The sequence below is a fragment of the Pan troglodytes genome, chromosome 1 (genome assembly GCF_028858775.2).
Source record: "Pan troglodytes isolate AG18354 chromosome 1, NHGRI_mPanTro3-v2.0_pri, whole genome shotgun sequence".
Lineage (NCBI taxonomy): Eukaryota > Metazoa > Chordata > Mammalia > Primates > Hominidae > Pan > Pan troglodytes.
The window spans coordinates 95,836,449-95,908,537 of record NC_072398.2 but is presented as its reverse complement, the minus strand read 5'-3'; the positions used below and the strand labels follow the sequence as shown (position 1 = coordinate 95,908,537).

The 72,089-nt window shown below is 43.9% G+C and overlaps 1 protein-coding gene and 1 non-coding gene across 3 annotated transcripts; one reads left to right on the top strand and one right to left on the bottom strand.

Moving 5' to 3' along the window:
- Positions 1–18,269: 18,269 nt before the first annotated feature.
- Positions 18,270–65,664, bottom strand: PGLYRP3 (peptidoglycan recognition protein 3). Of its 2 annotated transcripts, XM_063813522.1 has the most exons (12): positions 64,859–65,664; positions 64,391–64,509; positions 62,924–63,076; positions 61,693–61,891; positions 58,493–58,611; positions 31,818–31,913; positions 28,250–28,451; positions 26,132–26,250; positions 25,038–25,190; positions 23,590–23,788; positions 20,286–20,404; positions 18,270–19,295 (listed from the first exon to the last, which is right to left on the bottom strand). In XM_063813522.1, exons 3-12 carry the CDS (start codon positions 63,042–63,044, stop codon positions 19,117–19,119), a joined length of 1,506 nt encoding a protein of 501 aa, XP_063669592.1. In that variant the 5' UTR covers positions 63,045–63,076; positions 64,391–64,509; positions 64,859–65,664; the 3' UTR covers positions 18,270–19,116. The 2 variants fall into 2 exon arrangements, with proteins under 2 accessions (XP_063669592.1, XP_016806573.3); XM_016951084.4 differs by lacking the exon at positions 64,859–65,664 and having other exon boundaries at positions 64,391–64,767.
- LOC112206983 (U6 spliceosomal RNA) lies at positions 52,825–52,931 on the top strand. The gene has a single exon (XR_002941460.1). It is a non-coding gene; the product is annotated as a U6 spliceosomal RNA (small nuclear RNA).
- Positions 65,665–72,089: the final 6,425 nt, after the last annotated feature.

Genomic DNA, 72,089 nt, shown 5'->3' with positions numbered 1-72,089 from the left:
AGCAGCACTCAACAGTTCCCTTCAAAGCTGTTCCCTCTGTTGCTAAAGAAAGCATTTGGAGGTGGTGAGTTCCTTGTTAAATAACATGGAAAATCCTTTGGTGGATGGCAGTTAAATAGGAGGTAGAAGTAAGTATGTGGCAATGTCTTTATTAAAAATTTTTTTTAATTGTCAGATCTACCAAAGAGCCAGTGTGATATGCCAGAAACAGCCCAAGACGTGGAGTAAAAGAACTGGGTTGGGGACCCAGGGTCTCCAAGGTTTAACCTTGAACAGATCATCCAACCTATCTGAGCCTCCATAAAATGAAAGTAGTAAAGCCCACATCACACAGCCACTGTGGAGCTCACAGCTACAAATCCCTGTCTAGATGAATGGAAGTCATTGTTGTTGCTTCATAGTCTCAAACTATCTGAAAGTCTCTGATGCAGTGTTCAGGTGCCACCTGCATACCACACGTGGCCAAAGGCAGACTTCACCTGCTCCCTGCTGGTGAACAGCAGCACTGCACCTCGTGTCTGACACTGGAGCCTCTGCAACCTGAAAGTTTGCTGTTCCCTTCCACTCTAGCTGGTATTTGTCTTACTCAGTTGCAGTGTTGAACTGGTAGCCTTGTGGGTATTCATTATTTTCTGACAGGGGCTCCCTGGGTTTAGTCATAATTTCCACACACAAAAAAGGGATAGAATGTCCCTGTATCCCTCATGGACATTAGCAGCAAATAAATAGCCTGGGCTAGAGGAAAGTGCCCTGGCTTTAAAGTCAGACAGGCTTGAGTTTGCAGACCCTATCCCATGCCCTTAGCAATTAGGCCACCTTGGGCTCCCCGCTGGCATTCATTGAGAGTTGTCACCTTTCTTAAGTTACTTAGTCTTCTAAGAAAATACCAAAATATTAAGAGAAGCAAAACAAACAATTCATATGACTTCAAAGATTGTAACTCCATCACTGTGGAAACAGAGTTTCCTACAGCAACCATCTTATAGATACAGATGAAGAAACTCAGGTTCAGAGAGATTAGCCAGTCTACCCAAGGACACTAAGTTTATGTTTGTTTCTATCTTTATTATTGCTTATTTTAACTGAGGTCATCACCTTAAACTTGACGAAAAGCCCATTATGGTAGAGGAAGAATGGGGAGATGCAGAGAGAAGGGGTGGAGGACAAAACTAGGAAGTCATTTTCCACAGAAAAAGGCAATTCTGCTTCAAGGAGCCCCCAGCAGAGATTCCCAGTTTCCTTCTGGGGTCTAATTCGGCATGAACTGCCCCTCCTCCACCCCACCAGCCCCCAGAATGATCATCCAAGCAGTTTCCATCTGAAGGTATCCTCTTTCCCTTATTTATGATGAAATTCATCTCTCATTTTCTCAAGCTGTTAAGCTACTGACACAAACTGTTAAGCAACTACCACATTCAAGAGATGGGCGAGACCCTGAAGACACAGATGAATGGCATGTTAATTTGATTGATCATTGGAGATGTGTTACAAAATCTAGGCTTGCAGATTATACTAAGCTTTCCTTGGCAGAGAAAATCCAAGCCGACAGGAAGCGCTGTGGGGAGAGCATGCTGCGTCTGGTTTGAATCTTGTCTCTGACTGCCCCTCATTACTCTCCTCTTTGGGTTTTTTCCTCCACCTGCTTGGCATGTCAAAATTTTCCAGAACTCTGTCCTTTTCTCTTTTTCCTCTACCTTTCCACAGATTATCTCATCATCATCTTAGTTTTAATTTCCAGTATATTGATAATGCTTAATGTAGCTGAAAGGCCCTGGCCCTTCCAGAGCCTAAGCTCCAGTGGAGAAACAAACAAATAAACCAATAATATCATTAGTTCATTAACCATCTCCCAAAGTGTTTATTGATCACGTAGGGGCTGGGAGAGCATCTCAGAATAAGACAGAATCTCAGCCTCCACAAAGCTTACAACCTCTTGAGTGATGAAGAGAAGTAAGACAAAATTTTAGCACAGCATGAAAAGCAAGAGTTATCAGGGTCTCTCATTAGGGACCTCTGCCTTGGAGGACTGAGAACGAATAAACAGAAGACGTGATGTTTGTGCTGGGGTTTTGGGAACCATTAGGTTATCAGGCAGAGAAGCACATTCAGAGGCACTGATCTAAGAAAAGCTTCTGGTGTATTAGAGAAACAGGTGTTCTGGTTGAGTCCGAGAGAACAACGGGGACAGGGAAAGGAGTGGATGCATCAATGATGCTGGTGAAGGGCCTGGTGCGTCAAAACAAAAAGTTTCTATTTTAACCCACGGTTAATAGGAACACAAGGGCCTGACAAGTCAAATGTGTTTTGTGTTTGATTGATTGTTTTGTTACAGAAATATTACAACATAAGTGGTATGAAAAATGAAAAGCCAATAGTGTGACTAATGAAGCAGCTGGGTGAGAACAATAAGAACATTAACTCAGGCCATGGCATGGAAAGAAAGGGAGGGACTAGAGTCAGGAAACATTTCTGAGCTCAAAATCATAAGGCTGGCAACTAATTGGTTGTAAATAATTGATAATATATATATTAAGGACTATTATGCTCTTGGTTGCTGTTAAGCATTTCATCTATATTATCTCATAATAATCTGCATTGTCTTCACGATGGCCTTATAGGTTATGAACTTATACATCCCATTTTGCAGATCTGGAAACAGAGGCTTTGATTTGGCCCCAATTCCAACCACATCCAAAGTATAAGTGCTGAGGCGGTAACTGCCTCCCACACTGGATGTGAATGAAGAGGAAGGGGGAAAGGTGACATGGAGTTTTCCAGCTTGGAAAAGGCTGTTGGAGAAAGGAGACACATTCACTGCTGGACTTGTGAGAGATGAGATGTCCACTGCAGATCCCATTGCACATATGGGCCTGAAGCTCAGAGAAGGATCTTGGCTGGACTCATAGAATTAAGCATCATCAATATATTGGAAATTAAAACTATGATGATGATGAGATGATCTGTGGAAAGGTAGAGGAAAAAGAGAAAAGGACAGAGTTCCAGAAAATTTTGACATGCCAAGCAGGTGGAGGAAAAAACCTAAAGAGGAGAGTAATAAGGGGCAGTCAGAGATAAGATTCAGTTCTGCTCTGATATTAGTTATTTCTTGCCTTCTGCTAGCTTTTGAATGTGTCTGCTCTTGCTTCTCTAGTTCTTTTAATTGTGATATCAGGGTGTCAATTTTAGATCTTTCCTGCTTTCTCTTGTGGGCATTTGGTGCTATAAATTTCCCTCTACACACTGCTTTGAATATGTTCCAGAGATTCTGGTATGTTGTGTCTTTGTTCTCGTTGGTTTCAAAGAACATCTTTATTTCTGCCTTCATTTTGTTATGTACCCAGTAGTCATTCAGGAGCGGGTTGTTCAGTTTCCATGTAGTTGAGCGGTTTTGAGTGAGTTTCTTAATCCTGAGTTCTAGTTTGATTGCACTGTGGTCTGAGAGACAGTTTGTTATAATTTCTGTTCTTTTACATTTGCTGGGGAGTGCTTTACTTCCAACTATGTGGTCAATTTGGAATAGGTATGGTGTGGTGCTGAAAAGAATGTATATTCTGTTGATTTGGGGTGGAGAGTTCTGTAGATGTCTATTAGGTCCACTTGGTGCAGAGCTGAGTTCAGTTCCTGGATATCCTTGTTAACTTTCTGTCCCGTCGGTTTGTCTAATGTTGACAGTGGGGTGTTTAAGTCTCCCATTATTGTTGTGTGGGAGTCTAAGTCTCTTTGTAGGTCTCTAAGGACTTGCTTTATGAATCTGGGTGCTCCTGTATTGGGTGCATGTATATTTAGGATAGTTAGCTCTTCTTGTTGAATTGATCCCTTTATCATTATGTAATGGCCTTCTTTGTCTCTTTTGATCTTTGTTGGTTTAAAGTCTGTTTTATCAGAGACTAGGATTGCAACCCCTGCCTTTTTTTGTTTTCCATTTGCTTGGTAGAGCTTCCTCCGTCCCTTTATTTTGAGCCTATCTGTGCAGAGACAAGATTCAAACCAGAAGCAGCATGCTCTCCCCACAGCGCTTCCTGTTGGCTTGGATTTTCTCTGTCAAGGAAAGCTTAGTATAATCTGCAAGCTTAGATTTTGTAACACAACTGCAATGATCAATCAAATTAACAAAAAACTTATCTGACTTGTCACCCCCTTGATGGGACTCAACTACCCCCAAGACAACATTTTTTTTTTTTTTTGAGACATTGTCTCGCTCTGTCGCCCAGGCTGGAGTGCAGTGGGGCAAACTTGGCTCACAGCAACCTCTGCCTCACGGATCCAAGTGATTCTCCTGTCTCAGCCTCCCAAGTAGCTGGGACTACAGGCGCACGCCACCAGGCCCAGCTAATTTTTTTTTATTTTTGGTAGAGACAGGGTTTCACCATATTGGTCAGGCTGATCTCAAACTCCTGACCTCAGGTGATCCACCCACCTCGGCCTCCAAAAGTGCTGGGATTACAGGTGGGAGCCACCATGCCTGGCCCCAGGAAAAAATTTTAATGAAAACATTGAAATTCTGCCAGTCTAGGGCTGACCTCTCAGAAATGTCCTTTTTTACACTTCTCTTTGCAGAAGAGCTTTTATTTCTGTACTTAGAACAAACCCCTGCAAATAAGAAAACAGTTTTCCCCAGTGCCATACAGAATGCTGTCAAAATGTGTTTCAAAGTCCCGACAAGTCACATTTGCATATTTACTCCTTCAGAATGCTCAGATAAATGAAGCAGACTGGCTTTTTTTCACAGAAACCCTTTTGCTCTCCACAGCCATGCCAATCACCAATCACACGTCTCAGCTATGGGACTGTCTAGATCAGCCATGCCCAATAAGAGTATAATGTGAGCCACCAATGACAGCCTCAGAAACACAGAGGTACAGATTGGAAAGGAAGAAATAGAACTGCCTCTGTTCACAAATGATAGGATTGTCTATGAAGAAAATCTCAAAGAACTGACCAAAACAATACCTGGAACTAATAAGTACAACAAACAAAAGTCAATTGCTCTCCTATATACCAGTAATGAACAGTTGAAATGTGAAAGTTCGAATAATACAATTTACAATAGTACCAAAAACAATAAAATACTTAGGTATAAATCTAACTAAAGGCTGGGTGTGGTAGCTCACACCTATAATCCCAGCACTTTGGGATGTCAAGGCTGGAGGATCGCTTGAGCCCAGGAGTTTCAGATCAGCCTGGGCAACATAGTGAGACCCCACCTCTACAAAAAAAAAAAGTAAATAAATAAATAAAAATTGAACTAAAGAGGTACAGGATTTATATGCAGAAAACTACAAAAGTCTGATGAAATAAAGAAAATCTAAATAAATGGAGAGATATATTCTGTGTTCAGAGATTAGAAGACACAGTGCTGTTAAGATGTCAACTCACCCAAATTAATCTATAGATTTAACGCAATCCCAATCAAAATCCTAGCAAGGTATTTTATAGATCTTGACAGAATGATACTAAAATTTGTATGGAAAGGCAAAAGACCTAGAATAACACAGTACTGCAGGAGACAAACAAAGTTCGAAGACTCACATCACCTGATTTCAAGACTTACTATAAAGCTATAATAATAAATACTGTGTGGTATTGGTGAAAGAATAGACATATATATCAATGGAGAGCCCACTGTGCCTTAGTCAACTTACTTTTAACAAAGGAACAAGGAAAAGGAGTCATTTTAAGAAATTGTGCTAAAATCATTGGGTGACCTATTTGAAAAAACTGAACCTAGACATAGACTTTACGCCTTTCACAAAAATGAACAAAAATGATCATAGACGTAAATGTAAAATGTAAAACTATACAGCGTCTAGAAGAAAACATAGGAAGAAATCTAGGTAACCTTGGGTATGATAATGAGTTCTGAAATACAACACCAAAAGCACAATTCATGAAAGAAAAATTAATAAATTGGACTTCATTAAAATTAATAACTTCTGCTCTGTACGTGGTAACGTTAAGAGAATGAAAAGACAAGCCATAGACTGGGAAAAATATTTGTAAAACACAATCTAATAAAGCACTTATATCCAAAATATGCAAAGATCTTTTAACACTCAACAATAAAAAAACAAACAACTTAATTACAAAACAGACAAAACATTTAAGCAGACATCTCACCAAATAAGAAATGCAGATGGCAAATAAACATATGAAAAGATGCTAAATATAATTTGTCATTAGAGAATTGCAAATTAAAATAACAATGAGATATTATTATACATCTATGAGAATGGTCAGGATCCAGAAAACTGATAATACCAAATGCTGCTAAGGATGCGGAGCAACAGGAACTATCATTTGTTACTAGTGAATACAAAATGGTATAGCTCCTTGGGGAGATAGTTTGGAAGTTTTTTACAAAGTTAAACCTAGTCTTAGCACATGATCCAGTAATCATACTTCTAAGAATCTACCCAACTGATTTGAGAACTTAGGTCCACAAAAATGTGCATGCAAATATTTATAACATTTGTGCCATTGACTAAAGGTGGTGCCATTTTCATCACATCATATCAAAGGGTACACACTATCACCATGACATCACTATTGGGTTGACCTTGATCATCTGGCAATGTAGCATTAGTCAGGTTTCTCCACTGTAAAGTTACTTTTATTCCCCCTTTGCACATGGCACTCTTTGGATGGAAGTCACATGTGCAATCCATACTTAAGGAGTGGGGAGTTATGTTCTACTTTCTTCAGGACAGAGGATCTACATAAATTATTTGCAATACTTTTTTCTCTTCTCTTCCATTTATTTATTTATTCAATTATTTGTTTATATTGGTATGGAGTCATGGATGTTTATTTTATGCTCTAGGTTATAATCCAATACTAATTCATTTATGTTCTTGTTCAAATTGTTTGATTTTGGCTGTTAAGAACTCTTTCAGTTGGCTCCCGTATTTTTTTATTTACCCCACCATTTTACTATTACTATTTTTGAGTAGTGCCTTACTTACTGGTACTATAAGAGGTTCCAAGCTTATATTGTATATTTCTTCCCAATCCTAGAGTCAGCCATTTCTCCAAGAAGCTTTGGTTTATTTCTTAGAGAATGGTATTAGAAACCAAGATCTGGCTACTAGGTGTGCTCATTGCTATCTCTGCACTCTTTCTCCCAAAAGCCCATAACCCCATTCTCATCATGAGAAAAATTAGACAAATCCCAATTGAGGGACATTTTACAAAATGCCTGACCAGTAATCCTCAACATTGTCAAAGTCATCAAAAACAAAGGATGTCCCAGAAGCTGTCACAGCCAGGAGGAGCCTAAGAAGACATGACGACAAAATACCTGGTGACATCACTCAGGGAAAGCAAATGGAGAGGATCCTCATGATGGGGGAGGGAAAGGAGTCCTTAAGGAAAACAATGAAAAGACAAGAAGAAAGAAATCTGGAGGGTGTATTGCCACCAGAGCCACAGAAAATGAAAGGTTTCAAAAATATGTAAGAAAATAATCAGGTGTGTCAGATACAGTTAAGACTGTAAGAAGAGGAGTGAGTGACAACTGCCCCCTTGGACTTGGCTTTACGACGTCCTTAGGAAACCAAGTAAGAGCAATTTCAGTGGAGCAGCGCCAAGTGGGGGTAAGGGCATAAGTGTGGTGCAGAGTAAATGAGACGTGAGAAAGAGAATCATCTTTCTAGAGATGTGAGTGAGAAGAATAAAGAAGAGATTAGAAAGTAACTAGAGAGAGCAGTGGAGTTAAAACAGATTTATTTTTGTTGTTGTTTTGTCCAAATTGTTTCAGGATGAAAGAATCTTGAGTATCTTTATAAACTGTGAGTATGAAGAGAGAGAGTATGTGAAGATGCATTCAATATATTCATTCTACAAATATTTTTTTGATTCTTACTATGTACAAGAACTAGAAAACAAAACAGCTGAAAATCCCTACCCTCCACAGAGCTGACATTCTAGTTGGGGGAGATAAACAAGATAAATGGGTAAATACATTGTATGAAAGAGCGTGCAATAAAGCAAAGAAAGGAGACAGTGCTGGCAGGAAGGGGTGTTGCAGTTGTGGGTGGGGTGACCAGGAAAATCCTCATTGAGAAAGTGGCACTTGAGTAAAAGCCTGAAGGATATGAGAGAGAGGGCTATGTGAGTATCTGAGGGAAAAGCACTGCAGGCAGAGGGAACAGCAAAGCTAAGACCCTGAGGCAGAAGCCTGCCTGGGATGGTCAAGGAACACCAAAGAGGCCAGTGAGGCTGGAGCAGTGTGAGAAAGAAGAGTAGAATGTGTGGTCAGAGGCAAAATGAGAAGCTGGATCATGTAGGACCTTTTAGGTCTTGGTAACAACCTTGGCTCTTACTGCGAGTGACATGGGGAGCCATCAGAGGGTCTTGAGCAGAGGAAAGACAGGATCTGACATGGATTTTAACCAGATCTCTCTGTCTTACGTGTTGAGAATAGACTTAAGGGCTGAAGGACGTCAGAATCAGAGGGACCGATTAAGAGGCTATTGCAGCACTTCAGGTAAAGGTGACTTGAACCAGAGTGGTAGCAAGAGAGGGGCTGAGAAGTGGCTGAAATAATATATTTTTAAGGCAGAGCCAGCCAGATGAGGAGAATGGGAGGAAAGAAGAAGTCAGTGGTGACCCAAGGTTTTTGTCATTTGGCTACAGATCATGAAGCTCCATGCAGGCTCCATAGCATGAATCAAGCATAAGAGTCCTTCCATGTGTCACCCTTGGCTTACTATATGAACACCACACTGTTACCAACATGCCTGGTTCAGTATTAGGGTGGTGTGCCCAAAGTTCACTTGGAGAGCTAAGGGTAGGCTCAGGGTCAGTTGGCCACAATACCAGGCCTGAGAGTGGAAGTGCCATTTACTGAGTTGTCCTGAGAGTGGAAGTGCCGCTTACTGAGCTGAGGAAGACTGTGGTAGGAGAGCTTTTGAGGCAAGATAAGAGTTTGGCTTTGGGCATGAATTAGATGTTCTATGACACACACACATTGAGAGATAAATACATGGCAGAATTTGAACCTGTATTAAAGAAAAATGTGGTCGGGTGCAGTGGCTCACGCCTATAATCGCAGCACTTTGGGAGGCCGAGGTGGGCAGATCACCTGAGCTCAGGAGATCGAGACCAGCCTGATCAACAATGTGAAACCCCGTCTCTACTAAAAATACAAAAATTAGCCAGGCGTGGTGGTGGGCACCTGTAATCCCAGCTATTCAGGAGGCTGAGGCAGGAGAATCGCTTGAACCTGGGAGACGGAGGTTGCAGTGAGCTAAGATTGCACCACTGCACTCCAGCCTGGGAGACAGAGAGAGACTCTGTCTCAAAAAAAAAAAAAAAAAAAAAAGTTTCCACTGTAAATATAAATTTAGGAGGTAAAAGTGATGAGTTTAAAAAGAGAGCTCAAGGAATGTGAACAGGATGGGATGGAAGGAAGGAGTGACAAGTTGACCCTCTGAAGCTGATGTCAAGGAAGCTTTGGGAATGTGGTTGCAAGAACATTTGCAAGGTTGCAAGAAGTGGACAGAGATCCTGCCAGATGGCCTCAATTTTCTCTGCTGAGTGGTAGGGGGTTGGGAAGGAAGCTTGGGGAAAGAGGTAAAATGTGGGCATGAATATACATGAGGACAGTGCTAGCAGGAGACTAGACAGGTAGGAGACTAGTCCCAAGGCAGTGCTGGGGCCCCAGCCTGGAGGCAGGGGAGGCTTAGTTCCTCTGACCTCCAACTCTTGGGACAGACAGCCTCACCACTCTGGCCCCTGGTGTGCCAAGAGCAGTTTTGTGGCCAGAAGTACCAGGGTGCCAACCACCCCCACCCCCTACCCGTGTAGCAAGCAACTGTCCCAGCAGGTTTGTATCTCCAGCCATTCTCTCTCCCTTTCTGTGCCTGTACCTGCTGGGTCCCCTGCCTCCTCATTAGGCGGGTCTGGGCAATGGCTCAGCTAAGGGCGCTCCCACTCCACACCCACCAGGGCTGGCCCAGCCCCAGCCCTGACCATGGAGCCAGCTCACCTGCACCACCTACTGGCGAGGCAGGGCAGGACTCCAGCGCCCTTCTGCTGCTATTCCCTAAACCCCCTTCCACACCAACAGCTGCTGGGACTTAGGGCTCACACTAGGACTCTTAGACTCCAAAGCATTTCAGACCTGGAAAATGCCCAGGTCACCAGTTGCAACCCCAGTTTTACAAAAGAAGATACTGAAGCTATTAGTTCACTCCACAAATATTTATGGAGCTACCACTACTTGCTGGTGTATCTGGCATCACTCAGGAGCTAGGGACGCACTGGGGAGGTCCTGCCCTCATAAATGGAACAGGCCAGTGAGGAAGACAGATATAAAATAAATAGCCACAGAATTAAAGATAAGCTTTAAATCGTGCAACGTTGGAAAGGGAGAAGTTTATGAATGAATTTATGGCTGGCAGAAGGCGGGCTCCTCTCTGAAGACATGACCTTAAGACTGGAAACTGAAGGTTGAATATAAATTGGCCAGAAAAAGAAATGAAGGTGGGAGAAACATTCTAGACAGAGGAAACAGTATATGAGAAGGCCCTGATGTCCACAGCCTATGAACAGAAGGCCCTGTCAACAATGGGGCTCCGGAGCTCTGGGGCTCCGACTCACCTCATGAGGAGAAGAGCCCGTGAGGCACACATCTGTTGTCTGGTGGGTCCCTCCCTCCCTCATCCCCCTCATCTCTAAATGAAAGCCCTCCTAAGGGAAGGCAATATTGCTTGCTCTTACTTTAGTCGGTTTGAACATATGTATTTTATCCTTCAATTTCATAATATTGTGAGTTCTTCCTCTCTTTCCTTTAGATAGCAACCCAGAGAATTTCATTGTTGCCCAAATTTGACAGAATAGCAAACCAAGAAGGTTGATCAAGTATCCTTGGCTTCATTGAAACTAGCATCTAAACCAAGACTCCCTGTGCTTTTAAACAGCAACACACCTTTAACTTCCTTAAACACCAGAAGGCTATGCATCATGAAGCTCCATGCAGGCTCCACAGCACGAATCAAGCATTAGAGTCCTTCCACGTGTCACCCTTGGCTTACTATATGAATACCACACTGTTACCAACATGCCTGGTTCAGTATTAGGGTGGTGTGCCCAAAGTTCACTTGGAGGGCTAAGGGCCAGCTCATGGTCACTTGGCCACAATACCATAAAATGCACCCCTGAAATATGAACCTCATCACATGTGTGTAAAAAGACTAAGAGAAGAAAGGCAAGTAAGAATGGAGTTAAGGGATATTCTTGCCTTTCAGGGAAAGTCAATAATGAAAATTCCAGATTTGGGATCCATAAGAATATTGGTGATAAATGAAATGATTGTGGGCATTCAATAAGGAAAATGGACTAATGAATAATAATGAGCACTGGTGTTGGTACCCCACACACACACAAACACATACATCAGCCATGATTCCTCTTTCCCTCAGCAGTCACAGAATTACCACGATTGGATGATAGATAGTACCTGTCAGTGCTCTTGTGGGTGACAATGAACAGAAGCAGAGACTTGTGGCTAATGGATTACCATCGGCCTGGAGGTAGATCTCTGCAAAACCTACACGAGGCTATGGTGGTGCGGAGAAACAGACACTACCTAAGTTGAGTCTGTTATTCATGTATAAAGTGGGGGGGATAATAGTGCCCTCCTCACAAGGTTCTCGTGAAGGTCAAATGGAGTGATCTATGCAAAAGTTCCTGATACTCATTGCCCAATACATGTGGATACTTGGGGCATGGGTGATAACGAAGGATTTGAATAAAAATGCTGGGCCGGGGTAATCCCAACACTTTGGGAGGCCAAGGTGGGTGGAGCCCTTGAGCCCAGGAGACCAAGGAGCACTTCAAGACCTGCCTGGGCAACATGGTGAAACCTTGTCTTTACGAAAAATACAAAAATTAGCCAAGCATGGTGGTGCACACCTATAGTCCCAGCTAATCAGGAGGCTGAGGTGGGAGAATGGCTCAAGCCCTGGAGGTCAAGGCTGCAGTGAGCTGAGACCGTGCCACTGCACTCCAGCCTGGGTGACAGAGTGAGACCCTGTCTCAAAAAAAAAAAAAAAAAACCTGAAGATAAAGACGTGAGCAATGACACATAGAGGATGACAACATCAAAATTCAAAAAGATTTCAACAGATTTGAACAAAAGGGAACACCACTAATACGACACTAAATCAAGACAAACCAGAGTCTTGCAGTTAGGTTGAAAAACAGGCCTGGTGAAGGCAGGAAGGGATGAGAGGTGGGTTAATAGCAATCATGATGAAGTGGAGGCTGATGGCATGATGCGGTGGCCAGAGAGGTAAAGCAATCTTGGGCTGCATTGCTATGGCCAGGGTTGTTATTACCACATGAATTCAGAGCTACAGCATTTACAGAGGGTTTCACATGTACCACCTATTAATTGAAGAATGTTGTTAGATCAAGGGAAGTGATTGCTCCAATGAACCCTGAGTCAGAGGATCCCTGGAATTTTGTCTTCTGCCAGTCACCAAATGTAAAAGGAATATAAGTAACCAAACAGCCAGTGTGATATGGGCAAAGGAACAAAAACTCAGCTCAGCATTGACACGCACTAGCTATGTGACCTTAAGGAAATGACTTAATCTCTCCAAGCTGAGCCTCAGTTTTCTCAATAGAACGGCAGTTCCTGCCCTGTAGAACTGTCTTGAGGATTAGATGAAATCCCATATACCATGTGCCTACCACAGAGTCTGCAAGCAGAAAAGACAATCAATTGCCATTAGGCCCGCAGCCCCCTCAGTTATCCACTTATGGGTATCTGCTCTGTAGTTCTGCAGGAACCTGGTTTCATTTCAAGTCAGTTTCCTTCTCACCCCTTAGTCATTACACACTGGGCCCTTCCCCCATCCTCACCCCAGTCAGAGCTGAGTGGGGACAGACCCAGACAAAGCCACTCTACTTGCCCCCTTCCCCGAGACATGCCACTGGACCATCACAGCACATGTTCCCCAGACCTGAGGCTCAGCATGTCCAAAATGCTGACGGAGCACCTGCTACACACCAGGACTAGGTACGTAGTATGAGTGTGCTAAATGGGTTCCTGCTTTCACAGAGCTTATAATCTAGTGGGAAATTCAGATGATTAAAACATGTATACAGACAGAGAGAGAAAAACACATAAATAAGTAATTATAAGTGAACATAGTAGAGGGAAATCCTAATTTGGGGACCTCAAGAGCTAGGCTCTTAGATGAAGTGGCACATGAGCTGAGCACTGGAGAGAGAGGAGGAAACTCCCCAGCTCCCCTCCCAGGCAGGCAGCTGCTTAACTTTTGGGTACCAGAGGGCTCTCAGCCACTCTGAGAGGGAGCCCCAGCTCCCCACCCATGGGGTGACATTTCTTACTCCAGCCCACCATGGAAAGTTCCCAAGAGGTCCCTGCCACACGTCCTGGGAGCTCCACCCCTGCCCACCAGTCCTTCCACCTAATAACACCTTCCCCTCTTGCAGGGCCAGGCTCTAATTAACGCCCCGCCTGACGGAACCTGCTGGGCCAGAAACACACTGGGTGTGCTCAGTCTGGCTCCCAAATGCATACCTTCCCCAGAGCCACCCTGCCCCTGGCCTTCTGACCCTCTCCTCCCACTCCCAGCACCCCCGCAGCCCTGGGGCAGGGTGTGGAGATGATTTTCAGGGCGCAGCGAGGAGATAATTTGTGGGTGTCTACTGTACTGAGACTCAGACCCACTTCCCCCACTAATCCTTTCACACTGCCATATTCTAGATGTTGGTGAAAGAGAAGAGAAAGAATAAAGACAGGCACGAACAGGAGCAGAAGGGCAGACAGACAGAAAATGAGGAGCATGAAGAAACAGGCAGGGGGGCAGCGTGAGAGAAAAGAAGAGGCCGAGAGGGAGGGGAGGGAGGCACAGACACACACAAGACACAATGTTGGAAAGAAAAAAGCCCACAACGTGAAGAGGAAGAGCCCAGGAAGCATGGGGAAGGGTGGCAGGAAGCTCAGGAAGAAAGGTTTTCCTAAGTCAGCCAGTCGGAAGAAAGCCACCGCCAGGGGAGCAGCTGCAGTCGCGTTTCCCGCCCACCACACCCCACCACACCCACCACCCACAGCCCCAGAGGCTGCATCCACGACAGTGAGGGGTCACAGGAGCCTCCACAGGGGCGGGGTTGGAGGGCATTGGTGCTGGAGAAGATAGGATGTCTCCCCCAAATCTCACCAGCAGAGGGGAAGCCGCCAGAGGGTAAGGGGGAAGGATGGCCGGGCATTAAGAGGGAGTTCCCTGTGAGAAATCTGCGGAGGCTCAGCAGTGGAGACACTGGGATTTTCCGCTCTGCGACAAGAGTCTGAGACCAGCTGAGGGAGACACTGCCTCTGCCCAACCCATCCTGGCTTTCCTCCTACAGACGCTTAGGTGGCCCCAGCAGTGTGCCAGGCCCTGTACTGGCCCAGGAGACGGAGCGAGGGGAGCAGGTGCAGCCCTCGGGGAGTCCAAGCCGGCAGGGAGAAGGCACGCGGGCAGCAAAGAGGCACTACGAGGCCGGGGCCGAGTCCATGGGTGCTTGCGGTGGGAGACGCCATTTCTAGTTTGGAGAAGCAGGTTCTGGAAGAGCAAGCCTTTGAAAAGCAGCTAAAAAAAAAAAAAGTGGGATTGGAGAGGTCAAGAGAGGGGAAGTTGTGCAGGCAAAGGCAGGAACATGTGAAAGCCCAGCGTGTGAGACTGCAAGTGACCCGCACGGGCTTGTTCTGTGGGAAAGAGATTATGGAGGCCCTAACCGACATACTCGTGTGTTGTTAGTTGACTCAGTGGGGAAGGAGAGGCCACACCATGATTTTAGCAGAGGGGTGATAGGAATCATGCCGTGCCTCAACCTCAGAACCTGGGTGCTCCTTCCTCTACTTAACTCATGGGGCGACTTGAACAGGTCATCTACCTCCTTCCGGTTCAGTGTTCCGTGAAACAGGAGGCTTTAACCAGATTGATATTCACTATGCTGGAACCAAAGAAAACTTTGGAGTCTTTTTTTCCCAGCTTATAATCATGGACAACCACTGAGTCGATGAGCTCTGGGCCCTTCCCACCCTGACAATGCCGGGGGCCATGAAGGGGCTGTGCCCCCTCCTTCACCGTGGGCTGCTTCAAACCTGCCCCACCCACTTGCAGGCCTGCCTGGCTCCTCCCTGCTCATCACCAGGTCTGGGCACAATCTGCACCAATTTTCCCCAGGCAGCTGCGGTTGATGCCCACAAAGGCACATCCTTCCTGCCACAGTCAAACAGGAGTAACAGATAGCAACAATCACACGCCTCACCCGATGCCAGTGGAATGGTTCTTCAATGCTGAGCAGGAGTTCTCAGACCCTTACACCTGATCATTCATTTAACCCTCGCGATAATCCTCTGAGGGGGGTGTTAGTATTGCCCCTCACTCTAAATGATTAAGGGGAAGCTGGGAAGAATTTCTCTATAAAAGAACACAGGAGAAGCAAACTGCCTGGAATAAGCTGCCTTGAATTTGCCTTGAAAGAGCGTTTGCTGGCTGGGCACAGTGGCTCACGCTGTAACCCCAGCACTTTGGGAGGCCGAGGCAGGTGGATCACAAGGTCAAGAGATCAAGACCATCCTGGCCAACATAGTGAAACCTCGTCTCTACTAGAAATACAAAAATTAGCCAGGCGTGGTGGCAGGCGCCTATAGTCCCAGCTACTCAGGAGGCTCAGACAGGAGAATTGCTTGAACCCAGGAGGTGGAGGTTGCAGTGAGCCGAGATAGTGCCACTGCACTACAGCCTGGGCAACAGAGCAAGACTGTGTCTCAAGAAAACAGGAAGGAAGGAAGGAAGGAAGGAAGGAAGGAAGGAAGGAAGGAAGGGGCATTTGCCGGTTGAGTGCTCTGATTTTACTTAGTATGTTTAAGATCAATAAAAGTTGATAATTTGGGAAAAACAATAATCCAGACCATGCAGTATTTTTTCTTGAGACAGAGTCTTGCTCTGCCACCCAGGCTGGAGTGCAGTGGCACTATCTCGGTTCACTGCAACCTCCACCTCCCGGGTTCAAGCAATTCTCCTGTCTCAGCCCCACGAGTAGCTGGGACTACAAGCACCTGCCACCACACCTGGCTAATTTTTGTTTTTTTAGTAGAGACGGAGTTTCACCTTGTTGGTCAGGCTGGTCTTGAATTCCTAACTTCAGGTGATCCACCCGCCTTGGCTTCCCACAGTGCTGGCATTGCAGGCATGAGCCACTGCGCCCAGCCAATATTGTTGTTTTGAGGCCTTCATGAGTGCTGATGGAGTTGGGGAGTCTACAGTCTCTTCCAAAGTTCATAAGGGATGGGGGTTGGGGAGGGAGGTCAATGAGTCCCTAAGGCCTGGGAATGGTGTTTAAATCAAAAAGAGGAGACCCTCTATTTTGGAGGCTTATAAGGAAGGCCAAGAATTATAAGGATACCTTCTTCATGAAACCATTTCTCAGCATCTCAGTCTACCCCTTTGGCTACTTCCTGCATGAGGGGATGTTAAACTCACCCCTGCTGGGGAAGGTTCCTCTGGGAAGCCTGTGCCCATACCCCACCCCTCCACCAGAAGGGGGCTAGCAGGAGTGTCACTTCTTACTGCAGGAGGAAGACCTTTCACTACAGGAGTTCTACTGGAGCCACCTTCCTCTGATTGTATAAATGGAGCAAGAGTTCTGAGTCTCCCTGGGCTTATGTGACCCTCTAGACAAACCATTCTTCCCCTGCTTACATAACCAGGATGCCATAGGGCAAATGACAAATGGACAGAATCAATCTAATGAGATCGGAGGGACCGTTTTGAAAGCACAGAGCTGTATACGGATTAGGCTGTTAAAGCCTGCTTTGTAAGAGACATGAAACACTGGAAGCAAAGACACAGCATCAGTACTCAAAACATGTACAGGGGGAAGAAAGCCCATGTTTCTGGCACCCCTTCTTCCTCCTTCCCTCTTTAAACCAAAAATAAAGCTCTAATCCCCACAACTGACTGACGAACCTCCATCTTGGCCAAGGGTATTCCAAAGGAAACCTGAAAATCTAGTTCAGGCCATGTTGGGAAGTGGGGTCAGACATGGCTCATTATACCCTTCTCCCTTAGGGATTCAGGCACAACTGACCAGCATTAACCTTAAAACAGAGATCTTAAGACTGACCAAACAGACTGTTGCTATAAGATATCAACATGACAATTAGCAGACCCTGAAAGAAATTGAAGTATTTTACCCCAAACTATATTTATTTGACATATTTTGAAATGGCCCTGTAAAGCTGTCTCTTGTGGGGAAAATTCCCATTCTGTAGAGAATTCCCTTCCCTCTCCAGGTCTTTTCCCTGATCCAGGAGAGAATTGACTAAGAGTCTGGCTCCTTTTAGGTCTGGTAAGAGCTCTGCAGCCTGCTACCTGGAGGTTTCATATGCATGATAAACCGTGGTCTCCACAATCCCCATCTTAACCCAGACATTCCTTTCTATTGGTTGGAGGTCTTTAGATAATAACTCTTTCAACCAATTGCCAATCAGAAAATCTTTGAATTCACTTATGACTTGGACGCCCTCCCCGCCACCCACCCACCTCCTGCTTGGAGTTGTCCCACCTTTCCAGCGAAACCAATATACATCTTACATGTATCGATTGATGTCTCATGTCTCCCTAAAATATATAAAACCAAACTGTAGCCTGACCACGTTGGGTACATGTTCTCAGGATCTACTGGGGCTGTGCCACAGGCCGTGGTCACTAATATTTGGCTTAGAATAAATCTCTTCAAATATTTTACACAGTTTGACTCTTTGTCAACACCTTCCCTTGTTTCCAGATCAAAACCCGTGAAAACAAGAGCCAGCTCACGTGCCTCCAGTAAACAGCAGTACGTCATCATGCCCCCATCTGAAGAAAAGGAGCTTCCCTCTGGGCAAGAGGAGCCCAGGTAGGGAGGGCTACAGAGCACCAGGGCTCTGGGCTCTCTCTCAGCCCAACACCCAGTGGGACCCAGACAGGCAAGGGCAAGTGGCAGGCATTGGGCAGCTTGTGTGGACACAGCCCTGGCCTGACCCAGAGAAGCACATGCTCCCTGCCTTCAGGGTGCTCTTGGGGGACATGGACGCGAGACCCTAACAATACAGCCACCATTACAGACAGACGACCAGAGCCAGCTCTGAGCCTTGGACTGGGAGGGAACAGGAACAGAGAGAATGCTGGTGGGATGGGGACACTATCCAGGAAGGCTGCCTCAGAGGGGAAGTTCCGAAGCAAACTGGCAAGGTGAACAGGGACCTGAGTCCACTCATTCATTTATTCATCCATTTCTTTAACAAACATCTGTAGAACCTATTAAACTCCAAACACTGCTGAGGAACTGAGGATAGAGATGAATAAAATAGAATTCCTCCCTTGGAGAAACTTACAACCCAGAGGAGAGGACAGACATATCTATAAATCATATCTATAAATAATTACAGCCCTTAAGTAAGGGCTGCATCCAAATATGTACCAGTCCATGTGTGAGCAGAGAGGAGGGGTGGGCACACTGACCAGGTCATGGGTGAGGGATGAAGGGTGGGGGCTTCCAGGCAGAAAACAGGGAAGGCTCACCAGGCAGAGGCGGGGAGAGGGAGAGAGAGAGAGAGAGAGAGAAAGCAAGAAAGAAGGTGAAAGGAAGGAAGGAAGGAAGGAAGGAAGGAAGGAAGGAAGGAAGGAAGGAAGGAAGGAAAGAAAGAAAGAAAGAAAGAAAGAAAGAAAGAAAGAAAGAAAGAAAGAAAGAAAGAAAGAAAGAAAAAGGAAGCAAAGAAAGAAAGAAGAGGAGACAGGGGTTGGGGGGAGAGAGAGAGAAATGCCACAAGGACCAGCCCATTGTCCCACCTGACTGAGGAGGTAGGTGCCCAGGGGAGAGGTAGGTAAAGAGAGGGGAAGTCTAAACTCAGACCAAGAGGGCTGTGAATGCCCAGCTGTGAGGTTTGGGGCTCCTGGAGGATGTTGGCAGGAAAGGACATGACCATTCAAACCTGAGAAAGGATGGGCTGGCAGGGGAGGGGGACACAAGGTGCTGAGCCAGCTTGGCTGGTGAGGGTTGGAGAGACCCGGCAGGGGAGGGAGGGCAGTCTCAAAGGGAGTGGGGCCTCCTTCAGTGCTTGAAATGAGGCCAGGTGCTGATGATGTTATACAAAGCCTGCCCAGGGGACAGGATGTTGACCACGTCACTGTGGCCCATCAGCAGGTAGTTTGGAGTCAGGTACCCCTCAACCACGGCACACTGGATCAGGTCCTGGGCCGCCTCCAGCGCTGCAGCATTTGGAGGCTTTTCTGCAAAACACATTTTCCCCATCAGTCATTAGGGGCTCAAAGTTTCTTGATTAGGGAAGGGACAAGCACCTAGATTCCAGTTTCTTTCTTCCTCCACCACGCCCCATTCCGCCATCACCATAGCCAACACATTTACGTAAATTGTGGCAATCAGGCACAAAAAGAAAACAAGGTCATTGCTTTCTCTGATTCCTCCGTGCCAAAGTTTCTTCCAGAAGGTTAAAAACTGCTGTGGAGGGGGCCAGGCGCAGTAGCTCACGCCTGTAATCCCAGCACTTTGGGAGGCCAAGCAGGCGGATCACGAGATTAAGAGATCGAGATCACCCTGGCTAACACGGTGAAACCCCATCTCTACTAAAAATACAAAAAAATTAGCCGGGCGCCTGTAGTCCGAGCTACTCGAGAGGCTGAGGCAGGAGAATGGCGTGAACCCGGGAGGTGGAGCTTGCAGTGAGCCGACATCACGCCGCTGCACTCCAGACTGGGAGACAGAGCGAGACTCCATCTCAAAAATAAATAAATAAATAAATAAATAAATATAAAAAACTGTTCTGGAGGAGAACTGCAGCACAACACACCACTTCTGAGCAGGTATAAAGCAGATACAGCACCACTGGGCCGCCCACTGGTTTTCCATAACAGGCAGTGGTGCTCCCCAAATTGTTGCCATGGCTAACAAGAAAGGGGACGCATTTGCCAACTGAGCGATAAAAGCACTGAAGTTTGCAAAAGACGTTTCCCCCCTTGCTCCATGTTTGCCTTGGATATAAAGCAAGGTGGAGCTGGGCATGGGGATGGGTGGATTTGGGGGTAAATGCTCTGTCTGAAAGGGGATCCTGGTGACATCCTGTATTAAGAGTCCACTTTAAAGCTAAAATGTTCCATTCACACTGCCAGGCACTACACGGCTGCCTTTCCCGCCATGCTTCCCAGACATGCTGCATGGTCCTTCAACCCCCAGCACCCCTCTACCCCATGCTCACCCCTTACCTACAAAGTAGCCGATGAAGGCAATTCCTAGGGCAATATCGTTGAATCCATAAGTGTGAGAGCCTTGGATGTGCCATCCAACCCCTTCATACACGCCACCATCCTGGCCCACCAGGAAGCTTAGGTCAGGAAAAGAAAATGAAGACAGTCACTCTGGGAAACAGAATTTAAGTACTTCATTCACTCCTTCAACCACTCATTCATTCTTTCATCCATTCATCCAATATTGACTGGAGATCTCTTATGTGCCAATGTGGACAAGGACAGAAAACAAAACAAAACAAAAAAATACCACAATCCACTTCAACCTGGCCTTTGTTCCCATCACACCACTAAATCTGACCCCTCCAAGGTGAGCAGTGGCTTCCTGGCACTAAGTACAATGGACACTTACTTTACTTCTAGACTACACTGACCCTGTTGACCACTCTCTTAAAATGTTCCCTTCCCCGGGCTTCCACAACCATACCCCTCCTTGTTCTCCTCCTCCTGCTGCTCCCTCAGGCCCCTCTGCCACCCCACCTTACCTTCCTCAAACATGGTGCTCCTCTGCACTCTAGTCTAGGCCATTCTCTCACTCAACGTATTCGCCCTGGACAATCATTGCCACAGCTTCAAGTACTACCTGTAAAAACAGTCCAAGCAAACCCACCTTCTTCTAAAATTTATCCAGCTAGAAAATTGGACAACACCCTGAATGCCTTCTACCCCCTCACTCAGCCCACCTGGTCACCAATCATGGCTTGTCAATTGTATTTCCTACACAGCTTCTAAATTCCTCCACTTCTTTCTAGACCAACTGCCACGATCCCACTGCAAGTCACTGGATCACTGCAATAGCTTCCTGCCCAGAGTTTTGCCTCCTTCCAACCCATTCTTAAAGTAGCACCCAGAGTGATTTTTCTAAAATACAAATCCTATCATAGAGCATGACCTCCCAAATAGTCTGCAGCTGCCTTTCAAATTGAGTCAGTCTCTCTGAGTCTGCTATGAGGCCCTCCGCGATGTGGCCCCTCCCAGGCTTTCCCACCCTTACTACTCACCACTCCTCTCTTTCAAATCTATTTGTAATGCTCTATCTGAACCCCGGGCCCTGGCAAATACTGTTCCTCCTCACCCAGACACTCTTCCTCCTTCTTTGCCTGAATAAACCCCACTGCTTATCCATGTCCCAATGAGGATACTCCTCCCTCTAGAAGCCATTCTCAGACCCCAATCACCCCCCACAAAGCCTTGATTAGAGACTCATCATATACATTATCCTGTTCTGCATCCATCACAGTGCTCAAACACTTTGACTTGTAGTTACTTGTTAGCCCTCCTTCTCTCATATCTATCAGTGAAAGTTGTCAGAATCAAAATGGAGTCACTTGTGTCAAACTCTAACAAAAATAAATAAAGCCAGGAGGTTGAGAAGGGTGGACCCTCATGCACACAAGCCTACAATAAGAACTAGCACAAAGACTCTCTGAAGGACTCTTACGCACACAAGCCTGTAACAAGAACTTTTGCCAAAAACTTTCAAAACTGCAGCTTGTTACTAGTCACAAGGACATCTGGCTGATGAAGAACACTTGCCCAGCACACTGTCTCCACTAATGAACTGGTGTCACCTCCTGCGATAAGTTCCAATGTTCTCCAGTGTTCCCTTTATTTCAAAACAAACGATGTACACTTTTCACTTTTGCCTTTAAAAGCTTCCCCTAGCCTGAACCTCTTTGGATATGCCTATGGTTCCTGTAGCATGCATATCCCAGATTTGCAAATTCCCTTTACACTCCCAAATAAAATACTTATCTTTATTCTCTTGCTTTTGTTTTTGTCTTTTTCAAACAGGGTCTCACTCTGTTGCTCAGGCTGAAGGGCAGTGGCACAACCATGACTCACTGCAGCCTCAAACTACTAGGCTCAAGCAATCCTCCGTTTCAGCCTTCCAAGTAGTTGGGACTGACTACAGGTATACATGTCACCACACCCAGCTAATTATTTTATTTTTTTGAAGAGATGGGGTCTCCCTATGTTGCCCAGGCTGATCTCAAACTCCTGACCTCAAGCAATCCTTCCGCCTCGGCCTCCTAAAATGCTGAGATTATAGGCATGAGCCACCGTGCCTGGCCAAATTAATCATCTTTGGAGAATCTCTCTCTGTTTGTTGTTAGATTGATATATCTCGTCTAGCATCAGGCATATAGTAGCTATCCAATAACTATTGATTAAAAAACTAGAAAATAATGTGTGAGTGGGTGCTTTGTCCTGATTACAGTCCATATCAGGGTTACAGGTGACATATCATGAGGCTGGAGCAGAAGGATATTGCAACAGGTTTTGAAAAGTCAAGGAACGGGGATGGAGTCTCTAAAGACTGAGTGAAAGAGGAAAACAAACATTCCCTCACCTTCTGGCATTTTCCATGTGGAATTTCCAGATTTTAGTCAATTTCTTGTTACCTGTGCTAAATAACCATAGAAAGCCTATGGAAAATCCTGCAAAGTGAAGCAAGAGTTCCCTCCTGTTTGCAAAGGCTGCTTTTAAAACAGGAGTTAAAAGGAGAGATAGTAGGCCCAGAACAACACATGTGCAAAAGCACATCTACCTGAGACTTTGTAAGATTTGTTGTGATTAAGTCACAGATGAATAATTGAAATACATTATACTCTAGCCCTAAATCCTTCCTTTGAAAATTCCAAGACATCTTCCAAGCAGCTTCTTCTACTCCATTAGTTTAATGTGTTTCTTTATTACAGACCTGGCATTAAAGGTACCAAAAGAAAATGTTTTGATCTTGCTCCCTGTCTTCAAACAGATAAAGCATTGTCCCTATTGTAGAGATGAGACAAAAGAGGCCCAGAGAGGTTAAAAGTTCCTACATCTATAAAATGAGGTAAGTAACACCAGAGGAATAGCAGGATTCTAACATTGGAGAGAGCAAGTTTGGAGCTGGGCAGACTGAGATAGGAGTGAGCAAGGCCTTTGTCTCTGACAGGTTAGAAGGGATTGCATTAAAAAGGTACAACCCTTCATGGCCTTCCCTGAGGGTATCACAGTCTTGCTTTATCACTAGGCTTCTAATGCCTTCTTTTCAGAATCTTCCCAACCACTTGTGGAGATACGTCCAAGCAAGGTAACTGACCATTAGCTATGCTCTGAATGATCCTCAGCCCAATCTTGCAAAAATAAAATATGATGCCTTATGGAAAGCACCCAGCCCAAAGGAGAGGCTCAGGAAACATCAGTTCCCTCCCACAGCCTTCCTTCCTACAATCCTGAAGAAAAAGAGGGTTCTTTTGGCATTGATCCCACTTACTGATATCCAATGTCACAAAAGTTCCGTGTGTCCATGTGAAAGGACTGTATGTTTCGGACGACAGTCTGGCAGTCTGTGGATACAGTGCAGCTTGTGCCAGCGGTGTGGATGATGATGACATATTTGGCTGGGAGGTTCATTTTAGGGCAGTGTGTCTCTCTGGCTTCCCAAGCAGATCGTTTGATGATGTTGGGGCAAACTGTGGTAAAATGAAAAGCCAAGGAAGTAGGAATTTTTTTTGCCTCTCTGTAAGCAATCACTCAACTCCAGGCTGGATTATTCCTCAGCCTCTCCCAGGCCTCCAGCACCCATGGGCACATCCTAATGTAATATCAGCTTTGGGATTCTGGGGAAGTCCAGTTGGGAGATTTCTGATTCAGATGGCTGGAGCCAAGGGGCTGAGGCAAAAATCTACAGGCCTGATACCAATAGAAATCAGTGTATAAGCAGAAGGGAAAGGGCTGTGGGTTATACAGAGGCATGGTCATTGTCTTCAAAAGACCATGCATTGCAAATATATATGCAGGTATGTGCGCTTATGTAACAGGGCTACTACGCAGAAGTCAGTGGACTCTCCGAACTGATCACACATATTTGGAAACAACTTGAAATCTAGAGAGAACTGTACAAATATTAAGAAATTATCATTATTGAAGATAGTGCCTGTCCAAAAGCAAGAAACATTTTATTTGAGATTTACAGTTTTAAAAAGCTAATTCTAAAAATATCATTGATCCCAAGAAAAGGTCCACTAGCAGGAGTGCTTATTAATTTGACTGGTTTTAGGTTGCTGCTTATTCACTTCAAAATAGTGCATTATTTTCATTACTCAGCTTTTTGTTATATGCACTCTGATGTCAGCATCATCTGTGAGCACAAGCTTTTCTCTGAGCTGTGGCTGTGCTATGGCCATGACTGGTTTTTGCATTTAGAAAGGTATGTAAGCTTATGTATGTCCTTCGTGTCCCCACATAATAGACACAACTATGTATACATGTTAATCCCACTCCATTCCCACTCTATTTTTCTCCATAGCTTTTATGCCGTCTAACATCATATACATTTCTTTGTTATTTTGTTCATTTTCTGTCTTTTCTCACTGAAGTGCAAGCTTCCTGAAGGTGAAGAGTTTCATCTGTTTTGTTCACAGCTGTATGCTCAGTACTTAGAACAGTGCCTGCTATGCAGTAAATATTTGTTGACTGACTGAAAATCTGTGTACATATGTATTTGTTTTAAGAAGAAGTCTATGGCTATCTCATTCTGATGGGATGGAGAGGAGGCCAGGAAGATGCCCTCTCAGAATTTTCCAGATCTGAAAGTAGGCATGAGATGTTCTTAGTCCCAGAATCCCATGGGGTCTAACAGGAAAAAGCACTCCCAAACATGACTCCAAACATAGCTAGGTGGTGACGAGGAGGAGGGTGAGGTGACATGGAGGGTCTTACCCTTCCTGGGCATCACTGGATGTTGAGGGTCCAGGCAGGTCTCTTCTTTCAGAAGAAGTGGCTGAATATACCTGGGCGACAGGTGACCCTTCTGGATGGCATAGGAGATCAGACCCTCTGCAGCTGTTAAGGCAGCAGGGCTGGGACTGCTGCCTTAAAGAGGAGGACAGGGAGCACAGAAATGTCAGTAAGAAACTCCACCTAGACCAGATACCTGCAGGAAGGATGATATGACCACTTGAGCCTGAATAACTGGATTGGAAGAGAGGAAACTGGTCCAGTTGCCCGAACAGAGTGCCTAAGAGGCAAGAAGCTACCTAGATCTCTTAGCAGCCAAGGTTGAAAACTTCTTCCAAGAGCCAAGCTAAGACTTTATCCACTCCATCTCTAGGCAGAAGAGCTGGAAGGCAGTGAAGGATACATGCAAAGTGAGGCCCACCTGACCAAGTCAGGTGTGCACTAGCACAGGAGAAAAGGCAACCAGAATTTACTCATAGCTCCCCTGATCAGGTGTGCAGTAGGCTCTTTATATCTGTTAACTCATAACTCTCACAGAAAACCTCTGAGAGAAATGCTGTTACCTAGCCCCAGCTGTCAAATGAGGATGCTGGCAGGTGCTGGTTTCATATGTATTATTTCTCAGCTCCATCCCTGTTCTGTGCTTTTCTCTATTTTTCTAGGGGCTAGAAGCCTGCAAATTATACCTCCAGATTTCCTTGCCTGCTGCCTTCTGGTCAGTTTCTACCAGTGGAAGAAACTGGAATAAGAGATGAGCCATGCTTCTCTGCCTCTGGCAGTCACAGCATCTATGTCAGACAACCTCAGACTTTAGAAGTGACAGCAATAACCGTGAGCTCAAGCAATGCCCATGCAAGCTTCAGCAATATCACAGGAGTACAGACCAGTAAAGAGAGGCAGAGGACAAAAAGTATGCATGTCACAGGATCCAAAGGAGAAAAGAACTTCAAGAGAAGGGTGATCATCAGAGAAGGTAAGTATGATGTAGGGTGAAAAGATGAGTGTTGACCCTTGGGAGTGGAGGAAGAGAGTGTACACAACTCTCCAGCACAGGGTCCGCAGGGAGTGACCCTTACCTATCTTATTGCCAAAGAAGGCGATGCCCAGGGAAATGTTGTTGTAGCCCTGGGTGTGCAAGCCTTGGATGTTCCAGCCAACACCTTCATACACCCTGCCATCATCCCCAACCAGGAAGCTGACAAGAAGGAAATAATGATTTTACTGCAAATCCCCATAAATGAAAACCTCTCACTGATCCTCAAAAGGAAAAGGGGTTCTGGAGGCTCATAAGTAAGTACTATGTTCCAATAACATAACAATGGGAGGTGCGGAATAACCAGTTTTAGACCTCCAAGAGACATGGGAATATATTTTAATTTTTGTTGGGATTTAGCTTGCATGTGTTTTCCAGAACCTCACTTTAAAAATACTCATTTGGTTCAAAGTGGAATTTGACTGCATGACACTCAAGGACCTGAGGACATTAGTCCAATGCTTTTCAAGAGCTTAAAAATTACTACATCATGTTTTTAAATTATAGGACCAAACACTTGAACATTCTCTAAAACAATTATGCCAGATTCAATAGTTCCTTTTGTATTGATGTTTTTCTTCAGATTCTCTTTAGGAATTTCCTTAAGCTCTTCTTTATCATAGAAATTTGTTTAGAATGTTCCTTTTTCACATTTACTTTTTAAATCAATTTTTTATTCTACTTCTTTTATTCCTGCCTCTTTATAATTTCTCTCCTCCACTTTCCAATCAGTCTTCAGAATTGATGTTTTCACAACTTTGCCGTATTCATCTTTTAATAGAACATGAGTTTCCGCAGCAAACTGAACACAGAAAGGACACCTCCCTTAGGTCAAGGAAAGACCCTGAACTGAGTCAGGCTGACTTTCCACCCTACACCGATGTCGACCTGAGGAATGGGTGTGGAGCCTGGTGTGTCCACCCCTTCCCTGGCTTTGCTGCCAGTACTTTCACAGGTTCCTTGGTCACTCCTGCAGCAGCCTGTGGTTAGTACAGTGTGAACAGTCCCTTACAGCTACTGTCAGCTGCATTGCAAAAACTGGAGATGGTCAAGTTGTCACTGTAGAAACCTGACTTAGAGATGCAAAGGCTGAAATAACTTAGGAATACGGTGACCAAACCAGACAACACAGCAGCGACAACAGCAGGATGGTGGAGGTGCTGGTGGCAGGGGCAGCAGGTGAGTCGTGGTTGACACGGCATGCCCCATGGGCAGACAGGGAAGACCCAGCCATCCCAGGGGTGCTGGGGGCCAAAACCAGGGCCTGCAGCTGCTCTTATTTATTTGTGTTTAAAAATAATAAATAAATAAGTAAGACTTAGATTTTCCTTTCCAAAATGGATAATTCAGAAATTATTTATGTTTGTCTTTAGAGTTCCATGCGGGACAGCCCCATTCCCACTCTCTCTTTCCCTCTCCTTCTACATGTGTCTCCTCATTCTTGAGGCTAAGGGAGAAAAGGTTCTGGGCTTCCACTGATGATCCCCACAGCAGAAACTCAATGCACAGTGCACAGCTCCTTCATGCCCTCCCTTGTTTCTTGCGGGTCTCTCCTCCCCGCCATTCCCAAAGCCCACTCTCCCCGGTGGGGTCCCCGGACTTGCTGTCAGAGTGGTCTTTCAGGGTAACAAGTGGGACACTGCTTCCCAGGTGCGAGTCCCTGTGAGGTGGGGAGGAGCAAGGGCTACACTGGCAGGTACTCTCACACAGCTCTGGGTACATGCTTCCTCTCTCTGAGCAGAGCTTTTAATTCCCCCAAACCATGGCTTTCCCGCCTGTGAAATAAGGGTAGGAATATGGGTAGGAACCCATTTCTCAGAGTAGCTGGGAGGGCCAAATTGGGTGATATTTGTGAAGACCTCTGTAAACTGTAACGTTTCATGAGTTCCAAGGGCTCAGTTAAAACTGCAGTTGTTACGTAACCTTCCTTGCTTTTTCACAGGAGCACCGGAATCGAAAGCCACTTAAATAAGTGACTTAGACTCATCCCTCTTACAATCCCCGAAGGATTCGGATTTTGTTTGATTCCCCTTTTACCATTTCTATTCATTACAAAATCAATGTAAATGAAGCGCAGAAAATAAGAGCCACAGAGAAGGGGAAGTGGGAAGCACCCCCGTGACTTTGGATGTGGGCCTCAGGGACTTGGCTAGCCTCTTACTTGTACGCCACGTCGCACCAGCCTATGGTGTAGACGGAATGGGACTGCAACCCCCGCAGCATCTGGCTGCAAACGCTCTGCTGCTGGCACTGCATCCCTGGGAGCTGGTCTGTGATGATGTAGGCCACAGGCAGGGTCAGCAGGGCCCTGCAGGCAAGCGGTCTTGCCCCCCACTCCTTGCGGGAGACGATGGTGGGAGTATCTGTAGGGAAGACCACAGAATGGCACATAGCAGGCCCTGCCCATCTTCCCCCAACAGGTCGACCATGTGCCCTGACCTCTCATGCTCAGGCCCGGCCTGCCCCATGCATGGGAGACACCCTGGGGGAGCCCTTCACCCCCAAAGCCCCCTCCTTCTCTCCACTGTGGCTGAACCACTGCCCAGACACACGCTGCACTCAGCCTGGGAAGTCGTGCCGCCTTGTTCCCAGACAATCTCTCCTTGTCTTTCCCTGAAGGGCAAATCCCATCCCCTACTGCCCCCTGGCCTACATGCTCCCCTCCTTCAGAAAGCACCCCAGCCAACCCCGCCGCCCACCCTGGGGCTCTGAGCTGCCTCCTTAGCCCAGAAGCCTGAGAATGCATTTTCCTCACTGCCATTTGCCCTGGTCTCAACTGTGTCTCTTGTCTTCCCCTCACCTAAGAACCATGACTCTCTGAAGGAAGCTCTATCAGTCTGCTCAACTAGGGACTCCAGAGCCCACAGGAGGCTCCATAAACACGGGGTCTGCACCTCTTTCTTCCGGGCGAACACTCCCTAGCGGCAGGGCTGTGAGATCCCACCCACCGCGGCAGGCTACCTGAGGGCTCCCTTTCTCCATTCTCATCACGGGAGCCCCAGGAGCACTCTGAGGGACAATGGAGACACTGTCATGCTGGAGCTGGGAGTGGAGGACATGTCTTTTCTCTCTGGGTTTTTTCTCCTTCTCTCTCTCTCTTTTTTTTTTTTTTTTTTTGAAATGGAGTCTCGCTCTGTCACCCAGGCTGCAGTGCAGTGGCGCGATCTCAGCTCACTGCAGCCTCCACCTCCCGGATTCAAGCAATTCTCTTGCTTCAGCCTCCCAAGTAACTGGAATTACAGGTGCGTGCCACTATGCCAAACTAATTTTTTGTATTTTTAGTAGAGACAGGGTTTCACCGTGTTAACCAGAATGGTCTCGATCTCGTGACCTCGTGATCCACCCTCCTAGGCCTCCCAAAGTGCTGGGATTATAGGCGTGAGCCACTGCGCCCAACCTCCTTCTCTTTCTTCATTTGAGTCTCTCTTCTTTTTCTCTCCTTAGGCTGAGGAACTCCCCTTTGCCTAAGGACTCAGGATGATCCATGGGAGTGGTTGGAGACAAACCTCTTGGGATTCCTCCTCACCCCTTTGACTTTCAGCCCAGACATTATCAAGTCCTGAGAAACATTTCTGACCACTTAAGAAGCCCCAGCCAATCTCCAAACCGCCTCACCATTGCGACCCTTGTGAATGAACTGTGAGATGCTGACAAACAGGTCCATAAGCCTCTGGGACAAGCCTCTGGCTTGGGTCTCACTCCAGGAGAACTGTGGAAAATCCCCTGCAAGAGAGCACTGGTGCATTGGTGCACTCCTTGGAGTGCACATGGCCAGCAAGCTCAGAGGCTGGGCCAGACATCCCACTCTGCAGTGCACAGCCTCTCCTCCTCCCCAGGTCACCTAACATCTTCTAGCAAGCACACAGAGGAGAACCACAGAAGTCTCTGGCCTTGGCCTGCCTCTGCCTTCCATATCTGCCCAGAGAGGCCTTTGTTCTCCCACCTCCCCCAGCCTCCCTCCATTCCAGGAGCACTGCAGTCTCGCCTGCTGCCTTATCTGGGCAGTGCCACGTTTCCTGGTTCACCGGCAGACCTACTAATCAAATCGTCGGTACCCAGCAGAGTGTCACATACCAAGACAGTTGTGACATGTTGAGCTAACACACATGTCTTAATCACCTATTGGTGCCAGACAAGGTTCTGGAAATAGAAATATACAGATCGTTGTGACCGCCTTCAAAAACTAGACGTTTTAGAGACGTTTTACTGTGGATTAGCCACTGCCAGCCTGTCCTTATCCCCCATTGCTCCCATTCAGTACCAGGGGTCCTGGGAGCAGTAGCCAATGGCAGCAGTGACATTGTCAGCAACCCCACCTCCCACAGACCAGCCCTGTGGTTACAAAGCACATCCAAGGATGCTATCAGAATTGTGGCTTAAAACAACTTCATGAGTTAAGCAAAGCAACTATGCTGTCTATACAGAAGGGAAACCAAGTCTTAGGGATGTTAGGTTACTTGTCTAACATAACAGAGGTTTTAAGCGTAGATTTAGATTCCAATCAGAATCTCTGACCCCGAAGCCCCTGTTCATAACAACTGTACTCTGCAGCCTCCCCAAAGTTGTCAGATGAACTTGGGTTAGTCACTGCCACAATGTGACCTGTTTCTCTTCCTACAAGACAAAGTCACTGAGGGTCTCCACCATGATTCTGAGGTTCTGTCCTTCTGTGAAATCAAGAGCAAATACATGACCAGGACACCAAGTCCAAGGTGTGCTGGAGAGACTGCTAAGGACAGGAGCCCACCTCAGAGGCAGAAGGCCTAAGCTGGGCTGTGAAGGGGACACAGAGGACTGGGGAGGGGGAGGGAGGAGCCTGGAGAGGACACTTTACAAATGAAACCCACAGGACTCTCAGAGTGGAAGAGCAGCCCGCAGGCCAACACTGACACCTGGCAGGCAGGACAGGGGCAGGGCAGGAACCAGGAGGCAGGGATGAGGACCACACAAAACTCCCTGCTTTGCTTGGGCAAGTTAATTTCCCCATCAGGGCCTCAGCTTCTCCATTCATACAATGAAAGGCCTGTGAGTTTCTCTAACACTAACTCCAGGTAATCCCATTAAATTTGCTGTCTGAGTAGCAGAGGACAGAGAGAAAGCTATATTACATTTTTCCTTCAGAAGGGGGTCTGTGTATGTAAGACAAACTGAAAAACATGTCATATTTAAGAATCACCAAGCTCACTTTCATTTTAATTCAACAGCATTTGTTTAATGAACATTGGTATGTGTCTACTCTTATGTATATAACGATAAGAAATCTTCTTAATCTAGAGAAAGGGCATTGCTACTCTTGGGGAATTTGCTTTTATTTACAAATGTAGACCCAAGTGCTGGGTTTAACTATGACTGGTATAATAATGATGGTGATAATAATTAAATCATAGCTACAAATTACCCAGCACTTACTGCTTGGGCATTGTGCTAAATGGCGCACACTTGTGATCTAATTTAATCCTCAAAAACAACTCTAAGAAATGAGCAATATTATCCTTTCATCATGGGAGCAAATAAGATTCCAAGAAATTGAATAACTTGTTGAAGACCATAACAAAGGGCAGGCAAGGACTTGAAAAAAATCTGTAAACTCTAGAACAGGGCTCCAAATTGTAAAGCTACACTATCCACTAACAAAGTGAAAGCACTTGGATGGGTTTCTATTATTAAACTTGAGAACGGTCTTCTCTTGCTCATCAAAAGCACTTCTGATGCAAGTAAATAAAACTTACCCCAAGCCTGGACACCCAGAATGAAGAAGGCAAGAAGCCATGGCAGCGTGCCCATGTGGTCCCAGGACTCTGACCGGGAGAGTGTGGGCGGCGGCCCTGGAAGAGAGGCTAACAGTTAACACAACCATGCTAACTCTGCAAGTGGAGCACCCACCTACTATGTGGCACCACTGTCTGCCTCCCCTACCATCCTGTGGCTTCCTGAGGGCCAGCACCTGGCTCAGGCTTCTCAGGGCCCCTTAAACACATCAGGTTCCCAATAAATGTGAGGGCACTAATGGCTATGTCTAGCCACCGACTCCCCACCCACCTCCTGTTGCCCTGGGCAACTCCTGGTTCCTCATAGAAGCGCAGTGCCTGATCTTAGGCCTTTCAGGGTAGAAAATAACAATTTCTAAAATCCTCGAGGTAGCTGTTATGAAGAAACACTGTGTATGTATTTTCATATCTAGTGGTGCAATTTCATATTTGATTCAATTTTTATAGGTAAGAACATTGAGGCTCAGATGGAGTGAACTACAAGCAGAAGCAGGCTTGGCTTCGCCCCCTGCACCATTTGAGAGTCCCAGGTATGTAAAGTCATTCAATTCAGTCATCTACTCTGCAAAGATCCCTGACAGTTGTTCGACTAACCTCTTCTTTAGTGAGAATCATAATAACAGCTACCACTTACTGACTGCATTCTGTGTTCCAAGGTTTTTGCTGAGGACTCCATGCATATTCACTAAGTAGTCTCACAATGACCTACGAGACCCGCACTTATCATCAGAACACTGGGCCTCAGAGAGTTTGAGTCACTTGTCCTAAGTTTCCCAGATAATAGGGTCAGAGCCAGATTCATACCCAGGTCTGTCTGACTCCAGAGCCTCTGCCTGAAACTTCACAACCTGTTTGAGTTTCTGATGGACGTTCTCAATGTGGGCCCAAGAGGTTGAACTATAGGATCACTATAGTCTTTTCCAGCTCCAGGAATCTTTCCTGCTCTTTCAGGTAGAAGTGAATTGCTTACTCATACTCAGTCAGACTGAAACTTTAGCTCTATGAGCTACCACCCAAAACATCAACTTTCCCCCCAATTTTCCTACTGAGAAAATATAAAGTGGAGTTTGAAACCAAATGGGATAGATCACTGCCCTCCAGGGTTTTTAAACTGCAATCAGCAGTCCCCAAATGGAAAATTTTTAAAACCATGTCTTAAGAGTAGAGCATGTGGAAGCCTCCTGGGTCAGGACAAGCAACCACTTAGCAGATAACACCCAGGATTCCATTCATTCAGGAAAACTGCAGTGAAGACAAAATGAGCTAATTACAAATGAGGCAGGCACCTAATAAATATAAGGAAAAATGTTCAGCCTCCCTCGTTAGTTAAATGAGAGGTAAGGATTCACTTTCCCAAGATTGAAGGCCTGTTAGGAGCTGGCTCCTGCAAAGCCACTATCAATTCTGGTTTGCACCCTGGTCACTTAATCATTGTGCTTCCACAACCATGAAACGTCAGTATGGCAAATCCTGCCCCAAGCTGGTCATATCATACATCCAAAATATCAAGGCTTCAGCCCAGTCCCTGACCTTGCCACAGAGAGAACTGATAGTGTCTCCAATCCACACCATGAACTGCAAACACTAAGCTGGTAGGATAAGCTGGAGCCAAGGATTTACCACCTTGGCTCACATTGCTGTGCATCCTGTATACTGAAAGAAACATTAGACCAGGAGACAAGTGAGACATAATAGATAAGAATTTAGGGCTCTACAGAAAAGGAAGAAATTGGGTAGAGGTAACCTCAGAACCCACAGCCTTGCCAAGAAAGATCCAGCAGTGGTGAAACCAAACTCATTTAGAAGAATTTAGAATGAAGAAAATTTTCTTATTTGGAGAAAGAGTTCCAAAAAAGGAGATCAGGGGAGCTTTCCCTACCATGTACACATTTTAACCCTATAGACTTCAGTCCCATTGCTGAATGAAGGCTTCTAAAGAAACACACACACACACACACGCACACACACACACTCAAACTCACAGATACCTGTGGGTTCTATGCTGTTCCAGCCCAGCAGGTCAGGGTGCAGTCGGCTCGCCCCTGATTGGCCAGCAGCTCCTTCCCTTCCAGACTTGGCCTCCAGGCCCTGCCCTTCTTCTCCAGCTGGTGCCTCCTCAGGCCTTCACTCCCCCTGGCCCTAGAGGGCACTCCCTCCCTGGGAATGGAGCACTTGGGCTCTGGCTTCCCAGAGAGAAGAGGAGAGCCCAGGATCCCTAACAAAAGATGGAAGAGAAGAGAAAGGCAGAGGGCTGAGGCTCCAAGCCAGCCCTGTTTACAGCACCCAGAGAAACTTAAGTGGGAACAGACCCAGGCTGAGAGCACCTGGGGACCCGCCCTGTGAATAAGCCCAGGTAGCTCCTCCCTGGGAAAGGGCGTGATTGCCCAACACTCCCTGAGTTCCTTCCTCATCCCCAGCCCTTATGTCTTGTAGACCTGGGGTCCCGGGGGTCCTGTCCCTGACATCTGGGAACTTCCTACCAATGAGGATCTATCTGCTCCAGGTTCCACTGGAGTCACCAGCAGGGGCAGGAGGAAGGGACAAAAATTGAAAGGCACATTCCCAGGAGGCAGCTAGCAATGTGTCATCACTAGAACTTATTCTGACCCTGTAGCTGTCATGCCCATTCATCCACCACTTCATCTCAACTTCAAACTCTTCCCTTGAACAAACCAAGGCTCTCCCCTCCTCATGCATTCCTGACAGTGGCCCTCAATCCTCAACTCTGGTCTCCAAGAATCCCTGTCTCTTCTCTGAAGAGGTTGATGCATAAGACTTTACAGTCAGGCTCAGCCAGGGGTACCTGGGCTGCAGCCCCCTGGATGGGGAATGCTCAGGCCAGAGGTCTTGGAAAGTACCATGCACCCTTTAGAAGATACTTGGATACCCACTCTGTTCTATACACTGATCAGCCCAAACCACACTTCAGGGACAAAAGCTGAGGAGACCTCTCCTAGACCCCACAGCCTCACATGGCTGCCAGCATCTGAGGGAGACATGCTGAGTGACCTCCATTTTCCATAGGGTGGGGAATCTTGGGTGAGGACCTCAGAGACAGACATCTAGGAAGGGGACCGGGAATTATAGTTGGTGACAATGACAGACACTATGAGTCTGAAATTTTTATTTATGATTTTGGATCTTTTGCAATCATGATTAAGTCCTTAAAATGAAAATGGTTTATAAGCTCATCTTTAGAACAGCAAGTTAGGGAGAACTGAGAGACTGTCTCACTCTAAGACCAGACATGGAAGAGAAGAAACCCAAGTGATAAAGGAGGCAGTGACAGCCCACAAAAGGAAAGGAAAATGGGTAGGATCCTGCAGTCCCCAACTAGAGATCGAAGGACACCAAGGGATTAGCTGGCAGAAAGTCTGAAGCAAGACCACTGTTACCCAAATGGTATTTTCATTAAAATTAGAGAAAGTGTTCCTTCCACAGGTAAAAGTTATAGCTAATATGTTAATGCTAATGAAAGCAATTAGGATAAACAGCTACTTTGTATAAATTATGTAAATTGAATTATTAAACAAAATAGCACTTTGAATTTTTAATCACAATAATTAGGAACTCAAAGTCACTCACATATAACGTTTTTAGTTATATTTTAAGTTCTGGGTTACATGTGCACAACATGCGGGTTTGTTACATAGGTATACACGTGCCATGTTGGTTTGCTGCACCCATCAACTCGTCATTATATTAGGTATTTCTCCTAATGCTATCCCTCCCCCAGCCCCCAACCCCCTGACAGGCCCCAATATGTGATGTTCTCCTCCCTGTGTCCATGTGTTCTCATTGTTCAACTCCCACTTATGAGTGAGAACATGCAGTGTTTGGTTTTCTGTCCTTGTGATAGTTTGCTGAGAATGATGGCTTCCTTCATCCATCATTGGATGAATGATGGATGGTCCTTCATCCATGTCCCCACAAAGGACATGAACTCTTCCTTTTTTATGGCTGCATAGTATTCCTTGGTGTATATGTGCCACATTTTCTTTATCCAGTCTATTATTGATGGACATTTGGGTTGGTTCCAAGTCTTTGCTATTGTGAATAGTGCTGCAATAAACATATGTGTGCATGTGTCTTTATAGCAGCATGATTTATAATCCTTTGGGTATATACCCAGTAATGTGATGGCTCAGTCAAATGGTATTTCTAGTTCTAGATCCTTGAGGAATTGCCACACTGTCTTCCACAATGGTTGAACTAATTTACACTCCCACCAACAGTGTAAAAGCGTTCCTATTTCTCCACATCCTCTCCAGCATCTGTTGTTTCCTGACTTTTTAATGATCACTATTCTAATTGGCGTGAGATGGTATCTAATTGTAGTTTTGATTTGCATTTCTCTAATGACCAGTGATGATGAGGATTTTTTCATGTGTCTTTTGGCTGCATAAATGTCTTCTTTTGAGAAGTGTCTGTTCATATCCTTTGCCCACTTTATGATGGGGTTGTTTGTTTTTTCTTGTAAATTTGTTTAAGTTCTTTGTAGATTCTGGATATTAGCCCTTTGTCAGATGGATAGATTGTAAAAATTTTCTCCCATTCTGTAGGTTGCCTGTTCACTCTGCTGATAGTTTATTTTGCTGTGAAGAAGCTCTTTAGTTTAATTAGATCCCATTTGTCGATTTTGGCTTTTGTTGCCATTGCTTTTGGTATTTTAGTCATAAAGTATTTGCCCATGCCTATGTCCTGAATGGTATTGCCTAGGTTTTCCTCTAGAGTTTTTATGGTTTTAGGTCTTACATTTAAGTCTTTAATCCATCTTGATTTAATTTTTGTATAAGGTGTAAGGAAGGGATCCAGTTTCAGCTTTCTATATGGCTAGCCAGTTCTCCCAGCACCATTTATTAAATAGGGAATCCTTTCCCCATTTCTTGTTTTTGTCAGGTTTGTCAAAAATCAGATGGTTGTAGATGTGTGGTGTTATTTCTGAAGGCTCTGTTCTGTTCCATTGGTCTATATCTCTGTTTTGGTACCAGTACCATGCTGTTTTGGTTACTGTAGCCTTGTAGTATAGTTTGAAGTCAGGCAGCATGATGCCTCCGGCTTTGTTCATTTTGCTTAGGATTGTCTTGGCTATGAGGGCTCTTTTTTGGTTCCATATGAACTTTAAAGTAGTTTTTTCCAATTCTGTAAAGAAAGTCAGTGGTAGCTTGATAGCATTGAATCTATAAATTACTTTGGGCAGTATGGCCATTTTCATGATATTGATTCCTTCTAACCATGAGCATGGAATGTTCTTCCATTTGTTTGTGTCCTCTTTTATTTCATTGAGCAGTGGTTTGTAGTTCTCCTTGAAGAGGTCCTTCACATCCCTTATAAGTTGGATTCCTAGGTATTTTATTCCCTTTGTAGCAATAGTGAATGGGAGTTCACTCATGATTTGGCTCTCTGTCTTTTATTGGTGTATAGGAATGCTTGTGATTTTTTCACATTGATTTTGTATCCTGAGACTTTGCTGAAGTTGCTTATCAGCTTAAGGAGATTTTGGGCTGAGATAAGGGGTTTTCTAAATGTACAATCATGTCATCTGCAAACAGGGACAATTTGACTTCCTCTTTTCCTAATTGAGTACACTTTATTTCTTTCTCTTGCATGATTGCCCTGGCCAGAACTTCCAGTACTATGTAGAATAGGAGTGGTGAGAGAGGGCATCCTTGTCTTGTGCTGGTTTTCAAGGGGAATGCTTCCAGCTTTTGCCCATTCAGTATGATATTGGCTGTGGGTTTGTCATAAACAGCTCTTATTATTTTGAGATACGTTCCATCAATACCTAGTTTATTGAGAGTTTTTAGCATGAAGGGCTGTTGAATTTTGTCGAAGGCCTTTTCTGTGTCTATTGAGATAATCATGTGGTTTTTGTCGAGTTCTGTTTACGTGATGGATTACATTTATTGATTTGCATATGTTGAACCAGCCTTGCATCCCAGGGATGAAGCTGACTTCGTTGTGGTGGATAAGCTTTTTGATGTGCTGCTGGATTCGGTTTGCCAGTATTTCATTGAGGATTTTCGCATTGATGTTCATCAAAGACATTGGCCTAAAATTCTCTTTTTTGTTGTGTCTCTGCCAGGCATTGATGTCAGGATGGTGCTGGCCTCATAGAATGAGTTATGGAGGATTCCCTCTTTTTCTATTGATTGGAATAGTTTCAGAAGGAATGGTACCAGCTCCTCTTTGTACCTCTGGTAGAATTTGGCTGTGAATCTGTCTGGTTCTGGACTTTTTTTGGTTGGTAGGCTATTAATTATTGCCTCAATTTCAGAACCTGTTATTGGTCTATTCAGAGATTCAATTTTTTCCTGGTTTAGTCTTGGGAGGGTGTATGTGTCCAGGAATTTATCCATTTCTTCTAGATTTTCTAATTTATTTGCGTAGAGGTGTTTGTAGTATTCTCTGATGGTAGTTTGTATTTCTGTGGGATCAGTGGGGATATCCCCTTTATTATTTTTTAGTGCACCTATTTGATTCTTCTCTCTTTTCTTCTTTGTCTTGCTAGCAGTCTATCAATTTTGTTGATCTTTTCAAAAAACCAGTTCCTGGATTCATTGATTTTTTGAAGGGTTTTTTGTGTCCCTATCTCCTTCAGTTCTGCTCTGATCTTAGTTATTCTTGTCTTCTGCTAGCTTTTAAATGTGTTTGCTCTTGCTTCTCTAGTTCTTTTAATTGTGATGTTAGGGTGTCGATTTTAGATCTTTCCTGCTTTCTCTTGTGGGCATTTAGTGCTATAAATTTCCCTCTGCACACTGCTTTAAATGTGTCCCAGACATTCTGGTACATTGTGTCTTTGTTCTCATTGGTGTCAAAGAACATCTTTATTTCTGCCTTCATTTCGTTGTTGACCCAGTAGTCATTCAGGAGCAGGTTGTTCGGTTTGCATGTAGTTGTGCGGTTTTGAGTGAGTTTTTTAATCCTGAGTTCTAGTTTGATTGCACTGTGGTCTGAGAGACAGTTTGTTGTGATTTCTGTTCCTTTGCATTTGCTGAAGAGTGTTTTCCTTCCAATTATGTGGTCAATTTTAGAATAACTGCATTGTGATGCTGAGAAGAATGTATATTCTGTTGCAACATTTGGGGTGGAGAGCTCTGTCGTTGCCTATTAGGTCCACTTGGTACAGAGCTGAGTTCAATTCCTGGATATCCTTGTTAATTTTCTGTCTCAATGATCTGTCTAATATTGACAGTGGGGTGTTAAAGTCTCCCATTATTATTGTGTGGGAGTCTAAGTCTCTTTGTAGGTCTCTAAGGACTTGCTTTATGAATCTGGGTGCTCCTGTATTGGGTGCACAGATATTTAGTATAGTTAGCTCTTCTTGTTGAATTGATCCCTTTACCATTATGTAATGGCCTTCTTTGTCTCTTTTGATCTTTGTTCATTTAAAGTCTGTTTTATCAGAGACGAGGATTGCAACTCCTGCTTCTTTTTTGCTTTCCATTTGCTTAGTAGATCTTCCTCCATCCCTTTATTTTGAGCCTATGTGGGTCTTTGCATGTGAGATCGTTCTCCTGAATATAGCACATTGATGGGTCTTGACTCTTTATCCAATTTCCCAGTCTGTGTCTTTTAATTGGGGCATTTAGCCCATTTACATTTAAGGTTAATATTGTTATGTGTGAATTTGATCCTGTCATTGTGATGCTAGCTTGTTGTTTTGCACGTTAGTTGATGCAAACAACTAACGTTTATGCATGATGACGTTATGATGACGTTTCTTCATAACGTCAATGGTCTTTACAATTTGGCATGCTTTTGCCGTGGCTGGTACCAGTTGTTCCTTTCCATGTTAAGTGCTTCCTTCAGGAGCTCTTGTAAGGCAGGCCTGGTGGTGACAAAATCACTCAGTATTTGCTTGTCTGTAAAGGATTTTATTTCTCCTTCATTTATGAAGCTTAGTTTGGTTGGATATGAAATTCTGGGTTGAAAATTCTTTAAGAATGTTGAATATTGGCCCCCACTCTCTTCTGACTTGTAGAGTTTCTGCCGAGAGATCTGCTGTTAGTCTGATGGGCTTCCCTTTGTGGGACCTTTCTCTCTGGCTGCCCTTAACATTTTTTTCTTCATTTCAGCCTTGGTGAATCTGACGATTATGTGTCTTGGGGTGGCTCTTCTAGAGGAATATCTTTGTGGCATTCTCTGTATTTCCTGAATTTGAATGTTGGCCTGCCTTGTTAGGTTGGGGAAGTTCTCTTGGATAATATCCTGAAGAGTGTTTTCTAACTTGGTTCCATTCTCCCTGTCACTTTCAGGTACACCAATCAAACATAGATTTGGTCTTTTCACATAGTGCCATATTCCTTGGAGGCTTTGTTCATTTCTTTTCACTCTTTTTTCTCTAATCTTGTCTTCTTACTTTATTTCATTAATTTGATCTTCAATCACTGATATCCTTTCTTCCCTTGATCAAATCGGCTATTGAAGATTTTGTATGCTTCATGAAGTTCTCATGCTGTGTTTTTCAGCTCCATCAGGTCATTTATGTTCTTCTCTACACTGGTTATTCTAGTTAGCCATTCCTCTAACCTTTTTTCAAGGTTTTCAGCTTGCTCGCGATGGGTTAGAACATGCTTCTTTAGCTTGGAGAAGTTTGTTATTACCCACCTTCTGAAGCCTACTTCTGTCAACTCATCAAACTCATTCTCCATCCAGTTTTGTTCCCTTGCTGGTGAGGAGTTGTGGTCCTTTGGAGAAGAAATCTTCTGATTTTTGGAATTTTCAGCCTTTCTGCTCTGGTTTCTCCCCATCTTTGTGGTTTTATCTACCTTTGGTCTTTGATGTTGGTGACCTACAGATGGGGTTTTGGTGTGGGTGTCCTTTTTGTTGATGTTGATGCTATTCCTTTCTGTTTGTTAGTCTTCCTTCTAACAGTCAGGCCCCTCAACTGCAGGTCTGTTGGAGTTTGCTGGAGGTCCAGACGCTGATTGCCTAGGCATCACCAGCAGAGGCTGCAGAACAGCAAATATTGCTTCCTGATCCTTCCTCTGGAAGCTTCATCCCAGAGGGGCACCAACAAGATGCCAGCCAGAGCTCTCCTGTATGAGGTGTCTCTCTGTCCCTACTGGGAGGTGTCTCCCAGTCAGGCTACACAGGGGTCAGGGACCCACTTAAGGAGGCAGTCTGTCCATTATCAGAGCACAAATGCCATACTGGGAGAACCACTGTTCTCTTCACAGCTGTCAGGCAGGGATGTTTAAGTCTGGAAAAGCTTTGCCCACAGCTGCCCCTTTCCCCAGGTGCTCTGTCCCAGGGAGATGAGGGTTTTATCTATAAGTCCCTGGCTGGGGCTGCTGCCTTTTGTTCAGATATGCACTGCCCACAGAGGTGGAATCTAGAGAGGCAGTCAGCCTTGCTGAGCTGCAGTGGGCTCTGACCAGTTCAAGCTTCCCGGTAGCTTTATTTACACTATGAGCATAAAATCGCCTACTCAAGCCTCAGCAATGGTGGATGCCCCTCCCCCCAGCAAGCTCCAGCATTCCAGGTCAATTTCAGACTGCTGCTCTAGCAGTGAGAATTTCAAGCCAATGGATATTAGCTTGCTGGGCTCCACGAGCGTGGGACCCACCGAGCCAGGCACCAGAGGAAATCTCCTGGTCTGCCAGTTGCAAAGAGCATGGCAAAAGTGCAGTATTTGGGCAAGAGTGTACCGTTCTTCCTGGTACAGTCTCTCACAGCTTCCCTTGGCTGGAAAAAGGAAATTCCCTGACTCCTTGCACTTCCCAGGTGAGGTGATGCCCCACCCTGCTTCAGCTCACCCTCCATGGACTGCACCCACGGTCCAACCAGTCTTGATGAGATGAACTGATAAACCAGGTACCTCAGTTGGAAATGCAGAAATCACCCATCTTCTGCGTCAATCTCACTGGGAGCTACAGACCGAAGCTGTTCCTATTCGGCCATCTTGAAAGAGCACTCTCTTGGCATACTCAATATGTTTAGTTGCCTTACTTTCTTTTCTTTCTTTTTTCTTTTTTTGTTGAGATAGGGTCTTGCTTTGTCACCCAGGCTGTAATGAAGTGGTGCAATCTTGGCTCACTGCACCCTCGACCTCCCAGCCTTCTGTGCACCCACCTCAGCTTCCCAAATAGCTGAGATTCCAGGTGCACCACTACACCTGGCTGATTTTTGAATTTGTGTAGAGATGGAGTTTCACCATATTGCCCAGGCTGGGCTTGAACTCCTGAGCTCAAAAGATCCACCTGCCTTGGCTTCCCAGAGTGCTGGGATTATAGGTGTGAGCCACTGTGCCCAACCTAGTTGTCTTACTTCCTGAAGAGAAATGATCCTGCTTGAAAGAGTAACCTGTCATGTTGTGAGAAGGCCTATGAAGGGGGCCCCAGAGTGGATCTGGATCTGAGAGAGGCCTCTGGGAGCTAAGAATGATTCCAGGCCAGCATCTAACAAGAAAACAGGGGCCTCAGTCACACAGCCATAAGGAAATGAATGATGCCAACAAACTGAATGAGGTTGGGAGCAGATTTTTCCTCAGTCAAGCCTCCAGATGAGAATGCAGCCCTTCAGACCTTAACTTAGCCCTGTAAGGACTTTAGCAGAGGACCTACATAAGTTGTGCCCAGATTTCTGACCCATGGAAACTATGAAATAATAAATGTTGTTGTTTTAAGCTGCTAAGTTTGTGGCCATTTGTTATGCAGCAATAGAAAACAAATACAGTATCTAAGATAATCAGGTAGCCTCCTGGCCATATAAGAGCATGTCAACAGCTAAGAATGGAATCTTTGATGTATCTTTCTCATAACCATACAAAGACACAAGAAGAATTAATATGTTAAAATCCTACACCTTTAGCAAAATTAGCAGATTAAAAAAATCCAATTTTAGTTACAAAGGATGAATATGTTTGGGAGATCCGTAGTACCGCAAGGTCATCATAGTTAATACTAATATATTGTATACTTGAAAATTGCTAAGAGTAGATCTTAAATCTTCTCACCACAAAAAAAAAACAAGTATGCATGGTGATAGATATGTTAATTAGCTTGATTTAACCATTTCACAATGTATACATGTACCAAAACATCATGTAGTATGCTGTAAATATATATAATTTAAGAAGACAAAAATGGCCACAAACTTTTTGGTATATGAAAGTAAGTGTGGAGAGGGGAGAGAGCAAGTCAGGAAACTAATACTAGAAGCCATAACAATGAATGGTGAGGTAGTGGAATGGTGAGTGCTATGAGGAAACGTGGAGATGGAAAAAGAGACCATTATAATCTGGAATCCACAGCAGATATTCATCACCAGAATGTGAGGGACCACCTAGAGGGGCACTGCTCTGGACAGTTTTAAGAATGAAAAGGGTATTGCATGAGAACTGGTGGAGATCAACAGAAATGACTGGGAGTGCAAGGAGAACAAATGTAGTATCACAATATATCCAATAAACTACCAATTGAGTGCAACAGATGGAGGAGCCAATGAGCTGAGAAACAGGAGAAGCTATATTAATTTTCTCCCACCTCCAAACACAACTGTCACAAGATACTCCTGTAGCAACCGGAGCAGAAAAAACCAACTCATTCAAATACGAATAATAAAAAGGCAAACTGTCACATCCAAACAAAGCCTCCATTTAAACATATGGCATAAGATCATATTTTATTAACAAAAAACTCATCATTAAAAAAGGTTCCAATAGGCAGAGGGAAAACATATTTCAACATAATTTTCCTAATTGTCTACCTATAAAAAAATTCACAAAACAGAAGTAAAAGGCCTCAAAGAAGAATTTAGGCAATAGGAGGATGTGAAAGAGAAGTGACATAATCATCTCAGGAATTAAGACTAAAACACAAGGAGTACAAAGGGGAGCATGTGCCCCAGAAAACACATGTCAGGTGTCTAGAGAAAAGAAATTTAAAAGTCCAAAGAAACTAAAATTTTTTTAAAAGACAGAGATAAAAAAGAATTAGAGAGAGGTTGTACACAATATGATGCACTTATTATCTCAGAACTGTACACGTAATACTTATGATGGTAAACTGTATGTGTATTTCACCACAATACAAAAATTGGAGGAAAAAAGAATGAAAGCAAAAGTGATCAATGTAGAAGACAGGCAAAGGAGATCCAACATACATATAATTCATGTACCAAAAGAAGAAAACCAGTGTAAAAGAGTAAATACCTTAAACAATAATTCAAGAAAAAATGTTTTGAAATCAAAGATACAACTCTACATATTGAAAGGCCACACTTTTACCTGTGAGAATTAACTTGCAATAGTAATTGCTAAACCATGTTATGGTACTTATAATATGAAGAAATAAACTTTTTAGTCAGTCATGTGAAGAGACCAAGCCATTTATAAGAGAAAAAATTAGATTGCCATCAGGCTTCTCAACAACAACATTCACACGCAGATTGTGAAGAAGAACCTACAAGAGACTCATCAAAGAAAAGATAGCTTGAGCCAAGGATTTTATGTCCAGCCAATCTGTCCTTCAAAGTATAAAGGCTACAGATAAAAACTGTTTTGAATATGTAGTAACTAGGTAAATCTTTTTGCTCCATGAGCCCTGCTATGGTTTGAATGTGTTCCCCAGAATCTATGTGTTGGAAATGTAATTCCCAATGTGATAATTCTGAAAGGTAGGGCCTAATGGGGGGTGTTTAAGTCATGAGAGCTCATGCCTATCTGCCTTCCACTATGTGAGGATGTAACAGAAAGGCCTTCACCAGGTGCTTGTGCCGTAGTCTCAGACTTGCCAGCCTCCAGAATGGTAAGCCCATAAATTCCTGTTTATTATAAATTACCCAATGTCAGGTATACTGTTATAGCAGCACAAAATGGACTAAGGCAAGCTCTTTATTAAGTACTTTACTAGAGAATAATCTTTATCCAGTCAACAAGTTATTGGAGAAATTTCAGCCAAAAAAACTAAAAACTTGTGGTGAGCATCGAATATGTTTAACTGTAGAACTAGGGCTAAAACAAGTCTGAAGGACACAAAAGTAGATCCAACAAGTGAATGGGCATTTTTAATAAATATTATTGAAACAAGTAGATAGTCATATGGAAAGAAATAAATTTTTTATCCATACCATACACAACACAAAAATAAACTCTAAATGAATCAAAAAATACATACAAAAATTAAAACATTGAATTACTTGAGAAAACATGAATTAATTTTATTATAACATGGGAGTGGTAGGCCTTTCTAAATATGACTCAGAAATCATCAAAGATGATAAATTGGCTACTTAAAGTAAAAAACTCTTGCATACTCCAAAAATTAAAAATGTATCATAAGCAAAAGCAAAAAGCAGATAACAAGCCTGGGAAAAATATTTGCAATTAGTTTCACAAAAAAAGCTAATTTCTCTAATGTATATGTTTTTGCATGAAAGCACTTAGAAGCAGAAGACCAACAATCAAATAGAAAAATGGGCAAAGGACAAGAAGAACGGATGGAAAGAGAGATACAAATCTCCCTTACACACATGAAAAGATACTCAAGGTCACTTATAAGAGAAATATATATTAAAATTTCACGTAAATGCCATTTTTAACCAATCAAATTTGTTAGACTTACTTCTATGAATCTCACCTCTTTATAAATTCCAGATCTTTAAAATATTCTGTATATTATCTTTTTGTCATCTGTGCTTTGCGGATGCTTTCTCTAACTTGGCGGCTTACCTGTGCACTTTCTTAATAGTGTCATTTGATGAACAGTAGTTATTAATTTTAACATAATCCAACTTATAATCTTTTCTTTTAGGGTTAACGTTTTTTCCGTCATTTTTAAGAAGTCTTTTCCTACACCATAAAAAATGAAGATGGATATATTATCTTCTACATCGCTTATGTTTAGCCCATTGTATGCAAATCTACAATTCACCTGGAATTGATATTTGTGCATCGTGTGAAGGATAGGTTTTATTTTTTCTATAGGAAAATCCAATTATTCTAGCAGCATTTGTTGTATAGGCAATTCCACAAATATTCTCTCCCCTCTCCTCCTACTAGTAACAAAGTGTCAGCCCAGCCAACATGGTGAAACCCTGTCTCTACTAAAAATACAAAAATTAGCTGGACGTGGTGGCACACACCAGTAGTCCCAGCTACTCAGGAAGCTGAGGCAGGAGAATCACTTGAACCTGGGAGGAGGAGGTTGCAGTGAGCCGAGATCGCACCACTGCACTCCACCCTGGGCAACAGAGTGAGACTTTGTCTTAAAAAAAAAAAAAAAGAAGAAGAAAAGGGTACTTTTCTGTCTTAGTAGTATTGATCTGGCCATGTGATTTACTTTGGCCGATAAGTAGATCATGGAAGTGAGGTGCAAAAGCTTGAAATTTACATATGCATTTGGGCCCCAGAATAAATATGCATGGGGCTGTTCTGTGTCTAGTCTGGAGCAAGAAGCCAAACCCAGACAGAGCCACAGCTTGAAGCAAAGCCTGTCAGTCAACTCTAAATCAGCTCATTCACACTTGTTTCTCAGTGTGAGAATAAATGCTTATTGTTGTATTCTGCTAAGTTTTGAGGTGATTTGTGAGGCAACATTATTGTGGCCAGTGCTACACTGGGGAACCAATATATTATTTTAAAGAATCAAGCTTTTGTTTGAGGTGTGTGTGTGTGTGTGTGTGTGTGTGTGTGTGTGTACATATTGTTTTTTATTTTTTCTGTATAAACTCTATCTCATGGTATTCAAATGGTTGGTAAATGGAAGTTTCCCTTTATAAAAGTATTCCAGCTAATAAATGAAGCTGGAATTATTGAATTATAATATCAGCATTTTATCATCCCTAATAAATTTCTGAACATAATTATCAGTGGCTGCTAACATCAAAAAGAAGAGCTAAATAGGCCATCAGGCATTATGTGACTTCTGATGGAAGAATCTAACCCCATCATTAAGTATTCTTGCCCTCAAAAAAATTGAACCAAAAACCTCTAGATCTACCAACTTACAGGAAATTTCAGAGCAGAGAGATGTGTTAAAATGTACCATGGTTACAAAATTGCAAAATCTATGCTGTGGAAAACTGTAGCAAACCAAACTAGTTTCTTCAATAAATAAATAGCAAGGAAAAAAAGAGATGCTAGGAGCCTACAGGTTAGAGGAATTATAAAAGACATATCAAACACAATGTATGGGCTGGGTGCGCTGGCTCACATCTGTAATCCCAGCACTTTGGGAGTCCGGAGTGGGTGGATCACTTGAGGCCAGGAGTTCAAGACCAGCCTGACCAAAATGGTGAAACCCTGTCTCTACTAAAAACACAAAAATTAGCCAGGAGTGGTGGCAGGCACCTGTAATCCCAGCCATTCAGGAGGCTGAGGCCTTAGAATCGCTTGAGCCCTGGAGGCAGAGGTTGCAGTGAGCCAAGACCACACCACTGCACTCCAGCCTGGGTGACAGAGTGAGATTCTGTCTCAAAAAAAAATAAAAAATAAAAAATAAAATTAAAAAACCACAATGTATGGACCTTATTTGGATGCCAATTCTAACAAACAGGAAAAAAGCAAGACAAATTCGTGCACAAACTCAGCATTTTATGATATTGAGAAATTATTATTGATTGTTGATTCTTTTAGGCATGATAATGATATTGACTATTTCTTACTGTCATTTTATTTCAGCAACATATAATGAAATGTTTATAGGTGACATTGTATGATACATATGAATTTCTTTTGCGGAAATGTGTGGGGAGTATGGTTTAAATGTAATTAGCCATGAATTAATCATTTAAGCTAGATTTTGGGTACGTATGAGTTAAATATATTAGTCTCTATAGGTTTGTATAAATTTAAAATATTCCATAAGGGGGTATTTTTATTATGCTGCCTCATACAACAAGTTGGAGAGTGTTCCTCTTTTCCTACTATAAAAAGGTTGTTTAAAATGGAAGTTATTTCTAACTTCTTCTCTTGTAGAATTCATTAGTGAAGATACCTCAGACTAACTTTTTTAATTGTTGTTTTGTGTTGTTTTGTTATTATAAGAAGGTATTAATTACAGATGCCATTTCTTTAACGTTTAGGACAAGTTAGGTTTTCTGTTTCTTCTTGTGTCACATTTGGTGATGTGCACCTTGTTAGGAATTTTTCTATTTAATGTCAGTTTGCAAATGTATTGAATACTGCTTTTCATACTATCTTCTTACTATGTCTTCAATGATCTTCAGTAATGTTCCTTGCTTAATTTCTGACATTAGTTATATATGTTTCTCCTCCACCCCCTCTTTCTCAGTTAGACTCGTTAGAATTTTACCAATTAATCTTTTTTAAGATTAATTTTAGACATCAGGACGGGTTCCAAGATGGCCGAATAGGAACAGCTCCAGTTTACAGCTCCCGGTGTGAGTGATGCAGAAGACAGGTGATTTCTGCATTTCCAACTGAGGTACTGGGTTCATCTCACTGGGGCTTGTCAGACAGTGGGTGCAGCCCACGGAGTGTGAGCCAAAGCAGGGCAGGGCATCGCCTCACCTGGGAAGCACAAGGGGTCACGGAATTCTCTTTTGTAGCCAAGGGAAGCCATGACAGAGGATACCTGGAAAATCGGGACACTCCCACCCTAATACTGTGCTTTTCCAATGGTCTTAGCAAATGGCACACCAGGAGATTATATCCCGCACCTGGTTCAGAGGGTCCCACTCCCATAGAGCCTCGCTCACTGCTAGCACAGTCTGAGATCGAACTGCAAGGCAGCAGCGAGGCTGGGGGAGGGGCGTCCACCATTGCGGAAGCTTGAGTAGGTAAACAGTCCACAGACCTTTCATCAGTTGGGAGCTGTGTGTGTGACGTTAACAGTCATTAATGCCTAGATTTTTTATTAGGGCTTGCAAGGTGATGATATTCCATTTCTACCATTACTTTTTCATGTATTTATTAGAGTACATCTATTAGGAGAAGTTCTCTACTATTTGGTTATTCAATTGTATTCTGTGTATAGGAAAGGAAGAATAGGTACATTTCTCTTTCCCTTTTTTTACAAGTTTTAAAGTAAAAAAGTAGATTCAGTGGATGTCCTAGCAGTGACAATTCGGGGTTTTTTTTAGTATTATTATGAATGTGTTGATTTAAACTTAACAAGCTCAGACCCATTGCAGTTGTTGTTGCTATTTATGCTCATATTGTCATTAGCCATTAGACATTGGAATTTTCCCATTAGACAGTAGAAATTTCCCAAGTCCTTTTGACCCAATATGAGAAATATTTAATAGCTTCATTGCTACCTTATCTGATAAAATGTTTTAACTTATATGTTTCCCATCCCAGACCTGAAATCAGCCATTTCTCTAAGAACTGTTGATTTCTTTTACTGGGAAATGGTATTTTAAGATCACAACTTGGGTACTACAGATACTTATTGCTACCATATTGATCGGGTTTCTGGGCCCTTTCAGTGAGCAAAGGTAAAATTATTTAAGGTGAAACACCTCATATGTTCATAAATGAGTTCACCCTATTGTTTTTTTAATTCACATCCAGGGACACAGTGTATCACTTAACCTCTGCTGTGTTAATCTGTATCTCCTTTTCCCACACTGAGAATCCTACTTTCAAAAACACTGGGGATGATGGAACTAGAATATCACATAATTACTCATTTGTTTGATTCAACATCTCATACTAAACTTTCTTCTAATAACAATATTAATATTAGAACTATAATATGATGACTAAAATGATTTTAAAAACTAACTTGCAGATGCTCTCCTTATTCTCTCCCCACTTTTTTACAGTTCTACCTTATACTACATTGTCAGAGTTCATAACCATTACATACAATACTATTTTTCTAATAACTTTCATTTGGTCTTAATTCTACAAGTAAATATATATCAAATGCTTACCATCAGTCATAATGCCAGTGTCTCTAAAGTTATTTTGGTCATTTTTAAAGACATTCTCCTGTAGATTCTTACAAAGAGTCTCATGGGAATAGTATTCACAGAGTTCTTCCATGTTCATGAGAGTTTATCTGTGACCCTTGTACATAAAAGTCAATTTGATTGAACATAATCCTTGGATCACATTTTTTCTTATTTTTAAAATGTGTTATTATATTTTCTCCTAGCCCAAAATGTTGTTGTCAATAAGTCTGATGATATTTTTCTCTCTTATTAGTAATTTGTTTTTTTGTTTTTTCCTGAATGCCCAAAGGATATTTTCCACTAAAGAGAATGAGTTCTTAAAAATCCATTAGTTCAAATAGACCGTATGTTTGCATTCATCATTTTGAGTGCATCTTTTCTGGTATGAAGTGTGCCCTTTAAAAACAAAATTTCAAATTTTTTTTATTTCAGGAGGTGTTTCTAGCATAGTCATTTTGAATATTTGTTCTGTTCCTTTACTTCAGTTTTCTTCTTTAGGGACTCCAGTTACATGTATACTTGTATCTTGTATCTTCTTTGCCTATCTTTTATATTTATCACTTTCTCTCTAATTATTTTAATGTTACTTTTTAGTTTATTTTTTATTTTAGAATTTTCCTTCGTTTTATCTTATTTTTCTTTAAAGGCATTATCCATTATGTATATCCACTTTTAACATTTTTTTTTACTGGTTATTTCTGAAATTGATATTTCCTTTATTTCTTATTCTCTTCTGAGCCCCATTACCTTATTTCTGAGTTTTTGTACTTTCCATTAATTGTTCTTTCATATCTTGTATTATTTTCCTAATTATTTTAGCTCAGTTTGAAATTGTAGTTTATAGTTTTCACCCATAAGCATGTCTTTATGTAATGCTTTTATTTTCTTTATTCTGCTCCTGATTCTATTTTTATCTTGAAATGACTTTATGTGGGTTTGAACCTCAATTATTTTCTGTTGTTTATTTTATATATTAGCTTTCCTCAACTTTAAAGATGTATGGTTTTGAAAAGCTTTTTTAATTCAATCACTCTGGGACACCTTCTATTATTTTTTTCAAGTAAATGTTCAACATTATGATGGCTTATATTCAGAGAGCTTCTTGCTCCACTGCCTTTCCACACTTTCATGTGAGCTTCTTTTTTGTTTTTTCTTTTTTTAATCTCTTAGGCCTGGACTGAATTAGATTCTGTTTCCAGCAGTTCTCCCCTGTGGGCCTTTGTTCTAGAAGGGAATTTTAGCTGGCTAGTTTTGAGAGGCATAGGACCCAAACCGTTCCAGTTCCTGCAGATCTTACTACAGAATCCTTTGTGTTTACACACCATTGGAGTGTGCAAAAAGGCCTCTTGATTTTAGATGCTAAGCTGTCAAAAATTTGGGGTAAAAATATCTTGGTTATTTTAGGTTCTCATGTCCACCAGACACCCTGTTGCTTCTCTTTGCTTCCTCTTACACAGATGCTGGTACCATAGAGATCTTATGGCTCTTGGACTGAGAGGGAACAGAAACACAGAAAATGCTGGTGGTATGCGGGCACTGTCCAGAAAGTTCTTCTCCAAATAGGGGATGGTGTAGTGAATTGGCAAGGTGAACATGAATTTGGATCTCTTCATTCATTTATTCATCCATTTCTCTAATAAACATCAGTAGAACCCATTAAATTTCAGACACTGCTGAGAAACAGAGGACATAGAGATGAATAAAACACAGTTCCTCCCCTGGAGAAACTCACAACCAAGTAGCAAGGATAGACATATCTATAAATAATGACAGCCATTAAATAAGGGCTACATCCAAATATATACAAGTTTATGTGTAAGCAAGGAAGGGTGGTCACGTTGACCTGAGTTATGGGTGAGGGGTGATAGGGGGGAGGTGGGGGCTGCCAGGCAGACACCAGGGGAAGGCTCACCAGGCAGAGGGGAATGGAGAGAGAGAGAGAAATGAAACAAGAACCAGCCCGTTGTCTCACCTGGCTGAGGAGTTGGGTTTCCAAGGGAGAGGAAGGTAAGGAGAGAAGAAATCTGGACTCAGACTCAGAGGGCTGTGAATGTCCAGCTATGAGGTTTGGAGGCCCTTGGAGGATGTTGGCAGGAGAGGGCATGATCATCCCAACCTGAAAAAGGGGGCACAGGACTGTGTGGCAGGGGTGGAGGGCAAAAGGTGTTGAGCCAAGCTGGATGGTTAGGACAGGAGAGACCTGACAGGGGAGGGAAAGCAGTCTCAGAAGGACCTGGGGCTTCTCTCAGTGTTTGAAATTAGGCCAAGTGCTGATGATGTTGTACAAAGCCTGCCCAGGAGACAAGGTTTGGGCCACATCACTGTGGCCCACCAGCAGGTAGTTGGGAGTCAGATACCCCTTGACCATGGCACACTGGATCAGGTCTTGGGCTGCCTCTAGTGCTGCAGCATTGGGTGGTATACCTGCAAAACACAGCAGCCCATTGTCCACAGGATTACAGGGCACCCTGCAAAATAGAACATATCCCCAGAACCCACCCTCATCACCAAGCTAATAGATTCCACTGTTGGCAGCCTCCCTAGAGACAGGCAAAAAAAACAAGGTCAAGACTTCAGATTTCTTAGTGCCAAAGTTTTCCTGAATCAAAAGAGCCAAGCCTGGGATAATAAATTCTTCTGGGGATATACAAAGCTTTTATCCACTGCAAAAGTTTAGCCTGGTAGTTCTTTATAAGGGTGCAATTTAGCCCCCCAAAGGACATTTGGCAGTGTCATGAGATATTTTTGGTTGTGAAAACTGGGATGCAGGAGAATACTAGTCGGTAGAAGCCAAGGATACTGCTAAACATCCTAGGACGGGACAGCCTCTGACAACAATGAATTATCTGAGCCAAAATATCAATTGTACTGAGGTTGAGAAACTTGATTTAATCACAATGTACTGCCTGTACCCTTTCATGTCTAGCTCAATGCTCAGCCCAGTATCAAGTCACAGTCCTGGTTCACCCCATCCCCTGACCCAATGCCCATTTTAGTATGGGCCATGTCACTGAATCAGCCCCAGTGACATGACCTCATCTTTTCAGAGGTTCGGTGAAAGGCCCTTGAGTCTAAACAAACTGATTAAGAACTTTGAGTTGTTCTCGCTTTGGTAGGACATACATTAAAATTGGAATGATACAGAGAAGATTAGTGTGGCCCCTGAAGTAGGATGACATGCAAATTCGTGAAGCATTCCATATTTGTATGGAGAAATAAAGTGTTTCCTAAAGGAGCAAATGCTAAGGGAATTTGTCACCACTAGGCTGGTCCTATAAGAAATGCTCAAAGAAGTTCTACACATGGAAACTAAAGGGCAATACACACTATCATAAAAACATATGAAAGTACAAAACTCACAGGACTTATAAAGCAATTACTCAATCGAGACTGCAAAGCAACTGGGTAACCATTAACATTATGACAGGAATAAATCCTCACATATCAATATTCACCTAAAACGAAAATGAACTAAAGGCTTCACTTAAAAAATATAGGCTGACTAATGAATAAAAACACAAAATCCAACTGTATGCTGCTTACAAGAAACCCCCTAACTGGTAAATAAATTTACAGACTCAAAATCAAGGGTAGAGAAAGATATTTCATGTAAATGGAAACCAAAAAGGAGGAGGAGTTGCTACACTATATCAAGTAAAACAGACTTTAAGTCAAAACAGTTAAAAAAAAAGATAAGGAAGTTCATTATGTAATGATAAAAGGATAAATTCAATAAGAAGCTATAACAATCCTAAATATATATGCACCCAACTCATATATATATAATGCAACATTAATTCAAGATGGATTAAAAACTGAAATTTAAGATCTCATTACCAGAGCACCCACATTCATAAAACAAATACTGCTAGACCTAAGAAAAGAGACGAATGGCAATATAATAATAGTGGAGAGCTTCAACACCCCACTGACAGCACTAGACAGATCATCAAGGCAGAAAATCAACAAAGAAAGTCTAGACTTAAATTGGACTCTAGATCAAATAGACCTAGCAGACATTTACAGAACTTTCTAGTCAACAATGGCAGAATATATATTCATCTCTTCTGCACACAGAACATTCTCAAAAATAGACCATATGCTAGGCCACAAAGCAAGCCTCAATAAATTTTTTAAAAAATAAAATCATATCAAGTATCTTGTTGGACCACAGTGGAAGAAAACTAGAAATCAATACCAAGAGTAACTCTCAAAACTATACAAATACATGGAAATTAAACAACCTGCTCCTGAATGGTCATTGGATCGATGATAAAATTAAGGCCAAAATTAAAGATTTTTTGAAATAAATGAAAATAGAGACACAACATACCAAAGCCTCTGGGATACAACAAAAAACAGTGATAAGATGGAACGTTACAGCATCAAATGCCTCTATCAGAAAGACAGAAAGGTCTCAAATTAACAACCTAATGTCACAACTCAAGAAAATAGAAAATCTAGAACAAAAAAAACCCAAAACTAGCAGAAGAAATAATAAAGATCACAGCAGAACTAAATGGTATTTTGTAGAACTTCTTTGAGCATTTGGTCTCTATATGAGACCAAAAAAAAAGAAATAGAAAGGATCAATGAAACAAAAAGTTGGTTATTTGAAAAGATAAACAGAACAGAACTCACAGACCACTAGCTAGATTAACCAAGAAAAAAAGAGATAATATTAGAACACCCACAATCAGAAATAATAAAGGTTGCATTACAGTTGATACCACAGAAATAACAAAAGATTGTCAGAGATTACTATGAGCATCTCTATGCATATAAACTAAAAAACCTAGAGGAAATGGATAAATTCCTGGAAACATACAACATCCCAAGACTGAACCAGGAAGAAATAGAAATCATGAATAGACCAATAACAAATAATTAAATAGAATCAGTAATTAAAAAAAGATTCTCCCAACAACAAAAAGCCCAGGACCAGATGGATTCACAGCCGAATTCTACCAGATGTAAAAGGAAGAATACCAACCCTACTAAAATTGTTCCCAAAAACTGAGGAGGAGGGACTCCTCCCCAACTCATCTACAAAGCCACTCTGATACCAACGCCAGGTAAGGACACAACAACAACCAAAACTACAGGCCAATAGCCCTGATTAATATCGATGCAAAAGTTCACAACAAAAATCTAGCGAACTAAATCCAACAACATATCAAAAAGTTAATTCCCACAATCAAGTGGGCTTTATTCCTGGGAAGCAGAGATTGTTCAACATATGCAAATAAATAAATGTGATTCACCACATAAGCAGAATTAAAACAAAAACTATATAATAGTTTTGATGCAGAAAAAGCATTCAATTAAATCCAACATTACTTCATGATAAAAACTCTCAACAAACTAGGCATCAAAAGAACATACCTCAGAATAAAAAATCCGTATATGACAAAATCACAATCAACATCATACTGAATGGTAAGAAGTTGAAAACATTCCCCCTAAGAACTAGAAAAAGACAAAGATGCCCACTTTCACCACTCCTATTCAACACAGTATTGAAGAAAACAATCATGCAAGAGAGAGAAATAAAAGGCACCCAAATTGGAAAAGAGGAAGTCAAATCATCTCTGGTCACTGATGATATAATCTTATACCTACAAAACCCTCAAGACTCCTTCAAAAGACTCCTATATTTAATAAATAATTTCAGTAGTTTCAAGATACAAAATCAATGTACAAAAATCAGTAGCATTTCTATACACCAATAACAATCAGGCTAAGAACCAAATCAAGAACTCAATTCCATATACAATAGCTACATATAGATAGATATAGATAGATAAATACACCTGTTATATATAGGTGTGTATATGTTTGTATGTATATATATGTATTCCTAGTGTGTATATATATGTATTCCTGATATATATATGTATTCCTAGTATGTGTATGTGTGTGTATAAATATATATATATTTATATATATATTTATATATATATTCATATATATATTTATATATATATTCATATATATTCATATATATATTTATATATATATATTTATATATATATATTTATATATATATATATATTTATATATATATACACCAAGGAGGTGAAAGATCTCTACAAGAAGAACTACAAAACACTGATGAAAAAAATTGTAGATGACACAAACAAATGAGAAGACATCCCATGCTCATGGATTTGAAGGATCAGTGTCATTAAAGTGACCATACTGCCTAAAGCAATCTACAGATTCAACGCAGTTCCTATCAAATTACAAACATCATTTTTCACAGAATTTGAAAAAACTATTCTATAATTCATATGGAACTAAGAAAGAACCCAAATAGCCAAAGCAATTCTAAGTAAAAAGAATAAAGCTGGAGGTATCATATTACCTGACTTCAAATTATACTACAAGACTATAGTAACCAAATTAGCATGGTACTGGTATAAAAACAGATACATAGATCAATGGAACACAATAGAGAACCCAGAAGTAAAGCCACATAGCTACACACAACTGATCTTTGACAAAGTTGACGAAAACATACACCAGGGAAAGGACACCCTATTGAATAAATGGTGCTGAGAAAGTTGGATAGTCACATGCAGAAGAATGAAACTAGACCCACTGTATATAAACATTAACTCAAGATGGATTAAAGACTTAAATTTAAGATCTCAAACTATAAAAATCTTAGAAGAAAACCCAGGAAAAAACTCTTCTGGAAATGGGCCTAGGCAAAGCATTTATGACTAAGTCCTCAAAAGCAAATGCAACAAAAACAAAAAAAGACAAATGGGACTTAATTAAACTAAAATATTTCTTCACAGCAAAAGAAATAATCAACAGAGTAAGCAGACAACCTACAGAATGGAGAAAATGTTTGCAAACTATGCATCTGACAAAGAGCTAATACCCGGAATCTACAAGGAACTCAAACAACTTTTAAGGAAAAAAGTCAGCTCATTAAAAAGTGAGCAAAGGACGTAGACAGACATTTTTCAAAAGAAGACATGCTAGCAGCCAAAAACCATGAAAAAATGCTCAACATTACTAATCATCAGAGAAATGCAAATTAAAATCACAATGAGATAGCATCTTACACCAGTCAGATTGACAGAGACCGAGACCATCCTAGCCAACATGGTGAAACCCTGTCTCTACTAAAAATTAAAAAATTAGCTGGGTGTGGTGGCATGCACCTGTAGTCCTAGCTACTCGGGAGGCTGAGGCAGGAGAATTGCTTGAACCCGGGTGGCTGAGGTTGCAGTGAGCCGAGATCACACCACTGCACTCCAGCCTGGCGACAGAGCAAGACTCTGTCTAAATAAATAAATAAATGAATAAATAAATAAATAAATAAGTCAAAAAATAACAGATGTTGCTGAGGATGCAGAGAAAAGGGAATGCTTACACACTATTGATGAGAATGTAAATTAGTACAACCTCTATGGAGATTTATCAAAGAGCTAAAAATAAAATAGCCATTTGATTCAGCAATCCAAATAGTATCACCCCAAAGAAAAAGAAATCATTATATCAAAAAGACATTTGCACTCATATGTTTATCTCAACACTATTCATAATAGCAAAGGCGTTGAATCACTTTAATGTCCATCAATGGATGACTGAATAAAGAAAAGGTAGGGTGCGTGTGTTTGTGTGTGTGTGTGTGTGTGTGTGTACACCATAGAATACTATTCAGCCATTAAAAAATGAAATCGTGGCATGGTGGCTCACTTTGGGAGGCCGAGACGGGAGGATCATGAGGTCAGGAGTTCGAGACAAGTCTGGCCAACATGATGAAAGCCTGTCTCTACTAAAAATGCAAAAATTAGCCAGGTGTGGTGGCATATGCCTGTAGTCCTAGCTACTCGGGAGGTTGAGGCCAGAGAATCGCTTGAACCCAGGAGGCGGAGGTTTCAGTAAGCCAAAACTGCACATTGTGTTCCAGCCTGGGTGACAGAGCGAGACTCCATCTCAAAAAAAAAAAAAAAAAAAAAACAAAGAAAGAAAAGAAAAGAAATCATGTCTTTTACAGCAACATAAGTGGAAATGGAGGCCATATTCCTAAGTGAAATGACTCAAAAACAGAAAATGAAAAACTACATGTTCTCACTTATAAGTGAAAGCTAAACAATGGGTACATATTGGCACACAGAGTACAATAATAGACATCAGAGACTTCAAAAGGTGGGAAGGTGAGAGCAGGATTAGGGATAAGACGTTATTTAATGGGTGCCATGTACACTACTCAGGTGATGGGTACACTGAAAGCCCAGACTTCACCACTGTGTAATATATCCATGTAACACAATAGATTTGTAGCCCCTAAATCTATGAAAATGAAAAAAAAAGTAAAATAGAGCTCTGAGCCATGACAATTCTCAGTGTGCACTCTCAGTGCAAAGACTGGGGCTCACTGTGGCTTTGGCATATAAGGCAAAGTGTCTCTACATTGTTGTCATGGTAACCAAGAGAAGATGCATCTGCTGACCAAGATGAGCTAAAAATAAGCACAAAGATCTTTTCCCCTTACTTTGCATGTTCCTTACATATTGGAAGAAAGAGACATTTGGCTGGGTGTAAAGGAGGGTAGATATAGGGTGAGCATTATGTCTGGGGGTCACCTCTGGTCACACTCAGCTGAGTCAAATGTTGGATTGGAAGCTGGGTCAATCAAGCATATGCAGGCACTAAAATGACGCTTGAGACTGAGACTTTGTCTTCCATGTCAGATGCTCTCTTTCAAATACCATGCAATTACCCTACTGACCAAAGCATCCACTTACCTGTGAAGGTGCCCATGAAGGTAATGCCCAGGGCAATGTCATCGTAGCCAGGGGTGGAGGAGCCTTGGACATTCCAGCCCACCCCTTCATAAATGGCGCCATCCTGGCCCACCAGGAAGCTAGAGGACCACAAGGGGAGATGGAGACCAGCATGAAATTCTGGAATTGTTTCTCTCTTTCATGTATTAATTTATTCATGTCTTTACTACTTCAGACTTTGATTATCTATTGGATTCTAAGCACTGGGTTACAGAAACAAGACAGAGTCCTTGCCAATGGAGTGCTGGTAAACTAGCTCAGGGGGAATGAGGGAGGCAGGGTAGGGAGAGGGAATCCCAATTTATAGCATATGCTGCTTTCTGTGGTGTAAACCTCTCACTATAGCAGATTTCAGGTGACCAACAATTTAACAACCAGCTCTCAAAATTCCAGAATCTCTAACAATCAGCTCTCATGAGCTGGCACAAGCCCATTCAGCTCCAGCACACCACTGCGGCCCCCAGGTAGCTCACAGTCAATGAAGATAAAAGAGAATGACAGCTTTCAATCCCTAGGCCTTTTCTCCTTCTCACCAAGAAAACGGTTTCCCCCAAGGTGACCCAGGATCTCCTTACCATTAAATACAAAGTAAACTTCCCCAATCTTTCCTGACTTGATCTCTCTGTACATTTGACTCTGCCACACCTCTTGACTTCTCCAAACACTCTCTTCCCTTAGCTTCCATCACACCACACTCTCTTGGCTTTCTTCTCCAGCTGCTCTCCCTCCACACCTCATCTTCCTGCACCCTTTCCTTAAATGTGAGGTTCCTCAGGATGCTATCCTCAGCTCTCTTCTCCCCATACTCCACACAGGACTAACCCATCCACTTCCTTGGCTTCAGTTGCTATCCATGAAAGTCCGCATGTTCACAACTGGACCCATCTTCTTCGTCACCTATTCCCCTTTCTGGGATCCCCATCTTGGTGAAAGGCATGGTCACCCACCCACCCATTGGCCCCAGCCAGGAATACAGGCATCAGCCCACCCACTTCATCCACTCGTTAACCCAGGCTTGTCAATGATGTCTCCCAACTACACTCCCTGATCTGCCCTGCACCCTGGTCATTAACCATTAACCTCCACTGACCTCTGAAATTCTTCCACTTCTCTCTGTAACCTCTGCTACCATCACAGGGATGTCACCACTCAGTCCTGCCTGGATTGCTGCACAGTCCTCAGATCTCACGGCCTCCAGTTCCACCCTTTCCTATCCAGTCCATTCCTAAAGGGTAGCCAGACTGGTCTTTCTAAAATACAAATCTTACTATGTCAAAACCCTGTTTTCAGTCCCTCAGCACTGAGTGCACACACCCCAGCTTAAGTTACAAGATCCTTCTGACATGGACTGTGTCTGCCTCCCCAGCATCAGCTCTACCACACTCCTCTTTGACATCTATATTTATCCCAATGAACTTCTCTCAGCTCCCCACAAGCACCTCTCTCAGGCTGGAATTCAGTCCTTTCCACAGAGGCCATTTCCCTCTTCCTGAATCACTCTTCCTGCTTCCTCCTCCCACTCAACTGTAAGGCCTCAGCTAATCTGATGTTCCCACAGGGATTGCTTCCTTCACGCCTATTTTCCTGGCATCCTAAACCTCCCGTCTACCCTCCATGTGTCCCCTATAATAATGTTTAACCTACCCTACTAGAACTTATTTGTTTGAATTACTTTTCTTCCTCACTAAAGCATTGGCTCCATGTAGGCAAGAACCATATCTGTGAGGCACATCCGATGGCATCCCCAGAGTAGCCTTGTGCCACGCAGAGTACACATTCAATTACATGTTCAGTGAATTGTAATCTATGAAGGAGGGAGTGTGTCATCCTGACTACAGACTACCTCAATGAAAGAAAATGACACAGTCATAATGCTATAATAGAAGAAGATACAATACAAGGTCCAAGTCAAGGGACAGGCAACTACCCTCTGAGACCTGAATGGAAAAAGGGAAAGGGCCTCCCCTCAGCCTCCACCACTTTCCAGTTTAGGCTTTCCAAATTTACAGTCCATTTTCAGGTATCCACTCTTATTAAAGACAGCAACGCTGCAAGTAATCCTGTATGGCAGGACCTAGCAAAGCACTTGGTAGGTTCTGATACGTCATAGGTGTTGGAGGGAAGGTTTTCTCCTATCTTGAAAAGGGTGCTACTAAAATGGGGACAGAGAGCAAGGGGCCAGAGAGGGGAGAGACAGTCAGCCCAGAATCATGTACCAAGCAATGGTAAATTCATCGCTGAGCCATAAATGGCCCTAGAGTTAAGAGTTCCTTCTATGAATGTGCATGAATATGCCAAATGGTCTACCAGTAGCTTTTTCTGAGATTTAAAATTTAGTGTGATTGTTCCTGATGGGATGTTACATGGGGTCTAACGCCGGATGTCTTATCTGCAAACTCTGAAAGCATCCTTCAAGAAATTTCTACTTGTTTTGTGGACTATTCATTTTGTGTGTTTGTGTAGCAGTTTTTAAAATCAATACTTTTTAATGGAAACATCTTGATCAAAAATGTGTCACAGAATTTTGAGACCCTTTAAGATAATGCTTAATGGGGAAAAAAAAAAGAAATGTTTACTCTTCCACTTAGGTCGGTGTCTTCCTTATTAAAGAATCACAGACCTTAGCATTAGAGAAATCAAAAGATAGTATTTGGTCTCTCCCCCGCCTTCAGACAGGAAGGATATCCTTCCCAAGGAAGTTGGTGGTTTCTAGAAGCAGAGAAGCAGCACGGGTCTACCATGAGGGGGAACCACTTCAGGTTGTGGCCAAAGTGAGCAGCAGAGCCCCAGCCTCTGAGTAGGAGGCGGTGGTTACACAAACAAAGCACAAACTTTCGATTATCTTTTCTACAGGTGTCACAATCTTGCATGCGTACTGCTTCCTCCAGTGACTTTTTGGCAGAGTTTTAGCATCCGTCATGCCAGTGTACTACCTTTAGTAGGTACACGTCTTGAGAACATGTTTGGGCAAATGACTACCCCCTTAGCTATCTCCTAAGAAAGACCCAGGCAGGGTCGTGTGATGAATTCATTTGGTTATCCATACAGTGCCTCTCCTATGGTGACTACCCAGTAAATATTAGTTCCCTTTCCCCTTCCTTTCAAAGGCTCAGTTTCTGCCCCCAAGGGAAAAGAAGCCCAGGGTACCCAGACCCACTCACTTATACCCAATGTCGCATGACTTGAGCCTGTCTATGTAGAAAGACTGGATGTCCCGGACCAGCAGGCGGCACTCATCAGAAATGTTGCAGGTCCTCCCGGCAGTGTGGATAATGATGCCATACTTCGCTGGGAGAGTCATCCTGGGACAGTGGGTCTCCCTGGCTCCCCACACAGACCGTGGGACAACGCTGGGGCAAGCTGAGGTGGGACGAGAAACCACAGAGGGTTCATCTTCCCCATCTATGCCAGCCACTTCTCCACCGTAGGCTGATATAATGCTTAGGACCCTCAACTTCCCAAACCCCTCTGGGTCTCCCACCCTGCCCCCAACAGTGGGACTTGAGAGCAGACAGTGTCCCACAGTGGGACATGGACATTTTATTCCAAGAATACGTATTTGAGTCATTTGTAATCCATGAAACTCTCTGTCAATGTAAGCGATCATTTATGTTAACAGATGGCACCAGAGATCAAATTTACTCAAGGCTTTAATATAATAGAGATGAATCTTCTTTCAATCTTGATTAAGCCCAAGAAAAGGCTGAAAGTGCTTATTAAATTTACTGTTTTTGATGTTGCTGCTTGTTAAACCCAAAATGGTATCCACCTTTTATTATCTGAATTATGTTAAGCTCTTTCTTTAAAGTCTGTGTAAGTGGTGGTCTAAGTTTTCTGCAGCACTTCAGTCTGTTCGTGTTGTTTTGGTTTTTGTATTCAGAAATGTGTGTTTGTGTGTGTTCATGTGTAAACATATGAGTGTATAAATATGTGTATAAATGTGTCCAGTCCCTTTCCATTGTTTCCTCCCTTGCACTTTTCTCCATATAACATCCCAATATGTCACTTATTTATTTGCTTATTGTCTTTCTCTGCCCTCTAGACTGAAACTTCATGAGGCCAGGGACTTTTGCTTTTCATTCCTGAGTATATTTTCAGGGTCTAGAAGGTGTTCAGTAATTGCTTGTTGAGTGATGGAAGAAAGGACTGTGCATATATGACACCAGGGATAATGCTATGGCTCTTTCATATGAGGAATCTGGGGGACAAAGAGGTGGCCTGGAGGTTTCCTCTCAAGATTTGCCAGCCCCAAGAGTTCAGAGAGTTGGGTGGCCAGTTGCCTTCCAGAAGGAATCTAATGGGCCCTACTGAAAAGGTCACTCCCAATGGTATTTGCGAGTTAGTTGGGGTGAGCCCAGTGGCAGGCCCAGTAGGGTTGAAGAAAGGTCTTACCTTTCTTCAGGCTTGTCTTCTGCCGAGGGGCCAGGCAGTTCTCGCCTTTCACAAGAAGTGGCTGAACATAACTGGATGACAGGTGGCCCTTCTGGACAGCATAGGTGATTAGGTTTTCCATGGCCGACAGGGCAGCAGGGCTGGGACTGTGGCCTAGAAGAGAGAAATCTGTGGGAAACCTCCACCCAGCCTGAGTTTCAGGGGATCTTTTGGGGAAGGAGAAGATGCTCTGCCAGCCCCTGCACAGCTGATGGAGAGGAAGAAAAGGGAGCAGGTTATGCCCCCAGTTGGAGAGGCTGAGAATTAAGGATCTTCCTGGAAAGATCTCTCAGTGGCTCAAAATGAAGTCCTTTCTCATCCCAAATACCTGCCAAACTTCACCTCCTCTCTCCATGAAAGAGCTCAGAAGCAGCACCAAGCCCAGCAGCACCCGCCAGGCCAGGCCAGGGTTTCCCATCAGAAGGGGCCCCTCCAGGCATGTGTCAGGCTCTTTGCCTACAATAACTCATTTAATCCGCAGCACAAACCTCTGAGAGATGCTATTATTAACTGCATTATTTGTGAAGAGGAACTTGAGGCTCTGAGAAGTAACGTGCTCAATATCCCAAGCTAACGACAAATGGAAATGAGTAGTCATGAAAACAAAAGCAAAAACAAGATAAACACAGAGTCCTCTGGAATGCTGGGGAAACCACCCAGGAGCTGGAGATAAAAGATATGGACCATGTTCTGATTCCTCTCCTTCTAGCTGTGTCACTTGGGGTCATCGACCTCTCTGAAACCCAGACTGCACCTCTGCACAACAGGGGTCATGAAATCTACCTGGACTATCTCAAAAGGTACTGGAAGGGGAAAATGAGAAACTAGGTATGTAAGATCTCTGTTAACGGGAAAGGGTACACAAATTCAAAGGAATGGTCCTGGAGTACATATGTTAAGATGCATGTGGCAAGGGGCCTTGGAGCAACAGTCCAGAAAGAAGTAGAAGAGAGTCAGAGATTAGGGGACCCAGAGTGTTTTTTTTTTTAGAAATATATAGAAAATCTAGGAGTAAGAGATGAAAGGAAGAGGTGCCTGGCAGGAACTTGGAAAGCATGGCCCACAGCCACAGAATGGTCAGAGCTCAAGAGGAAGATGTGTTAGTCATTGACGTAGAGGAGAGAGCTGAAGCCCAGATAAGCTTGCAGAGAGACGACTGGTCAGCATCTCCACATAAAAGATGGCTAGAGAAAGAGGAGCCTGTTTACAGGGGTTGAGAAGGAAGCCAGGGCAGTAGGAAGAGACCCTTCACAAAGTCATTTCCTGGAAATCAAGGAAGAAGAAAATTCCAAGAGAGAGTGGGTCTTCAGAGAAGTATGAGAAGGATAAGAAGACAGCAGAGTAGCAGATAGCTACTTCCCATGAAGTGGCCCCTGAGACAAAGGATTAGAGAACTCTTTGGAGAAGGTCAGCTGTGATAACTGTTACCTTTCTTAGTGCCGAAGAAGGCAAAGCCTAGGGAGATGTTGTTGTAGCCTTGGGTGTGCACTCCTTGGATATTCCAGCCAACACCTTCATACACCCTGCCATCATCCCCAACCAGGAAGCTATGGAGCAAGATAATACAGGTTTCATGGCTGGCACTGTAGGACATTCCTGAGAGGTGAAACCACTTACCCAGCCTCAAAATGGAGAAGGACTGAAGCCATGTTCACTAAAAGGAATTTGCACGAACTCTTCCCAGACATTGAAAAGAACAAGTCATTTATACTAGTCCTTAGAATTCAGAAGGACCCACTCTCACACTCCCTACCCCCTTCCCTTTTCAGAGGCTGCAGTTTTACCATAAATCATTCTACAAGCTCAGGAGAAGAGGTCCTAGAGGTTCCATGGTAACTGACCACACAATGGAAGGCTCTTCTGTCTTCCACACTTCCTTAAACGGGGCTCTCCTACCTCCTCCAAAGTGTGTGCTGCCTGTGTGATCCACGCAGAGCTGTTCATTTGATTTATCCCTGTCACGTAACTGTCCTACATAGACTTCCCAAGAAATAGCTCCTGAGACAAGGACGAGGATGCAGGCACTTCATCTGCAAAGAGATCTAACAGAGCAGGAGCACCATCATCTCAGACAAACACCACCACTTTAAATTCCAGCTCCCTTTCTAGCCTCATGTATTTCAAGGAAATCACTTCTCTTCTAAAAAACAAGCAGCCAGAAAGAGCAGACAGTAAAACACAGATAAGACAGCTCAGGCGCAGAGAGGGGTGGGAGGAAAGTCCCTTGAGTAACTGCCAAACTTCACCCTCGTACAATTGGCCCCAGTAAAACAGTGGGCCTTAATAAGCACATTCCTTTCCCTTCAGGTGCACTAAGATAAGGAAGCTAAAAGCAGACTGGGGGGCGGTGGGGATATGCCTGCAGCTGCAGAAAGATGTATGGGAACAGACACACAACTCTCCCTCCCAGATAAGCACAACAAAGACACAGAAGCAGTCCAAGCCTCTGATAAACTCTCCCACCCTGAAACCTTAAAAACTCTTAGTCTGTAAGAGAGTAGGCTCTGACCTAACTTGGCCAAAAGCCTCTCTCAGTTTTGTTTTTTCTAAAATAAACCAGTCCTCGACTGTCGAGCCACCTTTCATGGTTCTTTCCTCTTTAATTCTTACAGGATCCCAGAAGCCAGGGTGAGGAGAGTGAGACAGAAGGAAGAAAGCCAGCAAAGTATGTGAAATTGGGCTGGCTCACAGTGGCTACCTGTGACTCCACCCCACCCTGTGGCCTTCCCAGGAGCTGTGTACATGCGCTTTAGAACTGCCTCTCATAAGGGCTGGGGTTGAGGAGGCTGCACACCAAGCCCTGTCCCCCAGGAAGGCATTCACTCCCTTTTGTCGTCAGGGGCTGGGGGAAGGTCTGAAGCAGGAAAGCAGAGAGATGTGTTGGGCACTTGAGGCAGGAAGCCATCACTGCACTCAGGAACTGTCCACAGCTAGCCAAAGTCAGAGGTGAGCCAAGGGCATGTGGTATGGGCACCAGTACGACCTACTAGAGTGATCATTACAGGAACAGATGGACATTTGCCTCACTGAGGCTGGAGCCCATGTGTGTGGCGTGGAGGAGCACACCAGGGATGAAGAGAGCCAGTTTAGGCTCCAGGGGTCCATAGATATGTGACCTCAAATTAATCAGCCTCCCTCCCTTGGGCCCCTCTTCCCAGGGCAAAGAGATGGTGACACCTGCCTACCAGTCGGGAGAGCTAAAGCCCTCATGTATGAGGAAGTCGTTTGCAATCTGTAGTGTGCTGTGCAAGCCAGGGTTGGGGGAGGGTAGAGAATACAGTTATTACTTAACCTTCCTTGCTTCCTCCTGGGAGCTCTCAGAGACAGGCACCTCACAGAAAAATCCAAAGGATTGGGAGTTTCATGGGGGTTTTAAATATTTTATTCATTATAAAACATATAGGACCACAACCCAGAAAATGAGGAAAAGGGATGAGAAGGGACAGGAGAAGCATCCCAGGGAAGCAACACTGACCATGTGCCGTGGGACCCAGACCCAGCTCTTACTTGTAGGCCACATCACACCCACTGTTGTTGTGGACATGATGGGCCTGCAGTTCCCGCAGTCTCTGGCTGCAGACTGTCTGGTCGTGACACTCCAGTCCAGGGACATGGTGTATAACAAGGACATTCACTGGCGTGGTCAGCTGAATACTGCAGCCAACAGCTTCTGCCCCCCATGCCTTGCGAGAGACCGTGGTGAAGACATCTGTGGGAAGGCCTTGGGGACGTCACTCAGCGCACCTGCCCCATCACTACCGCATTAGCCGGCCAAGCTGAACATGCAGGCATGGGCTGTGTCGGCCCCTTGGTAGTGGAAGAGCCTTCAACAGGCAGGTGCACCTGCCCTGCCCACCTCTACATACCCATCTCTCCAACACTCACCCTGAACACAGACTCTGCACCTGGCCAGGGAGCCTAATGCTTTGCTCCCCCATCCCATAATGTCCCCTACTCATCTCCTCCCCTGCTGTGGTCCAGGCTCTGCACTTCAGGAAGCATCACCTGCTTGTCCCTGGGGAAAGCCCTGAGCAGCCTGGCTTGGTGTCACCTCAGCATTCAATGTGTGCTCTCTGATCATTTCCTCTGCGGTTCTGAGTGTTCCCTGAGGGGACTGCATCTTCTCCCCCCAGCAGGGGCTATGTCTCCCCCTCAGTCTGAGGACTCCCTGAGGGCAAGGTTTGGGTCTCCCTCCACAGGGAGTCCCTGTCTGCAGAGGCTGTTTCCCCTCTTCCTGGGTTTCTAGCCCTCCAGCATCAGCCTTCCATCCCAAGGACCTGGGTAATTAATGCAGGTGGTTTACTGGTACTGCTCTCTGCACTTCAACCCCATTTTCCCCCTCCCAGTCACATGTGGCTTTGCAGACCTCAGAAACATTTCCGATCACATGAAAAACCCCAGCTCGTCCCAAAACCCCCTTACTATCCAGATCCAGTTTACCTTTTTCAGTGAGCTGGGAGATGTTCTCAAATAGGTACTGGAGCCCCTCTGATACCTGTTTAGCTTGTGTTTCGTTCCAGGAGGAATCACCTGCAAAGGAATAATCCCATTTTGCATCAGAGAGCACCAATACCAGCCATCATGGTGGCACCAGCTCTGAACAGAAACAGCCATCCCCTCTCCACTGCCCCTCTGCCTCCTCAAATCCCAGAGCCTCCTCTAAGAAATCTCTCTGGGCTGACCAGAGGGCCACCTCTAATAGCAGCAGGTGGCATAACTTCTTTCCATGCCAACTCTGGGAAATCCCCTGGGATAGGCAAGGAGTTGGAAATGTTATCCTTTTCTCATGAGCTGTATCTACACACACAATTGGCGGGAAAAAAAAAAAAAACTAGAAATGTATTCACACACTTCAAAACCACAAAGTCCTCTCTTGTGTGCATTTTACCGAAGCAATGGGGAAGCGTGTGTGAAGAACGGGTTAGAATTACCTGCACGGCTCAGACCAGTTCCCCCGGGATTGATTTTAGGGACGTGTGCTATGCCCATTCTCCTGTCTGAAGCCCATGGGGGATGGGCAGGGTGTTGATTGAGACCCTTACCCACAAGGAGCTTTCTCTTATTGACAAGCACAAACCCAAGCCATAGGCTGGACTCTGATTGACATCATAATAATACAAATGTAATCCTTGCTCCTGTTTATTTGCTTTTACTGCCCACGTATTGCTATATCTTCAGGTGCATTATCTCATTTAATCCTCACAGTGAGTTTAGGAAGTCATAACTATCTCAATTTTCAGATGGGAAAATAAAGGTTTATAGAGCTTAATTGCTTGTTTAAAATCATTCCTAGAGGCAGAGCGAGGACTTGAATCCAGGTCTATAGGCTCCAAGTTCTGTGCTCTATGTACAATCTATTCTTTCTCCTTAAGAGAGAGTAGGTTTTGGGGGGTTTTTTCGTTTTGTTTTGTTTTTTGTTTGTTTGTTTGTTTGAGACGGAGTCTCACTCTGTCACCAGGCTGGAGTGCAGTGGCTCAATCTCGGCTCACTACAACCTCTGCCTCCCGGGTTCAAGCAGTTCTCTCATGCCTCCCTCCCGAGTAGCTGGGACTACAGGAGCGCGCCAGATGGAGTTTCACCATGTTGGCCAGGATGGTCTCGATCTCTTGACCTCCTTATCTGCACGCCTCGGCTTCCCAAAGTGCTGGGATTACAGGCGTGAGCAACTGCGCCCGGCCAAGAGAGAATGAGTTTGTTTTTGTTTGTTGGTTTGTTTGTTTTTTGAGACAAGTTCTCGCTCTGTCACCCAGGTTGGAGTGCAGTGGCACGATCTCATCTCACTACAACCTCCATCTCCTGGCTTCAGGCAATTCTCCTACCTCAGCCTCCCTCCCGAGTAGCTGGAACTAGAGGCAAGTGCCACCACACCCAGCTAATTTTTGTATTTTTAGTAGAGACGTGGTTTCACCATGTTGGCCAGGATGGTCTCCATCTCTTAACCTCGTGATCTGCCCACCTAGGCCTCCCAAAGTGCTGGGATTACAAGCATAAGCCACCACCCCTGGCCAAGAGAGAGTAATTTTTGTTGTTGTTGTTTTTTGTTTTTGAGACAAGTTCTTCCTCTGTCACTCAGGCTGGAGTGCAGTGGTGGGATCTCGGCTCACTGCAGCCTTGAACTCCTCAGGCTCAGATGAACAGTAGGTATTTTTTAATTCCTATTATGAGACTTTAGGATCACCCTTCTCGGTTGCTCTTTGGCCCAGGGAAAGAAAACTTACCCCAGGCCTGGAGACCCAGAGCAGAGAAGACAAGAAGCCACGGCAGCATCCCCACGTGGTCCCAGGACACCAATCTGGAGAGTGTGGATGGCAGCCTGAGAGAGACGCTGACAGTTGTTAACATGACCATTCTCAATTTGCAGAGCATCCCAAACCCTGACTGCAGTGGGTGCCATCTGCCTCCTCTACCATCCTGTGGCCTCCTGAGGGCCAGCACCTGCTTCAGTCTTCTCAGGGCCCCCAGCATACAGCAGGTGCTCAGCATCCCTGTCCTATTATTACCCGAGGAACTCAATTTCATCACGTGCCCACGGCGTGCAAGGCTGTGTACACACTTGCACATGCAGTCTTATTTCATTAGTCCTCACACTAATCCTGTCATGTAAGACTGTTAACCCCCATTTTTACAGACAAAGGAAGTAAGATCCAAGAATGGTACAACCGAGAAATCCAGACTCATATGGATGGGTCTGATGCAGAGAATCCCTTCCCAGCTGGGAATATGCCAGATGAGGGAGATATAGGAGTAGGAGGGGTTCCTAGTTCTAGGGCAGAGGAAATCCAATCCTTAACACTCTTTCTGGTGGATTCCAGTCCCTTTGCTGGAAGAGGGCTTCTGAAGAAGAAACACATACTCAACTCACAGATATATGTGGGTCCTGTGCTGTCCCAGCCCAGCAGGTCAGGGTGCAGTCAGCTTGCCCCTGATTGGCCAGCAGCTCCTTCCCTTCCAGACTTGGCCTCCAGGCCCTGCCCTTCTTCACCAACTGGTGCCTTCTCCTCCAGCCTTCACTCTCCCTAGCCCTAGAGGGCACTCCCTCCCTGGAAATGGAGCACTCGGGCTCTAGCTTCCCAGAGAGAAGAAGAGAGCCCAGGATCCCTAACAAAAGATGGGAGAGAAGGGAAGACAGAGGGCAAGGCTCTGAGCCAGCTCCTTTCACAGCACCTGGAGAAATGCAAGTGGGACCAGACTCAGGCTGAGAGCACCTGGGGACCCGCCCTGTGAATAAGCCCAGGTAGCTCCTCCCTGGGAAAGGGCAAGATTGCCCAACACTCCGGAGAGCTCGTCCTCAGCCCCAACCTGGGAAAGCCTGCAGGGCCTGAGGGTTGTGTCTGCAACATCTAGAAACTTCCTGCCTGTGAAGATCTGCTCCAGGAGCCTGAAGACTGTGGATTGAAGTCACTCACCAACACCACCTTTTACCAGGGTCATGAGCAGGGTCAGGATGGACAGAGAGAAACTGGGAGGTACAATCTCAGGAAACAGCTCACGATGCCTAATTCTGCCCCAATAGCTTACATGTCTGCCCATCATCCTCCCGCCTGCCACTCCCCACCGTCGGCATCAAGCTGCCACCTACCACAGAAAGCCTCCCACAAACCAAGAATCTCCAGCTCCTCGCCATGTTCCAGTTGTCACCTAATCTCATTCCACATTCTGCAACCTGGACTTACAGCCCTTGAGTCTTCACAGAGGAAACTCTGCATGACACTTTCCAAGAACGCAGTAGGATGCAGTCTCCACGGGGACCTGCAGAGCCTCTCATGTCCCGGAGGGTGGGGCAGCCTCCCTAGACACTTAGGAAGTGCCCTGAATCCAGAACAGTTGCTCTCAGTGAGCTGCAGTCCCACTCTCAGACTGGGCTCCCCAGGAGCGCTCTCTGGATGGGGCCCCTTGAGCATGCGCCAGGTCTACCTGGCATTCATCCCAGTCATGCACCCAGACCCAGGCTGGAGCTGTGTGATGAGCAGGGGCTGCTGAGCTCTGTCCTGGGGTGAGGGTGAATGTGGGGCAGAGCCGGAGACAGAGATGAAGGAGACCAAGAACTGCAGCCTGGGACCAGCACTGTAGGGACCCTGGTAGTTTCCCCAGCCTGGCAACATGCTGTTTCTCCATGCCTTTTGCTGGCCGCCCATCCTAAATAAGTAGAACAGCTCTCAAAATGAGAAGGTTTCTGGGCTTGCATCCGGGGCACCAAGGACTTGAGGAGACTCGGTTCCCCTTTTTGGAGCGGCTTGGGGAGGGGAAGCCCAAGAAGAGATTGGGTGGTGGCTGCCAAAGGGGATCAACAGATTCTCTGCCCCATCCAGAGACCAACAGATTCTTGAGGACTAACAGACTGAGGGCTGTCCGGGACGAGGGCATCAGGAGGGAGGAAGAGAGCAGTGCGGGTTGTCCCTCTCTGATTCTGTGAACTCAGAATCCCGAGAGGACCTCCTAAGTCCTAAATTATCTGGCCCCCAGCCCCATCTCACTCCACGCTGCCAGAGCAGGCTCCCAGTGCTCTCTGCCCCACCTCCCACCATCTCAGGACCCTTCCCAAGTGCCCAGCCTCGCTCCCCACCTGCGCCCAGAGGCTCCACTTCAGCCTGGCATCTTTGGAAAGGGCTCCGTGACTAGTTGGGACTGGTAGAGGCTCAGAGTCTCTCTTCTCCATTCTAGCACCTGAATGAATTGTAATTATAATCTCCTCAAGAGCAGTTCCCAAGTCTATCTCTTTACCTGCCTTTAATACTATCATTATTTATATTTACATTTTTTTGTCCTCTGTCTTAAGCTTCCCTCCAGCTGTGAATTTCACAGAGGTGGGAATTTACTTTATTCTGTAGTCTCAGGGTTTAGCTTAGTGTCTGGCATAATGCTGACACATGTTAGAAACTCAATAAGCATTTGTCAGATAAAGAAGGAAGGAAGGAAGGGAGGGAGGGAGGGGGAGAGAGAGAGGGAGAGAGAGAGAAAGAAAGAAAGGAAAGAAAGAAAGAAAGAAGAAAGAAAGAAGGAAAGAAAGAAAGAAAGAAAGAAAGAAAGAAAGAAAGAAAGAAGAAAGAAAGAAAGAAAAGAAAGAAAGAGAAAGAAAGAGAGAAAGAAAGAAAGACTTAAACAGGACACGCTTTTAAAAGGTGTCAAA

Excerpts from the sequence above, each read along its gene's own strand:
- PGLYRP3 (XM_016951084.4), bottom strand. The coding sequence starts at position 64,556 with ATGTCCTACAGTGCCAGCCATGAAACCTGTATTATCTTGCTCCATAGC. Across the intron at positions 58,612-61,692 it reads TCATGCGACATTGGGTATAA|CTTCCTGGTGGGCCAGGATG; the intron begins GTGAGTGGGTCT and ends GTGGTCCTCTAG. Across the intron at positions 25,191-26,131 it reads CTTCTTTGGCAATAAGATAG|GCAGCAGTCCCAGCCCTGCT; the intron begins GTAAGGGTCACT and ends CTCCTCTTTAAG.